Here is a 69,349-nt window from a genome sequence, read left to right as displayed (position 1 = left end):
ATGATATTAAGCTTGGACAAGCTAGAAACAGCATAAGGACATTGAACCAGAGTATGTAAAATGGATTGAGGAGCATTATTACAAGTAGGACAGAGAACATTCACCTGAACTCGTTTTATTTTTTTGGAGATGAAATTTCCATTAAGCCAGCAAACTTTCAGATAAGATTGTCTCCAACATATAATCTTGAGAAGACCGAAATACAATAAAGCTATTGAACTCACAAGGTGTTACCCTGCTTTTTAACAAACCTAAATGACACCCTGCTATTTTTTCTCAAGAGAGTCTGACACTGAGACAGGAGATCTCCCAGCTCCAACAGATTCTTTTGCCCCTGTTTTATTTCTTAAACACTCATCATCAGGTCACTTTCAATTACTACATCTCCGGCTGTTACCAACTCTTGAGTCCGGATCAAAGCTTCCAGGAATACCCGTCATCTCCGCTTCCATCACTGAGATTGAGCCTGCAAATTTCAGAGTTTTTGTTAGCTAGAAATTGACCATTTGCAAATGAATTCTCCCCTCAACCATTGCCGCATCTACATTGATTTTCAGACAATTAACGTCTGGAGGTTGCCACTCCATTATCTGTCGTGCATCACCTCCACTGGGATCATTAACTATCTCCACGCTAAACCCCGGCTGCATTCCAACTCCAACTGTATTTTCACACCCCTACCTTCTTTCGCCATATTCGTGCATGTGCTTGCTACCACCAACCGAGACTCGACCACTACGCTGCAATCAATTCCCCCTCAACCTCCTTCCTTCAACCTCCGACAGCATTCATCTCCTACAGTCACCATACACACAACAGCCTTGTCATACTCCTCTAACAACTCTGTATATTATACACACACCTCTCGATTCACACCCGTGCTGTTAATCTATTCATTCTGCCACCGTCACAAAACCAATCAAAACCCCCCAATAAAACACACACAAGCAAGTAAAATAGCAATTTTCACCAATTTCTAGAGGTTTTCACTAATTTCTGCAAAACAAATCACTGTTTTTTAAAGTGAATATCACTAAATTGTACGGGTTTTTAATTTGTATCAAGAGTTGGTTTGTATTTGATCACTAGCCTATATATATACATATGTGTGTGTTATACACTTGTTTTTTAGGTCGGACTTATAACAGCTCTAAGGTCTAAGATTAACTCGGTTCCACTTAGAACTTGACCCTATATGTATATATGAATTTACTCTAAATAAATTTTTCTCAATCAAGTTAGAATATATTATATATGAAATTCAAATTGATCGTTGGGAGAAAAAGAAAAATATAATGAAATAAAATTTTAAAAACATCAAAATGACGATAAATAAGAAACGGAGGATATCACACGAGAATATGTGCAAGGGAGTGTGTTTAATTGTGTGTGTGGTGCATCTATACTATACTATTAAAGCGGAAACATTAAAAGTTTGGTCAGTCGGTACCTGGGCCAAAATACGGGTCTATCGATATAACCAATTATTTTTTCTATTAAAACCGAAACATTAAAAGTTTGGTCGTCGATACTTGGGCCAAAGTACGGGTCTACCAATATAACCAATTTTTTTATACTATATTATTAAAGCTGAAACATTAAAATTTTGATCGTTCGGTACTTGGGCCAAAGTACGGGCCTATTGATATAACCAATTATTTTTTTAATTGAAATATATTACTTTTTTTATATTTTTAACTAAAAAACTCAATCTCTTAAAATAATTAACATTGAAAAACATGATAATTACCTTTTTAATTAAATATATTATCTTTTTATAAATTTTCTAACTAAAAATTTGATCTTTTACAATTAATACGGACACGGGCGACATATTTATATAAAAAAAAATATTATTATATTGGTCGGGCGGTTTATACTTGGGCCGAAGTACGGGCCTTATTTGTATAACCAATTATTATTTTAACTAAAATATATTATCTTTTATATATTTTGAGCTACAAAACTCAATCTTTTAAAATAACATCGAGTAACTTACCTTTTTAATCAAAACGTATTATCTTTTTTGGATTTTCTAACTAAAAAAACTGAGATTTTACAATTAACAAGGGCGGCATATATATAAAAATATAATAATAATATATATAATTATTTATAAATAACATGTGATTTATTTAACAAAAATACATTAATAATATTATTTTTTAAATACTCTAATGATCTCGCATTAAAAGAAATATTACAGATCTATAACATATTATATATTATCACAAGTCGAAATATAAAAAGTTCATTTGGTGAACTGGTTGGTATTCGACCCATGGATGTCTTGAATTTATAACATGTTATAGTGTATCTTTTTATTATGTATTAAACTAAAACATTAAATTTAGGTTGTATGATGAGTCGTTATTTCGTTTCATGCGTCTCTTTAACTTATAATATATTTTATACTATATTAATTATTAATAACGAAATATTAAAAAGTTAATTGGTTAGTTTATATCTGAGTTTATGGGTCTTCTTAAATTATAACATGTAAAAAACTATATTTTAACATTATCATAAAATATATATGTTCGACCTAATTTCTAATTAACTATTTGACAGACTTAACTATGAAGAATTTATCTAACCGTAAAAGAAAACATTTATTTAAACACATTATCCTATCACAATTTCATTTTGACAATAAAATTAATTAAATTTAGAATATATAAGATAAAATAACAAATATGTTAACCGCCCGTGCATTACACGAGTTATAAGCTAGTATAAATATATACAAGGGAGTGTGTTTAATTATATTTTATATAATTTACTATTCAAATAAATATACATTATGTAATATAGTTTGCATATAAATATTATTTAATACAAGTAAAATATGTCGCAGACATTTGGATTTCTGTTAATACTCTTTAAACGGCACTAGAATACCACTCATGGATTACAATATTTTAATATTCTTATTCTTTTTTTTTTTTTTGAATAAAAGCAGATTGCATTACTCAGAAATATCAGCCAAAAGAGCCTCCAACAACAGACCTGAAGGAGACGTAAGAAAGTTTTGGCAATTCAGAGAACAGGGTAATTTGGCTACTAAATGAGCAACCCTATTCGCTTGCCTTTTAACAAAAGAGATTGAATAGCCTGGTCTAGAAGCAAAAATAGTACGGCAGGCATCCAAGATAAAACCCACTTCTAAAAAATTGTCTGAGGAAGAATTTATAGCTTGCACCGTGATGAGAGAATCTGATTCAATTACCACCTTATCATAGTTCATAGAGTTAAGCCATTGCAGACCTTCCAGAATTGCAAGAGATTCAGCTTCGACGACTGTGTTAACCATACTTCTGGCTAGAGTGATACCTTGTATAAGCGTCCCTGTATAGTCCCTAAGCACCAAACCAATAGAGAAAGCTTGAGTACCTAACTTTACAGCTGCATCAACATTAAGCTTTAAGACTCCCAACTCCGGTTTCGACCACTTTGCTGAATTCTGGGATATACTGTGAGACCGAGTAACCCCATGCATTGCACTCTTGTCTCTGGCTTCCTTCCACTCCGTAATACCTTTGGTGCTCCATGCAATAGCTACTTCCGCTGGCGCGACCTTGTTTTCCCATACCCGCTTGTTACGAAAAAACCAGATGCCCCAGAGGACTTTGGCAATTTTCAAAAACTCCTCGCCGGGACCTGTGCTTAGTTTGTTAATTAGCCAAGCAGGGACAGATACCTCCAGAGGGATAATGTAAACTGCATCAACCTCCTGCCAGCAAGCCATAGCGAAAGGACACTGAAAGAAGAGATGACGGAGATCTTCCACCCCAGAGTTACAGAACGGACAGCTAACAGGAAGATTTACTCCCTTAGAACTCAACCTGCTTCTCACCGGAATGTTATTCCTGCAGCAACGCCACAAAAACAATTTAATTTTATGTGGAAGCTCTAGTTTCCAAAGCTTGCTCCAGCCTTCAGATTGCGGGACAGAACCACTCCAATATTGCGCCCATGCCAAAACTGATAACCTGTCTTAACTGAATAAACACCATTTTTCGTCCTTGACCAAGCTAAACGATCAGTACCATGAACACCAGGGATACGGGTTGACAGAATCAAAGCAGCATCAGTAGCAGAAAACGTGGACACCACTTTACTAACATCCCAATCATTTGATCCGGGCAAAAATAAATCCGCCACTCTAATGTTTCTATCAACATAACTGTGAGTTTGATCGACTCGAAAGTCCGCTTTTGCAGTCAACCAAGGGTCCTGACAGCACTTTATTGTTTCCCCATCTCCCAGCACCCATCTGTAACCCTGCATAATCTCATTCCTAGCTGTAACAATTCCTTGCCAGATAAAACTAGAACCAGCACCCAATTTAGCCTGTAAGATATGCAAGTTCGGGAAATATTTAGCTTTAAAGAGACGTGATACGAGAGCCTGAGGCTTGTTGATGAACGTCCAAACATGTTTGGCTACAAGGGCAATATTATACCCATAGAGGCTGCGAAACGCTAAACCACCTTGACATTTGGACATGGATAGACCATTCCACGCTACCCAATTGATGCCTCTCCTATCAGAAGTACCTGACTGCCACCAATAATTATTCAACATAACCTCCATTTCATTACACATAGATCTGGGGATTAAAAATGAGGACATACAATAGGAGGGAACCGCAGTAGCAACGGTTTTAATGAGAACTGTTTTTCCTGCACGAGACATTTTCTTGGCTCTCCACCCTTGTAAACGTTTCCACAGTCTATCTTTGATAAAACCAAACACCCGCTTCTTCGATCTTCCCACTAACGAAGGTAAGCCCAGGTACATACTGTGCTGCAGATCATTAGAGACACCTAAGATATGTGAAATTTCACTCTGTTTGTCCTGCTTAACATTCGAACTAAAAAATATTCCAGACTTCTGATAGTTGATAGACTGTCCCGATTGACTAGCATACTCATCCAGTAAGGCCTTAACCACTACTGCTTCATGATTAGACGCTCGGAAGAAGAGGAAAGAGTCATCGGCAAACAAGAGATGTGAAATCACCGGTGCAGAATTACTGACCTTAACTCCATGGATAGAATTCGCTGAAGCTGCTCTAGAAAGACTTAGAGATAGCCCTTCAACACAGAAGAGAAATAGATACGGAGACAACGGGTCTCCTTGTCTGATCCCTCTCGTTGGAACGATCGGACCAACTTTGACGCCATTAAAACAGAACTCGTAGGATACTGTTTGTATACAGAGCATCATCCAGTTGACCCATTGAGCACAAAAACCCATAGCTTGCATCCTTCTCTTTAGATATAACCAATTCACTCTATCATACGCCTTTGATATGTCAAGTTTGAGCGCCACATCACCATCACTACCTCGAACTGACTTCTTCATGTGGTGGATTATTTCAAAAGCAATCATAACGTTGTCATTAATGCTTCTTCCCGGCACAAATGCAGCCTGGTTCTCAGTAATAATATGGGGAAGAATACGTTTTAGTCTGTTTGCCAAAACCTTAGACAAAATCTTATAAAGGACGTTGCAGAGTGCTATAGGGCGGAGATCTCTCATGCGACAAGCATTGTTTTTCTTAGGTATGAGGACGACATTAGTATCATTCAAGTTGGCAGGAAATGAAGAATTCCGAAGCCAATCTCTACATCCCATGAAGACTTCCTTTCCCAGGACAGGCCAGAACTGCTGAAAGAAGGCGGGATTAAGACCATCCGGACCACTGGACTTATCTGGATGCATCTGTTTAACAGCCGTAGTAAACTCTTGAAAGGTTAACTCAGCTACCAACATTTGATTATGAGCATCTGTTATACATCTGTCCTCTTCCGTGCCATAATAACTTGAGTTGTTTTGCCCATCTCTGAATACGTCGAGAAAATAGTCTCTTACAATCCTGCACATTCCATCAATATCATTTATCTGAATCCCACTGTCGTTTTCCAGAAAAGGAATATGGTTAGTTTTCTTCCGAGTAGACGCTGAAGCATGAAAAAATTTTGTATTAGCATCCCCTTCAGATAACCAAAAGGTCTTAGATCTTTGCTTCCAATAGACCTCTTCATGGAGGAGTAATTCATTCAACCTCTCCCGCTCTTCAAAGTACAGTGTCACACCTTCATTATCAATTCGGTTCACAAGTGTGGCAAGTAGAGCCTTCTGCTTCTTCACTTTGTCTCGGAATTTATGGAAGAAATTCCTCCCCCAACGAGCCATAAAGCTTGACACAGAAATCAGCTTAGGAATGATATGAGAAGGATCAAGAGACAGCCAATACTCAGTCGTTTCCTTGTGGAAGTTCTCCTCCTGCAACCAGGTATTTTCAAAGCGAAAGCGAAACTCTTTTCTAGTGAAAGCCACACTATAGAGGTCCAACATAATAGAATCATGGTCAGAAACTGGAGTTCGAATTACTGAAAGTTTAGACAAAGGGAACGAGTGTAACCAAGAACGAGTAGCAAAAGCCCTATCCAGACGCTCTTTAACCCATCCATTAGAGCCCCGAGACTTTTCCCAGGTGAATTTACCTCCTTGCAGATCAATCTCAATTAACAAAGAGTCATCAATAGCAGCTCGAAAACCATTCATGAGGGATTGGGGTCTTGGCGAACCCCCCCACTTATCAGCTGGACAAAGTAAATCATTAAAATCACCAATAATAGCCCAAGGAAGTTGAGACAGACCAGCCAATCTACGAAGAAGATCCCAGGATGCTTGCCTACGATCATTTTCAGGGAAACCATAAAAACACGAAAGCGACCACACAGCAACTCCATTAGTTAAGAAATTAACATTAATGTGGTTGCGAGAGTAGCTAGTAATTTCACAATTCACATTATTCCTCCAAAAAACTGCTAACCCTCCACTACGACCTACCCTATCTACAGAAAAACATTGAGAGAAACCAAATTTAACACGCAACTCTTCGATTTTATTAGCATAAGAAATAGTCTCAGAGAGAAAAAGAAATTCCGGGTTATGGGACTTAATAAGATCGCCCAATGCTCGAACTGCCCGAGGGGAACCCAACCCCTGACAGTTCCAACTGAGAGCATTCATTGTTCACGGCTAGCTTGCTTTGCAAGCTTAGCCAATTCAGAGTTATGAGAAACTAGACAATCAGATGAAGAAAGACTAGCCTCAGTATGAAGGTCTCTGTTTCTTATAACTCAGAAGTAGTGTTTAATAGATTCATTTCTTTAAACAAAAACACCAATATAAACTTTTGATTAATATAATATATAAAAAGCTATTTTAAAGTGAAGCAACCTTTCAATTAGGTCAGTCAACAGACCCATCATTTTTTATTATTGAAATTTAATAGCATTATAATATTTTATGGATTTTTTATTTAAAAGAAAAACATATAAATGATGTTTAAATTTTAGATAATTTAATTATAAGAAATTCAGAAAACATGAAAGTTATAGAAATGCTGGATTATAATTTTTTTTTATAAATTAGTATTGCCCGTTGACTAGCCAAACAAAACCGGATGATATGAAAAGTGGAGACCAGAAGCGGTATTAGACTGGAGTATTACGCAATTACCTAATCTACAACCTCCGTTTAGCGTGTAATAGTACGGTATACCGACAAATGGTTTGTGGATAATGATATCAATTGAAATGACAGTGAGAAATAGAGACCCACAGAAAACGTTGTCCGAGCAAACCCAAAGTACTTATCCGGACTCTTAGCTTTGATTTTAAAATATTATTCCAATAATATAAATATAAATCCATCTTCCGTTTCTTTCTCCTAAAAAAATCTCTTTTCCATATTTTCTAAAATTTTGAATTAATATTTTATTATAAAATATTACAAATACTCTCTTTCTATATTTTACTTTAATTTTTAATAATTATTAAGAATAAAATATGAAACAAGTATAAGAAAGTGATACATCCTTTTGTGTCTATTAGAATGAATTTTTTTTCATGTTATAACTATAACTAATTATATATTCCTCCCATAACGGATTACATGTCATTTTCGATTTTTAAGAAGTCAAATTGATCAATCTTAACTAGATATTAGAAAATATTTAATTATTATTTTAGAAAATAAAAAATCATAAATAATGTATATATTTTTAAGGATATAATTTTTTTCAATTATTTAATATATATAAATTTAAACAAGAATATAGTATATTCGACTTACCGAGAATAAAATTAAAAATTAAAAAAGTATGTATTTCAGCACAAGGGGAAGTATATAAAAACTGTGGATAACAGCAAAAGCGGTTTCTAACGGCTGTATTCCCCTGTTACAGCCGGTCTCAGTTTTAAATTCCACAGTTTTAACATCTCGATTTCCCTAAACATGATCTTAATTTAATCCCACTCAACGTAGAGTAATTAACTAATCGGTCTTTGTAATGTGTGCACAAAGGCACACAATAAACACTAAATTCTATAAAAATGACTTTTTTGATTGATCAAGTTGACGTGAATGTAGGGGGACCATTAGCATTTATTATTCATCCACCAATCAGATTGAGCTATTTTTATTGGAGGCATGGACTATTGTGTGCCCTTAGGCACACTATAGAAAATCCCTTAACTAATATCATGATTAAACTTAAACAACAATACTTATGATGCAGAGAGAGATACAAAATCGTATGATGCATGCATTCTAGTGCTACACTTTTTTGTGTATAAAAGGTGGGCATGCCTCTGCTCTTTTCATCACAAACCTTCTCATTTCATCAGCTTCTCTCTGCCTTGCATTTTCTATTTTTCTTGATTTATTATTCGAATATCAAAGGTACTGTCAGTTTTGGTTTCTTAATCAATGTAATTTTGGGTCATTTGTTTCTCTTTATATCAATCTTTACAGCAAGAAAAGGTTCAAGTTACCTTTATCTGTTATTCTTAGAAAGTAGATAATCTTTTTTATTTATTTATCATGATTTTTATTTGTTAATTTTATGTAATCTCTTTATGAAAAGCTGAAAACTTGAAAATCCGGGTCATAACGAAATTATCACAAGAATGGAGTAGCTTAATGGTGAATTAGCACAATGCTTAACAAATATAGACACATGTGACATGTGTATGTATAGTCTCTTCTGAGTTCTGACCTTCCATTGATTGATGTATGGAATTTCTATTTTACTTGCAGGGGTTTCAAGGTATAAGATTTTGACCAAAAGACAAGGGGTCAAACATATTTCTTGACAAATCTGTTACTACAATCTAGAATTTTATCTGTCTTATAGATTGCTTAGAGAACGTTGCGTGTAAGTTCTCTTAGTGGTCCACGTTTCCTTGGTATAAATCGGGAATCAAAATTAATAGTTTGGTCTACCAATTTAGGATTTATAGGCGTTTTATCGGAGATTTTTTGTATAAATTAGGATTTTTAGTCAAATTAGAGTATCGTCGATAAATCTGTGAAATTTTTTGTAAGGATAAATCGGGGATTTTTAGAAAACACAGGCACTTTGGTATTTTATATATCACAGTATTATTATTGTTGTGTTTTCTTTGTTTTTGAATATATATGTATCATCTAAGGTAAGGTGTTTGATGTTGAAATTTAATGGATTCTGGAAGAAATCAAATCAAATTTAGGTGAAAATGTTGACTTTGTGTTTCTTCAAAATTTGTTGGGAAAACCTAACAAGTTGTTCTAGTTGGTGGTGGTACTATATAATGATGTGTCTCATGTATCTTAGCTCTCATATGTTCTAATATTTGTTTGTTTGTTTGTTTTTATAGTTGAAATTTGTTGGAGAGTTTTGTACCAGTAGTGTTCGGAAAGTTTTGATCGTTATGGCCGAACCTGTTCTCACCAGAGTTCACAGCCTCCGGGAGCGTCTGGATTCTACTTTGGCAAATCATCGGAGCGAAATCTTGAAGTTTCTTTCAAGGTATTAATCCCTCTTAAATCACTATATATTTGTGTATGCTGCAGTTTGTGGGAAACAATGCACAAATTGCCACAATTTCCATCCTAGGAGCCATACATTTTCAACATGTATATGTGATGTTATTTATGAACGTCTATGAAATGCTTATATGAAATATGCACATCCCTCAAATGAGTAAAATTAAAAAAGTTTTCGAAAGATATCATCTTATCAATTAGATTTGATGCTGCACATCACCTAAAGAAGATGATATGAATGCCCGATAAACAGGGTAAAATTCAGAAGTTGGGTTTAAAATTTGTTCATCTGGACAACTATTTCTGAGACTCTGGTAAAAAGAGCCAAACATGTTATCGACATGTATTTATTTGTGAATACTTGATTTATGGCACTTCATTGAATTATAGAATTGAAAGTCATGGAAAAGGAATCTTGAAACCTCACCAGCTTCTAGCTGAATTCGAAGCATTCAGCAAAGAAGAAAAGTTTAAACTGGAGGATGGTGCTGGTGCCTTTGCAGAAATTCTTAAGTCTACACAGGTTGGTGTATAATAACTTAGATCTTGTAAAATATGGGTTATTAAATATTGAAACACACACAAAGAAAGAGCGCCGCATGAGTATATGTATGCATCTTAATCAATATTGCTCTGTGTCTATAGGAAGCCATAGTCTCTTCTCCTTGGGTAGCACTTGCTATCCGGCTAAGGCCTGGTGTGTGGGAATACGTGAGAGTCAATGTGCACCACCTTGTTGTCGAGGAACTGAGTGTGCCCGAATATCTTCAATTCAAAGAGGAGCTTGTCAATGGATCGTACGTACAATTCCTTACTCACTGTTTTCTCTATATTGTTTTCTAATTTGTATTGGCTCAAAGTTGTGATGTATTTAATACTTCAATACATTTCAGAAGCAACGAGAACTTTGTCCTTGAACTGGATTTTGAACCATTCACAGCTTCTTTCCCTCGCCCAACATTAACCAAGTCCATTGGGAATGGGGTTGAGTTCCTCAATAGGCATCTCTCTGCAAAAATGTTTCATGATAAGGACAGCATGCACCCACTTTTTGATTTCCTTCGGCTCCACCACTATAACGGAAAGGTATTCAGAACTTATTAGCATTAACTGATACTCAGGACCAACATATGTTATCTTCTCAATGAAATGAGCATCTAAAACTATGCATATATTCTCCGGAAACAGTGTAATGGGAATTAAACTAAAATGTTAATAAAGCTTTTGGGATTTAAAAAATGCCGTTTGATGATATGTTCTTTTTTTCATTGCCCAGACACTAATGCTGAATAACAGAGTTCAAAATGTGAATGGTCTTCAATCTATGCTGAGAAAAGCAGGGGAATATCTCTCCACACTCCCACAGGAGACGCCATACTCTGAATTTGAGCACAAGTTTCAAGAGATTGGTTTTGAAAGGGGGTGGGGTGATACTGCTGGGCGTGTTTCCGAAATGTTTCATATGCTTTTAGACCTCCTTGAGGCCCCTGATGCATGCACTCTTGAGACATTTTTAGGGAAGATCCCAATGGTATTCAATGTAGTTATTCTCTCACCTCATGGTTACTTCGCTCAGGAAAATGTTTTGGGGTATCCTGACACTGGCGGCCAGGTATGTCGTTACAAAATGAACGGATACTAAGTATATCTCGTTTACTATATGCTCATTGTCCTGATTTGGTATTCTTTCCTCTCTTTTTTTTTTTTTGTCTAAACACTTGCTATCCTTTCCTTGTATTAGGTTGTCTACATTTTGGATCAAGTTCCCGCACTAGAGCGTGAGATGATTAAGCGTATAAAAGAGCAAGGACTGGATATCGTACCTCGCATTTTAATTGTTAGTTACATGAATTGTTGTCCTCTTTAGCTTCCCAAAAAATACCTCCCTTAAGTGTCTGGGGTACATTTATTAATTCAAAGCATTGCTCCTATTCTCAGGTGACACGCCTTCTTCCAGATGCAGTAGGCACCACTTGCAATCAGCGCCTTGAGAAAGTTTATGGAGCCGAGCATTCACATATTCTTCGAGTCCCTTTCAGAACTGAAAAGGGAATTTTGCGCAAATGGATCTCCCGCTTTGAAGTTTGGCCCTACATTGAGACTTTCACAGAGGTTGCATTCACAAATATTTCATATGCTCGTCTTTTAGTCAGTCTGCATTGAAAATTCAGTAACCTAATCATTTTGATTTGAACACCTTTCAGGATGTTGCAAAAGAAATTGCATTAGAATTGCAGGCCAAGCCAGATCTGGTTATTGGCAACTATAGTGAGGGTAATCTTGTTGCATCTTTGCTAGCACACAAATTAGGGGTTACCCAGGTAAGAGCCTAGATTCCTATATCAGATATCGGAGACTTGTTTGCTTGAATCTGGTTTAATATCAGTGTCATTTCTGCAGTGTACCATTGCTCATGCTTTAGAGAAAACAAAATATCCAGATTCAGACATCTATTGGGAAAAATTCGATAAGAAGTATCACTTCTCCAGTCAGTTTACAGCTGATCTGATTGCAATGAATCATACTGATTTCATCATCACCAGTACATTCCAGGAGATAGCTGGAAGGTAGTACATAAATCTTTATATTCACTGTAACTAATACATATATTTACAGGATACATCCTCAACTATGAGTTCTGTTTTTTGTTTTAAATCAATGTAGCAAGGATACCGTTGGACAGTATGAAAGTCATACTGCCTTCACGATGCCAGGATTGTACCGCGTTGTTCACGGGATAGATGTATTCGACCCAAAATTTAACATTGTCTCGCCAGGCGCAGACACTTCTGTCTATTTCTCTTACACGGAAAAGGAAAAGAGGCTGACAGCACTCCACCCAGAGATAGAGGACCTTCTTTATAGTTCGGTTGAGAATGAGGAACACCTGTAAGTTCTCTCTCTGTCTCTCTCTCTCTCTCTCACACACACACACACGCGCGCGCGCGCACACACACTAGCGCATAACTTTTGGCCTGACTTGGATAGTTTCCAACTGAAAATACATTTTTTTTATCAATGCAGGTGTGTAATCAAGGACAGGAATAAGCCTATACTGTTCACCATGGCAAGGCTGGACAATGTGAAGAACTTAACAGGATTTGTTGAGTGGTATGCTAAGAATCCCAAGCTACGTGAGTTGGTCAACCTTGTAGTTGTTGGAGGAGACCGAAGGAAGGAATCAAAGGATTTGGAAGAACAAGCACAGATGAAGAAAATGTATGAGCTTATTGACACCTACAAGTTGAATGGTCAATTCAGATGGATCTCTTCTCAGATGAACCGCGTAAGGAATGGTGAACTTTATCGTTATATAGCCGACACGAGGGGTGCTTTTGTGCAACCTGCATTTTATGAGGCCTTCGGTTTGACTGTTGTTGAGGCCATGACTTGCGGTTTGCCAACATTTGCAACTCTTCATGGCGGTCCAGCTGAGATCATTGTTCATGGAAAGTCTGGTTTCCATATCGACCCTTATCATGGTGACCAAGTGGCTGAGCTCCTTGTTAATTTCTTCGAGAAGTGCAAGACTGAACCTTCTCACTGGGAGACTATTTCAGCTGGTGGCCTGAAACGTATCCAGGAGAAGTAAGCCCAACATCATTCATATGTGTTAATCACAAGATAATTACATTATATCACTAACAAGTAACAACCCTATTTGTTCTTATAGATACACTTGGCAAATCTATTCTGAAAGGCTGTTGACATTGGCTGGGGTATACGGATTCTGGAAACATGTCTCCAAGCTTGATCGCCTTGAGATCCGTCGTTATCTTGAAATGTTCTATGCTCTCAAGTATCGCCAGTTGGTTAGTTTTTTTCTTATCCAAAATCCTTTAACACCTCATTTGTTCTCAAGTAACTTAAAATGTACTATGCTCTTAAGAGTTGGAATGTTATATTGGCCCCGAGCTTTGATAGTTTACACATATTGCTGGAAACATTGTACTGATGAAGCATTTTTAATCTTTGGTTGCTTGGCTTTTCAGGCTGAATCAGTTCCACTTGCTGTTGATGAGTAAAAGAGAACAAGAATCTGCTATTCAAGCAAAGTTTCTGATGTTTTCGCAAACAAAGAAAAGAAGTTATATTCTGATGATGAACATTCTGTTTTTTTCTAGTGTCTAAGTGACTTGTGTTCTGATTGAGATTTTGACCAACCCCTGTTAGTTATGTTAAATTCTTTGTTGCATTTTTTTTCTTGTTGGTGTTTTTAAAACGGGGGTTCTGCTTTCTTTATCATTTGCCGCTACAATATTGTTGCTCAAATTTCTGAAATTTCAGAATAAAATTTTCAGTAGTTGCTGTTTACTACTGTACATCATAGTGTTCGCTTTTGATTCTTCTGTTATGAAATTATTTCACATCTAATTTTATCAGTTACGACCAAGGAAATAAATTACTTGCAATACTCTGAAGTCTAGAGGAATAATATTGTATTAAATCTGATCTGACATTTAGCTGAAAATAATTCCTTTTCCAATTCATCTGATTTTCATCAAATTTGATCCAAACACTACAACCCGATTGAGGTCCGGTTATGGGTCATTTTCAGAAATTTATTTAATCTAAAATTCACCGATTATTTTCCGTTAATCGAATTTTTATATTTAATCAATGTCCCAAATATCTATGATTTATTAAAAAATTCTGAATTATTTTTAAAATTTCTTCACCAATTTATCAATCACATTTCAATTTGACTATCTCCACTTTAAAAATCTCTATCAATTTTTTGATAAATATCTAATTAATAAATAAATCAACTAATTCCGATTCCTATGCACTCATGCATTTAAGTAACGGTTTCCTGATGTGTGCCCAAGACACACAATCAGGGCTAAGGTTTTTGGATAAGGTGACTAAGATGAATGCCTGGGACATTACTATTTTAGGGGCATTAAAAAAATATGTGCATATACAGTATAATGATAAATCTATGTTTGCATGTTTGAATTGATTGTGTTGATATTAAAATAAGATTTTTATTATGTCATTGTATATTGATTTAAATATATGTAAATTTTTTCCTCACAATCTTGAGCAATAGAGGCATTATTTTCAAAATTCGTCTGGGCACCCAAATTTCTAAGGCCAGCCCTGCACACAATAAATACCAAATCTCGTAAAAATGATTTGGAATTGATGTGAATGCATAGCCGTAGGACCACTTACATTTATTATTCATCCACCAATAAAAAGTTACTCCCTCCGTCCCCTTGAATAATATACATACAAAATGGGCACGGAGACTAAGAAAAGTGTATAAAGTAGTATGAAATAATGGGAAAGAGAAAAAAAAGTGGGTATAGTAGTGGGAACCATTAATTTTTAATATATAAAAGAGAGATAGTGGAATATATATAAATATATATAATATGCCCAGTGGTGGGTTTATCCTCTGTTGATCCGGGGCACCCGGGTTCGACTCTGGCTCGCCCCGAGAATTATTAGAACAGATACTAAGTTGTAAGGCATATAAGCCTGCATTGTCAAAAAAAAAGTATGACATCCCAAAAAGGAAAGTGTATAGAATTAAATGGGACTGAGGAGTAGTATTTTCTTTTTGAACAAATCATAAAAAATTCGTTTAAATAATACAAAAAGGTTTTCTTTACATTGTAGTCGAGACCTGCACATAGAATCTATCTTAGATATTAAAAATGTAAGGAATAATATGATCATCTTGCATTCGTAGATGGACACCCTCACAAGTAGTGCTGTAATCCGATCCGGGCAGCTCGCGAGTGGCCCGGCTCGAACTCGTTTTGATGGGCTCGGCTCGGCTCGTTTAGTTAATCGAGCTCGAGTTCGGGCAGAGATTTTGGCTCGTTTTGTTAAACGAGCTGGCTCGGCTCGACTCGTGAAAATTAACGAGTCGGATTCGGGTAGCATTTTAGACTCGATTTAGTGTTAAATTAAACGAGCCGGCTCGCCCGACTCGTTAAACTCGGCTCGTTTAGCTAAACGAGCCAGCTCGACTCGACTCGTGAAAATAAACGAGTCAAGTTCGGGCAAAGATTTAGGCTCGTTTTCTTAAACGAGCCGGCTCGGCTCGACTAAATAAAACTCTGCTCGAATTATGCCCGACTCGAAACTTGGCTCGCCCGGACCGAATAACAGCCCAACTCACAAGTCACAAGTCACAGGCGGACATGCATGATGCATCTTTTTACCAGTCTTGCGATCTTTTATGGATTCCTAGATCATATGCTACATAGATGGTACATATCATATTATTAAAAAAATATTAACAATGAAAAATATATTATAACATTAAAATTTTGTTTAGTCCGGGGATCCAATACAGTGGGGGCTTTCTCAATTTATAAATTATTTTTAACGATCTTACTTTAATTTACTTTGATTAACAGTTTTAAATATTATAATTTAAAAACTGCACTCATGCTTATTGTCGACATTTGAACGTATTTTTTCCTTCTAAATAATATTTAAAAAATAATTATATATAATTATAATTATTATAAATATATATAAATATATATATACATATAATTATAATTATTATAAATAATGTTAAATTAATTTCGATTAGATAGAACTAATCATTCTGACTAATCTTTAATTTTCCGACTAATGACTAACTCATATGTTCGCGTATTAGTTCCGATTATTTATAAATGGGACAATTTTAGCAAAACAAAAAGGAAAAGGGTGAACAAAAATCGTGATTCTAAACTAAAATAATACTTCCTATTTTTTACGTGTCTGAAAATTGGCGGGGGAATGTGATTCTTAGAATGCAGGTAGTAAAGTTGGACACTTGGATTGTTAGTTCTTGTATTGTTTAAAGTAGATCAACAAAATATATACTCCCTCCGTCCCCCTCAATTGTTTACATTGAGAGACGGGGGTTCGGCACACATTTTAATACTCTCAGAAAACATAGTTTTATAAATTATTCAGAATATTTTTTTCTTCTGAATAAAAGTTTGATGTTTAAATTTTTATACAGAAAAAGAAAATTTCAAAAATAAATTACAAAACTATGTTTTATATACTCCTTAAAATGCGTGTCAAGCATTGGAAAAAAACCGTAAAGAAATGAGAGGGACAGAGGGAGTATTAAACTAAAGCGGCATGTAAAAGACTAAATTATTATTCTGTATGATTAACTAGTTGAGAAGCCGCGCGTTGCGGCGGCCTATAAAAATTATATTAACGATCTAATATTAATATTTGTAGAATGCAACAATTTTGTGGCTGTATATAAAAAATATATTAATGATTAAAAATTAATATTTGTAGGATAAATTAAATTTTATATTATAAAAATCTTGATGTAATGCCAATACTAATATATAAAATTGCAAAATTAGACTATAATTCATGTTGAAAATATGAAAATAAATTTCTACACGTAATTAACAATTTAAAGCACGATAAATCTTAATTTTATTTGTGTTTTTATTTTTTGAAAAGTAATCTTGTTCTTACATTGTCACCTTCTGCCAATTTTTTTGGATTGATTGTGCACAAAAACATCTAACTTAAATCCGTGCGATAGCGGTCTATAACTACCCTTACTTGCAACAACCTTTATTTTTTAATACTGTATGAACGGTCTTCACTTAAAAGTTGTTTGAACGGAGCAAACAGATAATGCATGAATAATATTTTCTTGTGTGCAAAGTAAATCATATAAAAATTAACAACAACAAACATGTCCGATGAACAAAACAAATTTTATAAAAGAATAACCAACAAACATACATCACCAATAGTTAATTTATTGATATCATCCATCAATATGATGTCAAGACTATATTCTTCTCCCGTATTTGGATTTGTCGACTCCCACATAGCCGTCTATAACTACCTTTGCTTACAACAACCTTTATTTTTTTTAATACTGTATAAACAGCCTTCCCCAGAAGAACGGCAACACCGAGTTAGAAATCGAGCAATAGAACTATCACCAGAGAGAGCTAGGGTTGTGATACTGAGAGAGAAGGTTGTGTTAAGATGATCCAAAACACTACAACCTATAGGGGTATTTATAGGTGCAGAAAGACTTGTGTGCTACTCTTTCTCATAATTAAATAATCTGAAACAAAATCAGATTAAAACTTTCAAGCTGCTATATTTCATATATAATCTGAAACAAAATCAGATTCTGAAACTTGTTTCTAATATATCCGAAACTAAAAAAGGCAGTTCTAATTTTTGATATTTTTCATCTGAAAATTTCAGAAAATTAGAAAATTAGAAAAATAAAACGGAGCGATGTGAGAGGCGCCACCTACACACCCTTCACTCCTCCTTTATATAGAAACAAAATCAAATTAAAACTTTCAGGCTACTATATTCCATAAATAATCTGAAACAAAATCAAATTATATAGAAACAAAATCAAATTAAAACTTTCAAGCTACTATATTTCATAAATAATCTGAAACAAAATCAGATTCTGAAACTTACTTCTAATATATCCGAAACTAAAAAAAGTAGTTCTAATTTTTGGTATTTTTCATCCAAAAATTCCAGAAAATTAGAAAAATAGAATAGAGCGATGTGAGAGGCGCCACCTACACGCCTTTCGCTTTTCCTTTATATAATATATCCGAAACTAAAAAAAGCAGTTCTAATTTATGATATTTTTCATCTGAAAATTTCAGAAAATTAGAAAATTAGAAAAATAAAACGGAGCGATGTGAGAGGCGCCACCTACACGCCCCTCGCTCCTCCTTTATATGGAAACAAAATCAAATTAAAACTTTCAGGCTACTATATTCCATAAATAATCTGAAACAAAATCAAATTATATAGAAACAAAATCAAATTAAAACTTTCAAGCTACTATATTCCATAAATAATCTGAAACTTACTTCTAATATATCCGAAACTAAAAAAAGTAGTTCTAATTTTTGGTATTTTTCATCCAAAAATTTCAGGAAATTTAGAAAAATAGAATGGAGCGATGTGAGAGGCGCCACCTACACGCCCTTCGCTTTTCCTTTATATAAGTATACTAGTTGAGAAACCGCGCGTTGTGGCGGCCTATAAAAATTATATTAATGATTCAATATTAATATTTTTAGAATAAAATAATTTTGTGGTTGTTTATAAAAAGTATATTAATGTTTCAAAATTAATATTTGTAGGATAAAATAAATTTATATTATAAAAATCTTGAGGTAATAGCAATACTAATATATAAAATTGCAAAATTAGATTATAATTCATGGTGAAAAATGAAAATAAATTTATACATGTAATTAACAATTTAATCTTAATTTTATTTATTATTATTTTTTTGAAAAGTAATCATGTTCTTACATTGTCACTTTCCTCCAATTTTTTTGGATTGATTGTGCACAAAAACATCTAACTTAAATGTGTGAGATAGCGGTCTATAACTACCATTGTTTGTAACAACCTTTATTTTTTAATACTGTATTGTTACAATACGTCGAAAACATTGCAAATCTTCCATTATCAAACACTAATCAACCATTACAGACTGTATGAACTGTTTGTATACACTGGATAGGATGAAAGAAGTAATGAAGAACTGCATTACAAAGCTACATCTATGAAACTGATTCTCTCTATTCTTTCTGACTAACTATTAAGACTACAGCATGGCTGTTATATATGCAGTAATCAGTTAGGCAAGAGGTGGTGAATTGCCAACTGTCAAGTAACAGCTTTGTAACCAACTTGGCTGATGTGGCAGTGCTAGCTGTCATTCTTCACTCAGCTGATACTCTTGCTGATCACACATCTTAACATCCCCCCTCAAACTGGAATGACATTCTGACATTCCTAGTTTGGTTAGGAGTTCCTGAAACTGTGCTGATGGTAGAATTTTGGTAAAAATATCAGCAATTTGAGAGTTAGTAGGCAAATACGCAAGTTGTATTAGTCCTTCCAGTACTTTATCCCTTGTGAAATGCACATCAATCTCTATGTGTTTTGTTCGTTCATGTTGCACAGGATTCTTAGCAATATGTATAGAACTCTGATTATCACAGTGGAGTGTGACTGGATCATGCATGTCTAAGCCAAGCTCACTAAGCAGCCGAACTAACCATGTAATCTCAGATGATGCTACAGACATAGCTCGATATTCTGCTTCTGCAGAACTCTTGGATACAATTCCTTGCTTCTTAGATTTCCAACTGATTGGAGATTTCCCAAGTAACATAATGTAGCCTGATATTGATCTTCTTGTATCTTGACATGCTCCCCAATCTGAATCAGTAAAAGCTTGTAGAATCAATTTATTGCTTGCATTAAGAATAATGCCTTGTCCAGCTGTAGAGGCCACATAATTGAGAGTGTGTAAGAGGGCTTGGTAGTGTGGAACTCTTGGACACTGTAGAAACTGACTAAGATGTTGAACAGTAAATGACAAATCAGGTCTTGTGTGAGTTAGGAAATTTAGTTTTCCTACCAGAGATCTGTATATTGAGGGATCAGAATACTCATCACCACCTTCTGCAGTAAGTTTCAAGTTGATGGGAAGTGGTGTGACTACTGATTTGTGAGAACCAATCTCTATCCTTGCTTCCTTTAACAGTTCTTTTGTAAACTTCCTTTGTGACATAGAAATACCAGTTTCTAAGTAACCAATTTCTATTCCCAGAAAGAAGCTCAGCTGGCCTAGATCCTTGATACTGAAAGTGTCATGAAGATGCATTTTGAGATTCTGAATTTCTTCCTTATCATCTCTAGTTAGTATGATATCATCAACATAAACTGCAATTATAGTTGTAAGCAGATTATTCTTCTTGATGAAGAGTGAATAATCATTTTTGGACTGTATATACCCCCTTAATTGCAGTTCACCTTGTAATTTTGCATTCCACTGTCTTGAGGCTTGTTTGAGACCATAAATTGACTTTACAAGTCTACAAACAAGATTATGAGGATTATCATAACCTTCAGGAACCATCATGTAAACTTCTTCCACTAAATCCCTATGTAAAAATGCATTATTGATGTCTAACTGATGTAAAAACCAGTGCTTGTGTGCAGCTAAAGCCAATAAGCATCTTACAGTGGTCATTTTTATGACTGGTGAAAAAGTTTCTTGATAGTCAATTCCCCATTGCTGATTGTAGCCCTTTGCTACCAATCTAGCTTTGAATCTTTCCACAGAGCCATCTGCCTTTAATTTGATCTTAAAAACCCACTTACATCCTATTGCCTTCTTGCCTTTAGGTAATGGAACTAAGTCCCAAGTATGGTTATCTTGTAGAGCTTGTAATTCTTTCTGCATTGCTGTAATCCATCTAGAATCTTTACAAGCTTCTGCATATGTCTTAGGCTCAACCAATGAATCAGTCTGTGCTAAAAAAGAATGATGAGCAAGAGGCAGATAATGAGAAGAAATGAGATTACACCAATGTTCTCTCTCCTTAAAATTGAGCTGACTGGTATTGCAAATATAATCCTGCAGGAATATAGGCTGCTTGGATACTCTGGTACTTCTTCTTGTATCTATTAAAGAATTAGAAGAGCTAGAAGAACTAGAAGAAGAACCATGAGTTTCATGACTGGAATTAACATGATTAAAATAATCATCTGCAGAATTGTCATCTGAAATATTTTGAGTAAAAATCTCAGGAATATCAGAGAAGTCAAAGTCAGTCTGACTAGTTGTGATAGGAAGGAAAAACTTAAACTGGTTTTCATGAGTAACAGACTGTAAGTGGAAAGGAAAATGCTGTTCATGGAACTTAACATCCCTTGACACAGATACTTGCATAGTTTGAGTGTTCAGTACCTTATAGCCCTTCTGACCAGGAGGGTAACCAATGAAGACATGTGGAACAGCTCTGACATCAAACTTTTTCTTGTGAGGATCAAGATTAGAGACAAAGCATAAACAGCCAAATACCCTCATAGAAGATAAGTCAGGAGGATCATGAAAAAATTTCTCATAAGGACTAACATTATTAAGAACAGTGAGAGGCAATCTGTTAATAATGTGTGTAGCAGCTAAGACACATTCTCCCCAGAATTCAATTGGAACTTTTGATTGAAAAAATAAAGCTCTAGCTGTGTCTAGTAAATGTCTGTGCTTCCTTTCAACCACCCCATTCTGCTGTGGAGTATAAACACAAGTCTTTTGATGTTCAAATCCTTTGAGAAGTAAATATTCTTGCATTGCTCCTCCACAAAACTCTGTACCATTATCAGTTCTTACCACTTGAATGTGTGCAGTATGCCTATTCTCAGCATGTTGAACAAAATCTTTGAAGGTTTGAACTACATCAGATTTGTGTTGCAATAGAAAAACCCAAGTCATTCTAGTGAAGTCATCCACTATAGTAAGAAAAAATCTGCATTTATTATATGTAGACTCCTTATATGGTCCCCATACATCCATGTGTAGCAATGAAAAAATTGAAGAAGTCTTAACAGAACTAGTATAGAAAGGATTTCTAGCTTGCTTAGCAACTGGACAAACTTGACAAATATTATGTAGAGTACAAGGTTCTTGAAAAATTGTTTTGACATGATGAAGCATAGAAACAGGAATGTGCCCCAATCTTAGATGCCACAACTTGATCTTGTTTTGTGATTCCTCTGTCATTGACTTTGCCACCATACAGTCTGGTGAATGCTCAGGTTCAGCCAAATAGTACAGACCCTCTTTCAGTTCACCAAGAAGCTGTTGATTCATTGAATTGTTCTGAAGAAAGCATTGGTTATCAGTAAAAGAAACTGTACAGTGCATATCCTGACACAGTTTTGGTATAGAAACCAGATTGAACTTGAAATCTGGAACATACAAAACATCTCTCAAAATCAAGTTACCACAAATATGAATATCCCCCATCTGTGTGACTAATACCTGTTTCCCATTTGGAATAGTAATGTAATTTGCAGATCCAGTTACAGCTTTGCATTTAGTAAATAGGGAAAAATCAGAGCACATGTGATCTGTGGCTCCACTATCCACTATCCAAGAATGCTTAAAAGAAACAAGACAAATTTTACCTGCAACATTTGCAGCCTTTGCAATAGTACCATCCAAATTGATGTTTTCTTTTCCTAATAGCTTCAGCAGTTGAGAGTATTGAGTAGCAGTGAACCCTTCATCTTTCTGTCCTGCAATTTCACTAGTGTTGTCATCATTATCCAAATGCACATTAGCAGCAACCCTTTTGTCTCTGTCTGTCTTGAAATTAGCAGGATATCCATGCAATTTATAACATCTCTGAACAGTGTGCCCTGGTGTCTTACAGTGATCACAAAAATATTGATTGTATTTGGACTTTTGATCTGTATTACCAGATTGCCTAAAAAACTTCCTATTAGCAGCAAATGCCATAACCTCATCATTAGACTGTGTAGGAGGTTGATAGAGTTTCTTGTGACTTTCTTCCTGCAACAAAAGTCTATACACATGAGAAATTGATGGAAGGGGAGACATAACCAGAATATTACCCCTCATTATCTCAAATCCATCATTTAGCTTCATAAGAAAATCCACAAGTCTTCTGTCTTCTTGAGATTTAATCAACTTCTGAATTAGAATGCCTGTACAATGTGTACAATCAGAAACAGGTAATGGATCTATAGCATCCAATTCATCCCAAATCATCTTTATCTTTGTGTAATAGCTAGAAACAGAATCTTGACCTTGCTTTAACTTGTACAAATCTTGCTGAACAGCATACAAGACTGTCCCTGAAGCTTGTCCATACCTTTCTTCCAAATTCAACCAAATTTCTCTTGCTGTCTTAAAGTACAGAACACTTCTTGCAATTGTTTGGTCCAGCACTCCCAAAATCCAAGAAATCATCATACTATTACATCTTTCCCAAGCTTTATTTGTAACATCAAGAACATCTGGTTTCTCAATGGAACCATCAACAAAACCAATCTTATTCTTAGCTGACAAACTTATCAATAGAGAACGTTTCCAATCACTGTATCCAGTGCCATCAAATTGAATAGAAACCAGCTTCATGCCAGGATTATCAGAAGGATGAATGTAATATGGAGAAATAGGATTCTGAGAAGGATCAATGGCAGCCATAACAACAAATGCACAGATAATCGAAGAAATGAACAGAATACTTCTCAAATCACAAATGTCGCAAATCTCTTAAGCACAGAGATCGATTCAATATCACAAACTCACAGAAATCAACAGCAGAATCAAGAAATCACAATATCGTGAAAAGAAAAAAAACAGTACTCTCAGGAGACACAAATCGAGAAATTCAACAAAATACTGGTGAAAACGAAGTTGATACCTTGAAATCAAGAACTAAAACAATGGAAGATCAGATCGAAACATCCATACGCTCTGATACCATGTTACAATACGTCGAAAACATTGCAAATCTTCCATTATCAAACACTAATCAACCATTACAGACTGTATGAACTGTTTGTATACACTGGATAGGATGAAAGAAGTAATGAAGAACTGCATTACAAAGCTACATCTATGAAACTGATTCTCTCTATTCTTTCTGACTAACTATTAAGACTACAGCATGGCTGTTATATATGCAGTAATCAGTTAGGCAAGAGGTGGTGAATTGCCAACTGTCAAGTAACAGCTTTGTAACCAACTTGGCTGATGCGGCAGTGCTAGCTGTCATTCTTCACTCAGCTGATACTCTTGCTGATCACACATCTTAAACAACTTTTACTTATAAGTTGCTTGAACGGAGCAAACAGTTAATGCATGAATAATTTTTTCGTGTATACAAAATTAATCATATAAAAATTAACAACAAACATGTCCGATGAACAAAACAAATATTATAAAAAAATAACCAACAAACATACATCACTAATAGTTAATTTATTGATATTAACCATCAATCTCATGTCACGACTATATTCTTTCCCCGCGTTTGGATTTGTCGACTCCAATATAGTGGTCTATAACTACCTTTGCTTGCAATAATCTTTATTTTTTTAATACTGTATAAACAACCTTCACTTATCGTTGCATAACAACGGCACCTCCGAGTTAGAAATCGATCAAGAGAACTATCACCGGAGAGAGGTAGGGTTGTGGTACTAAGAGAGAGGAGGTTGTGTTTAGATGATCCAAAACCCTACAATCTATAGGGGTATTTATAGGTGCAGAGAGACTTGTATGCTACTTTTTCCCATAATTAAATAATCTGAAACAAAATCAGATTAAAACTTTCAAGCTACCATATCCTATAAATAATTTGAAACAAAATCAGATTCTGAAACTTGCTTCTAATATACCCGAAACTAAAAAAGATGGTTCTAATTTTTGATATTTTTCATCCAAGAATTCCAAAAAATTGAAAAAATAGAACGGAGCGATGTGAGAGACGCCACCTACACGCCCCTAGCTTCTCCTTTAAAAATCGAGCAAGAGAACTATAAGCAGAGAGAGGTAGGTTTGTGGTATTGAGAGAGAGGAGATTGTGTTTAGATGATACAAAATCTTACAATCTATAGGGGTATTTATAGGTGCAGAGAGACTTGTGTGCTACTCTTTCCCATAATTAAATAATCAAAAACAAAATTAGATTAAAACTTTAAAACTACTATATTCTATAAATAATTTGTTTTTCCCATAATTAAATAATCTGAAACAAAATCAAATTAAAACTTTCAAACTACTATATTCCATAAATAATCTGAAACAAAATCAGATTCTGAAACTTGCTTCTAATATATCCGAAACTAAAAAAGGTAGTTCTAATTTTTGATATTTTTCATCCAAAAATTCCAGAAAATTAGAAAAATAGAACGGAGCGATGTGAGAGGCGCCACCTACACGCCCCCGCTTCTCCTTTATATAAGTATATGATTAATGATTGATTGATTTCAGAAGTAATTTATTTAAAAAAATTAGAAATGTATTCAAACAAAGTGGAGGATCATATATCAAGAAAGCGGTAAGCAATATTACATGCCATCCAATTAAAAAATTGTCAAGGTGTGCATATATTGTAAATTAGTTAACAGTAAGGGTCATGATCAAGAAAATCGATTTCTGCGTCAATTTATTCACGACTAAAAATTATTTTAAGATTTCTATATTTTCGCTAATGAAATATTTATCGTCAACAAATGGACGGGCATTGTTAAATTGCTTGTCAGAAGACAAATATTCACAGATGAAAAGTGAAAATGGACAATACAAAAATGGTTAAAAGGGCGTCCAATACAATCCATCCAGCCAAACTAGCATCCAATACTAGCCAGCTGCTATATGAATAAATAAAGCCTTGCTACTACTCTCCTCTTAGTCATCACAAACCTCATTTCATCAACCACAAAACAAAGGTAAACATGCATACCACTCTTTTTCATTTTACTCACTTTCCATGCAATTCCTTCCTTGCTACTTTCTTTGCTGTCTAACTTGTACTCATGTTTTTTAAGGTACATCTGCATGCATTCTCTTGTCTGGTTTTCTCAGTTGGTTTAATACTTTTACTGTCAAAACTACCTTCTACAGCTTAAATACTCCTCATGGCTCAACCTCTTCTCAGCATCCGTCACCGTTTCGAATCAACTTTCTCCAATCACCGCCAGGAGATCTTTCTGTTTCTCTCAAGGTGTGGCTACTATTCAACATACTCCCTCCAGTCCCAAATCGTTTGTCTTATTTGAATTTTTTGTGGTTAAATTGACCGAAATGTGACTGCCATTTACTTTTTATTCTTTTAGTAGTATAAATTTTATTACATGTGTAATATTTGGTCAATTAGACCATAAAAAAGTCAAGATTTTGGATGGAGCCACTATTACACTGCTATTCTTCTTTTCTGCAGTTTCAGTAATATTTATTAATTGTGTTTTTACATATTGTGGATTATAGAATCCAAAGTCATGGAAATGGGATCTTGAAGCCTCACCAGCTTTTGTCTGAGTTTCAAGCAATTAGCAAAATTGACAGGCTCAAACTAGAAGATTCTGCCTTTGTTCAACTGCTCAACTCTACACAGGTGTGGATTACTTGATCTTTTGGTTGTTTTACAAGAATCTTACGAACGTATTAGTTGATGAAATCGATTTGTGTCTATAAATAGGAAGCCATAGTTTGTTCTCCTTGGGTAGCACTTGCTATCCGGCTCAGGCCTGGTGTGTGGGAATATGTAAGACTTGATGTCCACCAGCTTGTTGTTGAGGAACTGACTGTGCCTGATTATCTTTACCTTAAAGAGGAACTCGTCAATGCATCGTATGTTTGATTCTTTGGTATCGTTATGTTTTTTTTCTAGATTATGTTTCAAGTGAGCATAAAAATGATATTTAGTGATGATACTTTTGATATGTTAAGAAGCAATGGCAACTTTGTCCTTGAACTAGACTTTGCCCCCTTCACTGCTTCTATTCCTCGCCCAACGCTTACCAAGTCAATTGGAAATGGAGTTGAGTTCCTCAACAGGCATCTCTCTGCGAAGATGTTCCAGGACAAGGACAGCATGCATCCACTTCTTGATTTTCTCAGACTCCACCACCACAATGGCAGGGTACTAAGACTACAACACAATACAAATTTTGTGACTGAAAACATAGTGTACTGAATATATAAAGATAACAGTACTTTTATGATTTCTTGCAGACATTGATGCTAAACAACAGAGTTCAAACAGTAAATGGTCTTCAAGATATCTTGAGGATAGCAGGGGAATATCTTTCTAAACTCCCATCAGACACACCATACTCTGAATTTGAGCACAAGTTCCAAGAGATTGGTTTTGAGAGGGGGTGGGGTGATACCGCTGAGCATGTTTCTGAAATGTTTCATATGCTTCTGGATCTTCTGGAGGCCCCTGATGCATGCACCCTTGAGACATTTTTAGGGAAGATCCCGATGATCTTTAATGTTGTTATACTGTCCCCTCATGGTTACTTTGCTCAAGAGAATGTTTTGGGATACCCGGACACTGGTGGCCAGGTGAGAAATGAGAAAGAGATGAAAAAAATATTTCTATTGCTGTGCATTTTCATTTTCTAATTTGAAATACTTCTCTAGGTTGTCTACATTTTGGATCAAGTTCCAGCAATGGAACGTGAGATGACTAAGCGTATAAAGGAGCAAGGACTTGATATCATACCTCGCATATTAATTGTTAGTGTGCATGATTTTGCTAATTCTTTACTTTTATCCAGATACATCCTTTATGGTTATACTGCATATTGCTTTATGCTCAGGTGACACGCCTTCTGCCAGATGCAGTAGGTACTACTTGCAATTTGCGCCTTGAGAAAGTGTTTGGAGCTGAACACTCACATATACTTCGGGTGCCCTTTAGAACCGAGAGGGGAATCTTGAGAAAATGGATATCACGCTTTGAAGTTTGGCCCTACATGGAGACTTTCACAGAGGTGAGACAATAGTCTTTCGTTTCCTATAATACACCAAGTTCTGCATAATATCTAGTTACTCAGATAGTCAGACATTAAACGCGTACGATTTCCAGGATGTTGCAAAAGAAATTGCAGTAGAGTTAAAGGCCAAGCCAGATTTGATCATTGGCAACTATAGTGAGGGGAATCTTGTTGCATCATTGCTAGCAAATAAATTGGGTGTAACCCAGGTATGAGCCCAGATTATGTGTGTGGAATGAAATCACATGTTTGCTCGAACCTTGTCTCATGTTAGTTTTACTTGTCACAGTGTACTATTGCGCATGCTTTAGAGAAAACAAAATACCCTGATTCTGACATTCATTGGGAAAAATTCGATAAGAAGTATCACTTCTCTAGTCAGTTTACAGCTGATCTTATCGCAATGAATCATACTGATTTCATCATCACCAGTACATTCCAGGAAATAGCTGGAAGGTAATAAACGAGTCCTTACTTATGATATATTAAATTCATCTGTAAATGCACCTTTAACCATATGTGTTTTGCTAAATTTTGTGGATTGTTTTTTATCTTTGTAGCAAGGATACTGTTGGACAGTATGAGAGTCATACTGCCTTTACCATGCCTGGATTGTACCGAGTTGTCCATGGGATAGATGTATTTGATCCAAAATTCAATATTGTGTCACCAGGTGCAGACACATCTGTCTACTACCCCTACACGGAAAAGAAAAGGAGGCTGACAGCACTTCACCCTGAAATCGAAGACCTCCTTTTCAGTTCAGTTGAAAATAAAGAGCATATGTAATTCTCTTTTTACTCATCAATAAATAATTCCCCTACATTGGATAGAATCTGATGTCAACACTCTTTTTGTCGAATGCAGTTGTGTCTTAAAAGACAGGTATAAACCTATACTGTTCACTATGGCAAGGTTGGATAATGTGAAAAACTTGACAGGACTTGTTGAGTGGTATGCTAAAAACCCCAAGCTACGTGCATTGGTCAACCTAGTAGTTGTTGGTGGAGACCGAAGGAAGGAATCAAAGGATTTGGAGGAACAAGCCCAGATGAAGAAAATGTATGGACTAATTGACACCTACAAGCTGAATGGTCAATTTAGATGGATATCTGCTCAGAAGAACCGTGTGAGGAATGGTGAACTTTATCGTTGCATAGCTGATACCAAGGGTGCTTTTGTGCAACCTGCATTCTATGAGGCTTTTGGTTTGACTGTTATTGAAGCAATGACCTGCGGTTTGCCAACATTTGCAACAATCCACGGTGGTCCAGCTGAGATCATTGTTCATGGGACCTCAGGTTTCCATATTGATCCTTATCATGGTGAGGAAGCGGCTGAGCTCCTTGTTAATTTCTTTGAGAGGTGCAAGACTGAACCTTCTCACTGGGAGACTATTTCAGCTGGAGGCCTGAAACGCATCCAGGAGAAGTAAGCACACAAGTCTTTCAATATTAAATTGTGTTACTTCTGAAATCTATTTAGCGTCGTGATGTTAGATGAAAAAATTCGTGTTTTTTCTCTAGATACACTTGGCAAATCTACTCTGAGAGGCTGTTGACCTTGGGCGGGGTTTATGGATTTTGGAAGCATGTCTCCAAGCTTGACCGCATTGAGATCCGTCGTTATCTTGAAATGTTTTGTGCTCTCAAGTACCGCAACCTGGTGAGTTTCCTTGTCCTATTTCCTTCAAGTTCACACGCGTAATTTGCACAGATATTTGATATGGCTACTTAGTTACAGTAGCATTTTATTACAGAAACACTTTCCATATTTGCTTACTTTGTCTCAGGCTGAATCTGTTCCACTTGCTGTTGATTAATTCGGGACAAGAACAAGCATTGTTGCAGTCAAACAGAGTTTCTAAAGGTTTATTATGCTTATCAAAACGATTAATAAAAAGAAATAAAGTTCCGACGACAGAAGTATTCTGGGATTTCCTTATCCCCCGTATTTTTTCTTCCCTGCTGTGTTTTTTCCCTTTTTTTTAGTGTCAAACTGGTTGTGTCTTTGAGCTAACACTGTTAGCAATGTCAAAGATGTAATTCAGGGTCGTTTAACCTGTATTGCTTTCAGTTCCTAAATGTTCATTCGAAAATAAAGATCAGTCTTTGTTGCAAATTGTATTTTATTTTCCCTTCTTGCAAAGAAATGTATGTACGGTCTGATAACAGATCACAAATAACAGAGATAATTTTTATTTAGCAATTTCTTTTTGCAAAAGTTGTATTGTACCTTCTCCTTTTATCTAGTGAACCCAAGATGCTATTCTATTTTGTCAATTATTAATATACATGGAACCAATTTAGGGGATGCTGTTAGAATAAACGGGAGTAAACTAATTTTTTCATTACCTAAATATTTTAGGTAATCATTGTTTCAAAAATAGGGATCACTCAAGCACGGTTGGATAGCTTAGTGCTTAAGATTTTATCTTCTGTTGTTCCAGGTTCGACGGCTCACCCGAAATTTCTTCTCATATACTCGGTTATAAGTCATATTTGTAAAAAAAAGAAAAAGATCACCCGGAAATGCTGTCAGAGGAGTATTCTGTTGTTTTGTTCATCTCGCTGACGCGTACTTCTCTCCTCATTTCTCTCTCTACATGGAGCACAAACACACGAGTTGACAGAAACAAGCCATGGAGCCGAAACTGAGAAATCTGACAACAAGAGGCCTTGAACAAAGAAACACTCTCCTCATCTTCATCTTCCTCACTCTCATCACAACTCTCCTCGCTTCATTCCTTCCCCTCAACTCATCAAACTCTTCTTCTTCACCACTTGATCATCCATTACAAACTCACCCAACAATCAACAACGCTTGTACCAACACTCTCTACCCTTCACTCTGTTTCACTTCACTCTCCTCTGTTTCCAACCCAAATATCACTCTGCACCACATTCTTGAAATCACTGTGAACCAAACTCTGAGGCAAGTCAAGAATGCACGGCTTGTGTTCTTGATTAGGTTTGTGAGAAACCAAGATTTGAGTTTGCGAGAACAGAATGGCGTGCATGATTGTTTGGAGATGTTGGATCAGACTCTCTATGAACTTAGACAAGCCACTGATGATTTGTATTCAGTTCCTCGTTCTCAGGCCAGGTCTTATGGGAATCTCAAGACTCTTCTGAGTGCTGCAATGACTAATGGGAATACTTGTCTTGATGGGTTTTTTGATTTGGGGCTCGATTCGGATTATGAGGGGGGAATCAGAGAGGATTTTAAGGAACAGCTTCAGGTTCTGTTGAGTCCTATTTTGAAGATGATAAGTAATTCTTTGGCCCTGATCAAGAATTTGGAAAATCAGGAAAGCGGAGGAAATGTTACGAATAGTTCGGATATGTGGAGTAAGGAAAAGAAGGTTCTGGGTGGGATGACAGAAGCAGAGCTGATTGAAGTAGCAGCATCAAGATTGAGTAGTCCAAATGTTACAGTTGCAAAAGATGGTACTGGGAATTTTACGACGATCATGGAGGCGGTTCATATGGCACCAAACAAGAGTTCGGATCCTTATGTGATGAAGATTAAAGCTGGGGTATACTCGGAGAATGTGGTGATTCCAAGGGGGAAACATAATGTTATAATGGTTGGAGATGGTGTCAACTTGACAGTGATCATGGGGTCAAGAAACTTAGTGGATGGATTCTCTACTTTCAAGACTGCAACCTTGAGTATGCTTAATTGTCTTTTTGTTACTTCAATTAGTGCATTTCGATATCTAGCATACTGCAGTATAGTCAAATTTTGGGGAGCTGAGGTCTATATTTTTTATGTATCCAATTCTGTGCCGTTTGTGTTCATTTTACTACTTTTAGCAAGTAGAGTAGCAAAATAAGCAGAGTCAGTCAGACTACAAAAATTTAGGAATGTCATAAAAAAGCTTTAAACCTATGGAGAACTGCTGAGGAAATTGAAAGAGGTTGTTTGGGGGGAAATGTAGATCCTTAGTTTTAGTTCAATCATAATTTTAAGGGCACTTGTCTGTATCAATCCAGAGACCAAATTCCACTCAATAAGTAGTACAACATCTCTATTAGTGTTACAGATACTTTAGAAGAAAATAGCTTTATATAAAGTATAAATACGAAACGTAGCTAAAGATAAGAAAGCGAGAAATTTGTGTAAATCAATCTTAGTGAACAAAGAAACATAGTGCTGAAATAAAAATTGAATCCAGCACACACATAACTTGAGTAAGAAAAGTGCACCCCTTTGCTAATCTGATGAGCAGTGTCAGGAATTTCAATAAAACAATGCTTTCCAGTCGCCAGTGTGTATAACTTTGATTGCGGCATCTTTAGAGTCTCCCATTGCACACAAGTGACTGCAGATGCAGAGGACATACTTGTATATGCTTATATATCTAGCATACTGCAGTATAGTCAGATTTTTAGGGAGCTGACGTCTATATGTTTTATGTATTCAGTTCTCTGCTGTTTGTGTTCATCTTACCATTTTTCCCCCCTAAATAAGTTAATTGATATAAAGATTGAAGGAATGTAATTTTAGTCAAAGAGTCCTTTCATGGTCATATTTGGGTTAATCCGGTTGTTTTCTTGTCATTTTAGTTTTGATTTCGGTGTATCGTGTTGAATTTTGTTCCATGGATATGAATATGCACATTCATATGCAGGTGTGATTGGAAATAGATTTTTGGCAAGGGATCTCACCATTATAAATACATCAGGCCCAGAGAAGCATCAGGCAGTTGCACTAAGAGTGACATCGAATGCTGCTTTTTATCATTGTGAAATCATCTCTCACCAGGACACCCTTTATGCACATTCTCTGAGACAGTTCTACCTTGAGTGCACAATCCAAGGAACAATTGATTTCATCTTTGGAAACGCAGCAGCTATATTTCAGAGCTGTCAGATACTAATCAGAAAACCGAATCCTGGTCAGGCGAATATGGTCACAGCCCAAGGCAGACAGGATCCAAATCAGAACACTGGCATATCTTTGCAGAACTGCACCATTATAGCTGCACGCAATTTTTCCATGGCTGAGAGGCAAAACTTCTCGACGTTTTTAGGTAGGCCATGGCGGAACTACTCCAGGACTGTAATTATGAAGAGTTACATCGGAACTCTTGTACATAGGGAAGGATGGTGCAAGTGGAACAGTTACAGTACTCTAGATACTGTGGACTACATCGAATACAAGAATTTCGGGCCAGGATCAAATACAACACAGAGGGTCAATTGGCCAGGGTACAAAAATAATTGCAGTGATGATATTGCTAGACAGTTTTCAGTGGAGGAGTTTCTACGGGAAGATGATGACTGGTTAGAGTCCACAGCTTTTCCTTTTTTCAATGCATATACACAGAATAGAAGTGTAGAACTGGACATGTAATTTTGATTTGTTCATATATAACATCCCAGTGATTTCTTAGTTATCTTTCAATCAGATGAAATGAAGCTCAACTCCAGTTCAAGTGAATGGTAGGTATGTACACAAACATAAATGAAGCTTAGCCAGCTGAAATAAATAGAATCCAAAAGAAAACATAAATGTGGGAAAATTTATGTTTCGGTATTGATATAATTTTCAAAGGGATCCGTAATCTTTGGAAATACGTTGTGATAAAAAGTTAGATAAATTAAACAATCTCAATCGAATACCCTCAGATTTCATGAATGAAAAAAATACTTTAAAATACCAATCCAATACACTCCTAAGTTTTTAAGAAGTGAAAAGCTACACTATAATTATTGGACATCCCATATACATTAGATTTTTGAAACTATGGTTCTACAGAACTTTAATATATTCCTCACATTTTTAAAAGGGGAAGAGCCACACGCCCTAGGTGGATAGATAGAAAGCTTGGTATTGCCTAATAAATCAAATGAAATGCATATTTAGAATTGTTTTCCGACAAGTACTCAGAAGACTTATTAGTTTAGTTACGGCCTTCTAGAAACAGAGGGCGAAAAGCTATGCGACCAAGTGCCATTACATTAAGAAAAAAAACAATTTGGAATAATATTGAAAGCTAAATTCACAATATCTTGTAGTATATTTAACCAATCTTTTGTTACTTTGATTCTGTTTGGTAGAGTTTCACAGTCCAGAGAATTCTTGATCGGTCACATATAAAATTAAGATTTAAGGCTTGTTTGGAGATTACCGGTTAGCTGTTAACGGATTAAATCAGATGTTTTGATTAGCCGATTGAAATAGATCTTTTGACTAGCGGATTGAATTAGCTGTTTCTCGTAAAACTGCTTGCTAAATAGCTGATTGATTAGTTTTTTCTGACACAAACCAAAACCTCTAACCCAAAAAACTCTTCAAGGTAGCTTTTTCAAAATTAGCCTTTTGGATCAAAACCTCTATTTCAATTCGCTAACTACCATACCAAACACTCACTTTAGCGGAATCTAGTGGTCAAATCTCTAAAACACGTCAAACTTCTAATTTTACTCCAAACCTCTGACTTTCAAACTGAGCCTTAGTATTAAATTGCTTCATTCTCCAGCAAATTGTCCTCATGATCTGATACCAACTAATGTTTTCTTAGTTTACTTTGTTTCCTCGTAATATAATTATCAAAACCGCACATATATCTTATATCAAATAGATGGAACTTTTTTTTTAACGGTTTTTATTTGAACTTTTGAAAGTTGTATGAGGCGAAAAGCCTATACTAGTTTATATAGAATATGTTAAGCCGTTAAGAAGACGTTTCGATCATGAGAATAAAAATCGGAAATGAAAATATAGGTATGAGAATGAGGAAAATGAAATCTCAAACTTATACCTTAAACCTCCAAAATCTGTATGAGTTTTTGATATTCAAGTGGGGACCGGAAGGTCCTCCAAAACCCGCATATGAGTTTTTGATATCCAAATGGGGAGGTGAGTATAGGATGTATTCATTTTTTTTTTTCTCTACTTAAGTAATTGAATATTAATATAAATTAATAATTGATTTTTTACAAAAATTGTATATATTGATTCTGACACTTCACCAAACACATTATATATCTGATATGATACCTCATAATCACACCCGCTTAACCCGATTCCTCCTTCTAACCTCATACCACTCCTCAAACCAAACGACACCTAAGTGGGGTTAGAGTTACCGTTCTATTTAACAAAATTGCTAATTCAAATACAAACAAGTGATTTTGAAATTACGATTTTTGTTAACCGGACTCATTAACCATGAATTAGACGCTCCTAAAACTGTTGCAAGTAATAATAGTCGGTAGAAGATGCAGGTTGTCATTGTGCAGCTGTCGAGACGAATTTGGTTGAACAGAAACATCCTTCATCTTACCAAAGTTTAATGGAAGCCCTCTTACTACTCACTATTACACACTACAACTCGAGTCCCGGTGGCTTAGAGTTTTACCACAAACCAATTGAATTAAACATCAAGTTGAGCCCAAGAATATGTGTGTTGCCAAGGAGTGGAAGACACGAACTGTTACAAATGTGTTGTGTTGATGGCTAGCTGGACATCAACTAATAATAGCAAGCTCTAAATAGTAAGCTCTAACGTAAGTTGACACAATCATACTTGCTTATATATATTCAATTTCATTCCCGTCACGACCGTCATATTAAATTTCATGGATATTACATGCCTATATAAATATCCTCTCCTTCTCATGCATTAGCAGCAGACTTGACTTTCATAACACAATGACGAATTCATTTATGATATCGTTGTTGGTGAAATGCTTTCACTATAAATTAATATACGATATCGTTAGCAGAGGCTTTTGTTTCGATATATATAATATGGACTAAGTTCTACGGAGTACACAAAAATATTAAAACAGATAAATTTTCGAGGTTTGAAACAGATGAGTGGCTGCCGAGTTGTTTATTAGTAATGGAGAAGAGAAGCAACACAAAAGGCATTGCTTTGAATTGGTTGAGTGGCATTTATTTTCATTCTTTGCTCTCTCTCGCTTTGCATGATTTACTTTCCCCAATTTTGTGCTATTACTGCTGTTTCGAACCTACTGCGCGCTCATTCATAGTTATACTATATATTTGCTTGTGTTAATTTATTCGAGATCATGAAAACCAGTCGCTCCTCGTCGAGATCTTCAAATTATAGCCGCGCTTTTGATCTTCCTCAGGATCATATTCGTTGTGATGATCATGGTTTTGAGTACAATGGTGGAGGAGGAGCAATGCTGCCGGTTTTTCTTAATGACCTCGGACGAAACGCTGCTGATCAACGACGTGGTGGTGATTATGATGATGATGATGATTTAGTACAGGTGACGTTAGAGCTTGAGCAACGGAACGACTCTGTTGTGCTCTGTAGTATTGCTCCTCATCCGGCTAATATTATCTGTGATACTAATTGCTCTTTAGCTTCGACTTCTTCTGTTGTGGCCACTGGACGCAGCAGCCTTTCTGCGAGTGCTAGAATTGGGCGCAAATTTCAGTGGCTGAGAACGCTGTCGTTTTCATCCACGGAGGTTAATCATCTGGATTTAAGCACGCGAGATGCCATGAAATTGAAGGCTAAGCTTGTTAGGATGAAATCCAGTGCTCAACGAGCACTTGGAGGACTACGGTTTATTAGTAAGACTACAGGTGATTCATCGGAGCCTAATGAGCTGTGGAAAGAAGTGGAGTCCCGATTTGATTCTCTTGCCAAGGATGGACTTGTTTCTAGACATGACTTTGCTGAGTGCATTGGTATTTCTAGTCACACCGGCCCTCGTGCATCTTGAGGCACTAATTTTCACAGATTTTTTTTCTTTTGATATATCAAGTGATTAATCACCGGTGTTTGATTACATGACAGGGATGGCCGACTCAAAGGAATTTGCGCTCGGTGTGTTTGATGTACTGGAAAGACGACGTCGCCATCAGAATCAGAAGATAGGACATATCACTAAAGATGAGCTTCATGACTTCTGGTTGCAGATTACAGACCAGAGTTTTGACGCTCGTCTTCAGATTTTCTTTGACATGTATGAAATTTACTGTCCGCGTCTAATAATTCAAAACCATTAGATTTAAGATATGCATCTTCAGCTAAAAGAGAAGATTCAAGCCATTGATATGATTAATAATTTTGGAATAACATGGATATTATAACTCTGGAGACCAAAATAATTATAATCACAATCACAGGCACATATATTCCTTATTATGTCACGATAATTGATTATTGAGATTTGTTAATTTCTTCTCAGGGCGGACAGCAACGAAGATGGAAGAGTCACAAGAACTGAAGTGCAGGAGGTAAGAATTTTCTCGAGTACCTAGTGTTTATTTCTTTGTTCTTATTGTAAAATTAGTCGAATAATGTATATTCTTACCTAACCTGCTACTGTATTACTCAAAATCAATTCATTAGTTCAACTTCTTTATTCATAGAGAAGATATATTGTTACTCTAAAGATGACTACTGCCAGGCATAAGTACTGCACACTTAATTTTTTTTTTTTTTTTTTTGTGTGGAGTTAAAAAAATGACTCTCATTACTGTAACAAATTCAATCTGGTGACAAGCTAACAGATTGTTGTTGGAAGTTTGTCATTCTGGGAGTCAATATTATGTAACGTAATGGCTGACTGGCTGTGAATCTCTGCAACCAACTAAAGATATATATGATCCAAACATGTATTCATTGACTTACACAAGTATAAGGCATCACATAGAGATAAGTTACTTAAAGCAACAGCATTAATTAGAATGTACCATGATGTTTGTTTTCTTCGTTACAGCTAATTATGCTTAGTGCATCAGCAAACAAGTTATCCAAACTAAAAGAGCAGGCAGAGGAATATGCTGCGCTGATCATGGAAGAATTAGACCCTGAGAATCTTGGGTACATCGAGGTAACCTGTATACTGAGCAGAAAACATTCTCATTTCATCGTTAGATTCGTTACATAACCCTTCTTTTCATAGGAATGTCTTAATTGTATACGGATATTGAACATCAGATTCCTGAGGATTTTAGACATTTTACATATTCTAAGCAACTGTTAATGAGGGTAAAGAGCGACTTTTACTGTTTATTCATTTTCCTGCTCTAGATTTCGGCTTCTATGATGTCAGACACTCCTACCATCTCCAAACCAGATTTTGAGAAGAAATAATTATATGTCTGTATCTTATTCTTATCTATACATGTATCATATCCATTCCAATATCTATACCGCTTAACGTATAGCTACTAACCAACATGTACATCTACATTTATTTTTTAGCTATGACATCTTCTCATATGTGATAGTTTGAACACTTGTTATGGTAGCATCCCTTATATCATCTTTTGCTGTTTAATATTGTGATACCAACTAAAATGCTAGAGTCAACGTTGATGAATATGACAAGTAATCAACATGTTGGCCTTTGCCTTTTGGTTGGCAAACAGATAGCTGCATCTATGAACTGTTTGTTATCGTTTGACCTTATAATTAAGAAATATTCTGATCTCAGAATGACAGATGTTTCTCGAATACCCTAATGTAGTAGGTATGAATAATTAATAATGAGGAGGAGATGCCTGATACCTTTCGAAGAATGATAAATATTTTATTTGTGGAGATGAAATGTGCCTGACATGCAGTTTATTCAGTTATGGCAGTTGGAAGCACTGCTACTTCAAAGGGAAAACTACATGAACTATAGCAGACCTCTGAGTACAGCTAGTGTAGGCTGGAGCCAAAACTTAAATGCTTACAGGGCCGGTGTGGTGTGTAGACTGCGTTTTAAACTCAAATGCCTGGTATTAGAGAACTGGCAGAGGAGTTGGATCTTGTTGCTATGGCTGTCAGCCATGGCTGGACTCTTTGTTTGGAAATTTATACAGTACAAGGAAAAGGCAGCATTTCAAGTTATGGGCTATTGCTTGACAACGGCCAAAGGGGCAGCTGAAACTCTGAAGCTTAACATGGCACTCATTCTTTTACCTATTTGTAGAAATATACTGACATTTCTCCGGTCTACAAGGGCTAGGCTTTTCATCCCTTTCAATGACAATATTAATTTTCACAAGGTGAGAGAATGATCAGTGTTACTACTGTTTCGACCAAGTATAGTTATTCAGATTCCTCCACTGTCTGGAACATATAAAAAGCCAAATCAAATTTATTATACATGCCATGAAGAACAGAAGAAGCATGGTTTGCTATCACAAATGCAGAATAAGTAATTTGATATAACCAGGGACAATCTATTACAATTAGTCTTGTGTAGAATCAGAAGTTGTAAAGAAACTACAGAGGCCAGCTTTTATAATAAACAGTGAGTCATATTTCATAGATACATATCTGATACTTGTAAAATGCCAAATTTTCAGATAATTGCTTATGCTATAGGGATTGGAGTACTGATCCATGCAGGCAACCACATGGCTTGTGATTTTCCTCGTCTCATCAAATCATCGCCTGATAAATTTGCCGTCATAGCCTCAAACTTCGACAACAAAAAGCCCAGCTACAAATACCTTCTGACCGGGGTTGAAGCAATTACTGGGATTTCCATGGTTGTGTTATTGATTGTTGCATTTACCCTAGCAACCCCACACTTTCGGAAAAATGTTTTGAAGCTGCCAGTGCCTTTGAATCGATTAACTGGATTTAATGCATTCTGGTTCTCCCATCACCTTACTGCTCTAGTCTACGTACTGCTACTAGTCCATGGAAACTTCTTGTTCTTGGTCGACAAATGGTACCAGAAAACAGTAAGAACCTATATACCACTCTATTACTTTTTAATTCTAATCTTTTGATAATAAAAAAAGATTAGTCTTTATAAACTGCTGAAGCATTATGTTGGATTCTCAGACATGGATGTATATTTCTATTCCCTTGTTGCTTTACGTGGCTGAGCGATGCCTGAGAACATTTCGATCAGAATATCATTCTGTTAAGCTATTGAAGGTAATGCATTTAGTGTTTGTCTTTCCTTTAAAATAGTTAAAATTACGGAGTCTTGTTCATGATATCATAAATTTTTACAGGTTTCAATTCTACCAGGAGATGTCTTCAACATAATCATGTCAAAACCAAGCGGATTTAAGTATAAGAGTGGGCAGTACATATTTCTTCAATGCCCATCAATATCTCCTTTTGAATGGTAATTTTTCTTTTCCCAGCTGATAAGCAATTTCCATTTTGTGACTAGCACTTCTTTTGAAAAGTAAAATATCTTTCTAAACAACCATTCAGGCATCCATTTTCTATTACTTCAGCACCAGGAGATGACTACCTCAGTATTCACATTCGGACAGTAGGAGATTGGACGCAAGAGCTAAAACGGGTATTTACAGAAGACAACTGCTCGCCATGTATCATTGGCCGAGCAAAGTTTGGACAACATCATGTAGATCAAACAGGGTGAGTGCATTATCTTTATTAAGGTGTTGTAATGTTAAAATTAATTGATTACCCTGTAGAATTACGATGTTCACAATCTCATCAAACATATACCTTATGCAGTTTGCCCAGATTGTTCGTGGATGGACCTTATGGTGCTCCAGCTCAAGATTACCAAAACTATGACATCTTACTTCTTGTTGGACTTGGAATTGGAGCAACTCCTTTTATAAGTATTCTCCGAGATCTAGTTAACAATACAAGAACATTTGAAGATCAAACGGTGAGTAGGATCAATTTAGCAGTGACATTGCTTTCCTAGTAGGTAGTAGTGTTTGCTCATGATTCTCATCCATATTATGGTACTTGTTGCACTGTTGCTGTCTTAGGATTCAAATACTGATAATAGCAAGTCAGAAGATAGCGTAACTAGCTTTGCCTCTTCAAGTATGACACCAAATGAAAAAAAGAAATCACAGAGGACTAGAAGTGCACATTTCTATTGGGTTACCCGAGAACCTGGCTCCTTGGAGTGGTTCGAAGGAGTAATGAATGAAGTAGCAGAGATGGACCATAAGGTAAGAGACTCGGGACTGGAAGAATATTTAGTTTGATTACACTCATGTGCTAAACACCAGATAGCTCATCTCAATAATTTTCATAATTAGACCTTGATTTAGTTGTGGCTAATAATTTCTTTTAACAGGGCCATATAGAGATGCACAACTATCTTACTAGTGTTTATGAAGAGGGCGATGCAAGATCGACCCTAATAACAATGGTTCAAGCTCTCAACCATGCCAAACATGGTATTGATATCCTCTCTGGAACCAGGGTAAGTTACTAATATTACACTTATTGTTATCTTATCCATTTAATAAGTCTTACTAGACAATTCAAAGGTAATGTTTTTATGCAATGTGGCGATAAACACAAGCACTTCATTTTCAGGTGAGGACACATTTTGCAAGGCCAAATTGGAAAGAAGAGTTGACAAAAATAGCTCTGAAGCATCCTTTTGCCACAGTAGGTAAGATTTCATGTAACCTTAACTAGACTTGATCACCTCGAATCGAGTTGAGAACTGCAAAAGAAGAAGCAAACACCTGCAATTTGTTGTGATGATTTAGAGATGCTGATTAAAAAGGCATTGTGCTTTGCAGGTGTGTTTTACTGCGGAATGCCCATGCTTGCTAAAGAACTGAAGGAGCTGTCACATGAGTTAAGTCACAAGACATCGACGCGATTTGAGTTTCACAAAGAATACTTCTAAAGAGGATGCTCAAGAGATGATATATGCAAATGAATCAGAAGAACACAAAGAATGCATATGCTACACACTACATGTACTGAGGCAATTATTAGATTAGGAAATTTAATGAAGATTCAGGAAGATATTATGTATTCTTTGACAATTGACACTACTAGAAAAATGAATAAGCATGGAGCCTCTGATTTGTATGACAATGTCCATTTAATGTGAATATGTGATTGTTAAGTGTTTACGCAGGAATTATGATGTTGTATGGAAACTGCAGCACTACTAAAAAACTGTTAATTATCACTCTCTCCCAGATTAATGAAATGAGACTTGCACACTGTCTAATTTAATAATTTGTCTTTTTAACTATAAGTTAGTAAAAAAAAAATTCATATAACCTTTAAAAAAATTAGTATGTAGCTATACACTGTCAATGAGTTGGCGTTTGAATTATATACTAAATTTTGGGGGCTTTATAATTATATACAGCGTTCTAAAAAATAAAATAAGACTTAATCGGTGAAAACATGAAATAAGAAATCAGATTGAGTGGATATTAATCAGATGAATAATTAAATAATCAGATATTTAATCAGTTTGTTGAATTGCAAAACATGGATTAATCGGTAAAACAGAGCTTGTACGTAAAAATATCAGTTGAAGTTATTAAAAAGAAAAACAAAAAGATATATGGAGGTGGGAGAGTAAGGTGTCTGGGGTGGGAATAAAGCCACAACTTTTCTTATCTCAACTCCAACCATTTCATAGTGAAAATCACAGAAAGTTTTGTTTACATCTTCTGAAAGCTTCTAACATCTACAATGGCTTCCCCTTGTGCTACTGCATCTGCATCCATATCCAAACACACTCTTCTTGCTTCTTCACTCTCCACTCACTCCCCCACACAACATTCTCCTCACTTTCTTACCAAATCATCTTCGCATTCTCAAATTTATGGTCTCAAGATCACACATTCCTCTTCTCTCTCCACCCCTTGTTTTTCCACCAAGATTTGCACCATTTCTGCCAAGGTACTTTTTTTTTTTTTTTAAATTTAAAATTTCAAATTTTCTCAGTATGTAATATCTATTGGTTGAATTTGTGCTGTCAAGGTGAATAAAGGGTCAGCGCCTCCAGCATTCACATTGAAAGATCAAGATGGCAGGAATGTTAGTCTTTCGAAATTTAAGGGCAAGCCTGTTGTTGTTTATTTCTACCCTGCTGATGAAACCCCTGGCTGCACCAAACAGGTCTCTTTTTCTGATCCTTTTTTTTTTTTTTTTATGAATTTAATCTTATTTCAATTGTTTATGTCATCTTTTGTTAGTTTACATTTGGTCTTGTTGGGAGGGGGAGTGAGAATGGCATGTTATAATCTTGTGTGAATAAGGGGACTCTTGTAAATGTTGTTGGTTTCCCCTAACAAGTTTTTTGCAGGCATGTGCTTTCAGAGATTCTTATGAGAAATTTAAGAAAGCGGGCGCTGAGGTTGTCGGGATCAGTGGTGATGATGCGTCTTCACATAAGGTAATGCAAGCTTTGAGTTTGCTACTTCGTTTCTCACCTTAGACTGTTTCACTAGCAACATTTTCAAGTAATTTATAGTTACTCTGAAATGCTCTATTCTAGCGTGCCTAGAATTTGTTGTTAAGTTTGCTTAAATGTCTGTCTAAACATTATCATTCAAGCAACTGTGTTGTCCCTTTTGAAATGTGTGACATTTATATGTGCCTATGTATTGTGTTAGAGCATCTCATAGTAATAAAAGCTATAGGTCTGTTAAATCGGACAAGCTTTGAAAAATTATGTAGGAATTGTTTTTTTGATATTATTGGAATTGAATGGTTATTTTAACACATATACAAGCTGATTGCTATATCAATCTGATACTTAGGTACTGAAATCTTTTTATTAGTCTCCTAGTTCATCAGATTCAGGAATATTCAGCACCTTTATATCTGTAATTTGATCTTTCATCAATTGTGGCAGCACATCAGTTCTTTTGAAAAGTGCGTTGTTTTGATGTGCCCTGTGAAGATACAGAGCACAGGAATGTATCAGTTCTCGCCTTTTTTGAAACTATTTTCTTTTCTTTCACAGAGAATTGGAAGTCCGACTCTGATGTCAACTAAACCAGAATATTTTCTTTGCTTAGGGCTTTCACTTAATAACCTGATATAAAATTATGGGGCCTTTGTTTTGGTTTAGAGGGGTTTTGTGCGGCCATTGCCCTTCCCTCGGTTTATGCATTTTCCTTTGTAGTCATTATGGGGATAATTTTTACACTTAACACAATATTTCAAATTGGTGTAGGCATTTGCAAAGAAGTACAAACTTCCATTTACATTGCTGAGTGATGAGGGTAACAAGGTCAGAAAAGATTGGGGTGTGCCATCTGATCTTTTTGGTACTTTGCCTGGACGACAGACATATGTCCTCGACAAAAATGGGAAGGTTCAGCTCATCTACAATAACCAGTTTCAACCTGAAAAGCATATTGATGAGACATTGAAGCTGCTTCAAAGCCTTTGAGCGTTTCTTATCAACAAACTCATGGTATCTGGTTCTTCCTCTGCTGTTTCTTTAATTTGATTTTGTAATCTTAGGATATTTCTTACACTTGTACAATCTGTATCTCATGAAGAGTGGTACTATAAATAATATCTGATATTCGAAATTCAGTAACAGATATGATGTAATGCTCGTACATGGGTATAATTTTCTTCTATATTGTTCCTGGACTTAGCCATGAACTGACATTACAATTTTTAGTGGAGCCAAAATTATCTAGGTGAGACTGATTCCAAAGTTTGAGAACTCGGAAACTTATTCAGTAAGTACTTGGACATATTTAAATACAAAAACAAATGAATGATAATGGTTACAAATTGAATAGATCTATAGCACATCCAGTTAACGATTTCATGCTTTGTCTTCCTTGTGCTGTTCATAATCGCGACTGTTATATGCGCTAAATGCTTCAGAAAACCAGTTCTTCTTCCTCCATGAGCTCCATCCCATCTCTTCACAGATTTCATCACTGTGGTTGATACTGAATGTAGAAATGCAGTTCCTCTTGTAAAATCGTGTTGTGTTCCGCATAATTTCCATCTCTGTAGTCGTTTGTTCAAGCATCTTCTCAATGCTTGGAAGCTTGAATTGACCACCAAGAAGTCTAGCCAGCCATATACACCTGATCTCTGCAGTATGCAGGTTCGAAACACTTTCCACGTAACCCACAAATGCCATGTTTGGAATGAAAGGATGGATCGTACCCCTGTTTTGTAAAAGCAACACATTTCAGAGTAGATCAGGCATGAAACTCAATGTGATAAAAAACAATGTTTGACCTTCATGTGGATATAGTTTTCATACCTGTACAATGGCATGGCACCAGAAGGAGATTCCAATAAACTACGGAAGGGATCTGGCAATATGGATCTGACTTTTTTCTTGCCATCGAAACCAGTGGAAAGGAGCACTACATCAGCTTCTAACCTGGTATTATCTTCAAATTCAATTCCTCCTTCCCAAAACCACCATCTGGAAGCTCTTTTGAACATGATCTTTCCCTTATCAGCCTCAGAGAAGAAGCTCTCCGGCAAGATGGCCATCTGACAAGATGCATAATCTTCCTCAAACGGATGATCTGGTTTCAAGCCATACTTGCGCAGTGGGAGCTTCCACGCCAAGTAGGACTCGATGAACTTTGAAATTCCCTGCCTCTGTATGATTTGAAAATTATAATCATGTTCTTCATAATAATGAACTAGCTTATAGTTAAATAACGATAAGAATGTATATGAAAAATTTACCATAGGAGATGCAAAATGGCAAAGGATGGTCCTGAGGAGGCCTTGATTAGGCCTTTGATGGAGGAACTGAGAAAATCTAGTTGAATAGAACCAGTAAAATGGTAAACCCCAGATGGAGTAATGTGGAACTGTCCAATGCAATGTCCTTATTATCATTGTGCAAGCTTGACCTTCTGGACCTTTTTTCATAAAATGTTGCAGACAGGTCAGTATACATATATTAAAATTTAAGCTATGCATTTTAATAAGCATCAGTGAACTTAATTTAATAAATGGAGGAGGTTAGTAGAGTTTGTAGATTAAACTATACTCCATAGGCAATTATAAAATCAAGTCAAGTCAAGAACTGAATCAAACAATTCAATTTTGTAATAGTGATGTAGTCTTAACCCCCAGACATTTGACCTTTTAGATCTGTTTTTGTCTTTCTCACACATCCTTCTTCTTCTCTGACACTAAATCTTTCCAAATTATTATTTCTCACAAACAAATCATACAATCATCACTACACAGATAGCTAGTTACTAATTAATTAACTAAACATATGTACCTTGATTGGCTTCAGCACATTCAACAGCCATGTCAATGGCAGATTTCTTGTACCCAACCACAGCAACCTTTTTGTCTTTGACAAGTTCAACACTGCCTTCTTCATCCAGTTTGCTGTATTCCATGGAATGCATCACCTTCCCTCTGAATACCTCAGGCCCTTTGTTCTGAGGAAAGAGTGGCACTTTCGGTTCATCGCCATATTTTCCAGTGCACACCACCAGAAACTCAAAGGAATACCACTGCTCACAAAATTGTAACAAATTAACAATCTTAGCTTAAATGCACATAACATCACAACTATAATCAGTTGTTATAAATGTTAGTTCTATTGACAGATTTATTTTTTTTTGTCCCATTTTCTAAAATTTAATTTTACCAGTAAGCACATACGTATATAAATACCTCAACAATCTCTGATTGATTAGTCTGGACAGCAACCTCCCATACAGGTTTACCTGTACCAATGAAACTTCCCACTTCCGCGGTGGTCTCACGATCACCAACAAACCTGATCTCCACCACCTTTGAGTTGAATTTCACAAATTTAAGCAAATCAAAGCTGGTAGCATAGGAATACAGATAATCCAACACTTCCTGGTAGGATGGAAAGCTGGAATTATCCCTTTTAGTCCAAGGAAAATCCGAGAACTCGTAATCACAACGTGGAGTTTGGAGTTTGGTAGTGCGAAATGAGCAATGTTTCCACACTCCTCCAAGGGAGTCCGAGGACTCGAAAACCATGGGATGGAATTGGGAGAGCTGTTTAGCAGCAGCTATGCCACTAATACCAGCTCCAATGATACCAATTTTGGAGAAAATAGGCATAATGGGAGTGTGTTGATTTTTCTAGAGCTGAGAATTTGAGCAAAAGAAGAGAAAGTAGTTAGATATGGAAATGGTTGTTTTGATATGGAAAGGGAAGAGCTCTCTATTTATAGGGTTTTGCATGGAGAATAGCGGGTCATGGTCATGTACGAGCACGTGATATAGCTTCAACTTAAAAGTGAAAACCGTTTATATTACGGACAATGAACCTACTAACATGTCGAGTGGAGAAGCTTTATTATTACCTTAACTAACGGAGAGATAACTGGAAAGAAATATAGTTAACTGTTAATTTAGGGTAAATGTCTATTATATATTTCTCAATTACGGGAACAATGTCCAAAATAATGAAATATATGCATTTTATAGCATGCCTAGTCTTGACACACATATTTATATAGCATAACATGTATTTCTTAATACAAATATTTTCCAGTTACGTAGTTCAAGTTGAATTGATATGCTTTTTAATATCTTTCGGCTCAATACACATCACTACTAAAAGTGGCTATTTTTCGATTGTCACAATCTGATCGAAAAAGATTATTTTGACCAATTACAATCGAAAATAACTATTTTTGACCGCTTCACAATTGGTCAAAGTCAGACGACAAACGTATTGTATCGATACGAATCCCAACAAACGCATAGTTAACATGCGTATTCTCATCTCATTTATCAAAAATGTGTCATATCTTTCAAGTTAACTGGTGTGTTTACTATTATTTTCATCTAACACTTTTAGTTATTCTGGGCACGTTTAATGACAAGTGATATTTTGGACACTTGCGCATTAAAATAATGATAAAATAGTCATTTCTCGCTAATTTAATATATTTTTCTACACAATACGAAAGTGTTGTAAAAGTAAGAAATAAATATTTTGCACAAGTATTTTCTAATAGTTTTAAATCTACAAAACAATATTTATATCTTCAACTTCTTATTGAATCCACCGAAAAATAATTTAACAATGGAAGAAATTATTTGAATAAAAAATTAACAAATATTACTTCATAATACTACATTATTTACATAACGATATATATTCTAAGATAAAATAAATTAAAACACAACTAAACTTATATACTAAATATAAAACAACATGATCATGCATCATATTACAACCTTAAATGTAATATTTAGATGATTTTTAGTTTTGTCATGTTCATATGGTTGTTCTCAGCATTATCATATATGTCATCTTATACTCTCCCGCGTTTTGTTATGGTAATTAAAGGGACTCCCTTAATCAATCACACCCACTTCCAAAAACACGATCCGAAATTTTTATCAATTATTGCTTATTTGAGTTATTTCTCTACGATGGTACTTGTATAAGTAAAATTTTTATTGAACTTTATACTTTAGTTCTTAGTAAATTGTCTCTGTAATGACAACTATTGAATTAGTTCAATACAAGTTTAACCGGCGATTTGGCGATTGTTAGAACAAATTACAAAGTCACATAACAAACTTCACATATTATATAAAAGGACACTTCAAATTAAAATGATGTTTTAAAACACTCTAATCTTTCATTGGATACACATCATACTTCATCACATTATTTATGAAGTAACTTGTGTTCTCCAAGTTTTTTGATAGAAATTCAAATTGACTTGACTTGATTTATACAACACTAATTTGCATTAATACATATCATCAATCTCATCAAAAATTAAGCAACAATTCTGAAATTTTGATAACTCGCTTCAATATTTATATTCTTATTTTTAGTTGTAAATTATCCATTGATATATAAGTATCAATGAATTATTTCTGCACACATATAACATGATGTTTCATATTTCTCTCTTTTTCATCTTTATGAATTTTCTCAAGACTTTTATTATGTTGTTCATTTGCATCGAATTTATCTTATTCTTTGTTAAATCATTTTTCTAGAGTCCGTAGTCATATAATTTTTGCTACCATCTATTTCACTTCTTTGATAATTATTTTTACGATTTAAAAAATTTTCAGATTCTCTTGTATTAGGTGAAAATAGTCATCATACATATTGGTGACATGAACATTTTCATATTTTTAACAATAACACACTCTTGATTATGCTTAACTTTATATATGGTTCATAACCCTCAAGCAAGAACTTCTTTATTATCAAATGGTCTCATCGTCATCAAGTTTTGACTGAATTTTTTTTGCTGAAATTGCTTTTCATAAAATAAATTTATCCTAACATATGGAAGCGATGCTCTTTAGTCGAACAACCACCATCTTGACCTGCTTATTTTTAAGAACGTCACGACATCAAAAAATCTACCGAAAAATCTCTATATTTTAATAACGTTATTAGTTTATCAAATAATGAATACTCTATTATTTATCTATAAATTATAATTTTATTAATTTACATAATATTTTATACTGAATATATAATTATTTGTTCATAATTCAACATGCATACGATCCTAGTTAATGAATATACATATATATGATATCAAAATTATTAATCATATGTATAAACATATATAATATTAAATTTGTTAGACCATGCACAATAAACCAAGTTAATGATTATAAATTCTAACACGCATATATTTGTTACATGTATGTGTGTTAGCATTCATATATTTATTAAAAATGAATGTGCATTTGCTTCTTATGAAACTAGGAATCTCAATATTTTAGAATTATTCTAGCAAAGCTATCCATAAAATATTTTGATATTATATGTAATATATATATCTGTGTGTGTGTGTGTATAATATAAAATTTTACAAATATAAGAAATATTATCTAAATAATCTAAATACTTACTTTGACTCGGAATCTAATAATTACTTAAATTATATATAGACCAAAACAAATGTGTGGATATATATATATATATATATATATATATATATATATATATATATATATATATATATATATAGTCAAGTTCTATGGAGTACAAAAAATATTGGAGTATTGGAGTACAAGATTAATACAATATAATTTAGTCATTTAAATCTTAATTTTTTTTGTTTTATAATATTTGTAAACATCCGAAAACCTGCGGATTATGTTCTACAACATAAACATTGTAATCAAAAGATAGAACAATTACTTTTATAAATCGTAGAACATTATGTTCTGCATCAATATAACTTATAAGCAGAACAACAATCTTAATGCTTGTTAAAAGTTGAAAGATATTAATGATTAATTTATAATTATGTTTAATACTACTTATAAATGATAAATTATATATAAATTTGGATAATCAGAGATATTATTTATGATTAAACTAATAAATTATGATTTGTACTCCAATACTCCAATGTTTTTATGTACTCCATAGAACTTAACAATATATATATATATATATATATATATATATATATATATATATATATATATATAGGCAAGTGATCAAATAGAAACTAATGTTATTCTAGAAACTAGAAACCACTCCCACGATCACTGTTTATAACCACAAATATCACTCGTTTATACGCTATTTATCACTATTTTATGCAGTTAAATTAGCAATTTTTATTATTGATAAGTGAGAAAATTTACTTACGTTTGCTATTGGTTATCGATTATTGATGATCAATTATAGTTGTAGGAGGTCTATGATGGTAAAAAATGATGAGATGTGGTGTGTGGTGGTGGTAAATAATCACTAGTAATGACAAGTTATGGTGACAAACGGTGATAGGTCAATCGTGGGTATGGGTGACCGCATTAGCGATGCAATGGGTTGATAATGATGCCTGGAGTTTCGTCAATGTGGTATGAGTGAAGCTGATGATGATATATGTTGTATATATGTATATTTATAAATCTATATTTCTGAAATTTCTTGTATATGAAATAGTGATTTGTGATGTACAAACGAGTGATATTTACAGTTAAAATAAGTGATAAAAAATTGGTCAGATACTAGTTTCTAGTTTCTAGGCTATTTGAGTTTCTAGTGGAGTAAGCCCCTATATATATATATATATATATATATATATATATATATCTCGGGTGAAGTATTAAGTGTCACTAAAAAAAATAATCCTACTACTTTCTAAGAAGTTGAACACACACAATCCTACTACTTTTTAAGAAATTGAACACACACACACACACACACACACACACACACACACACACACAGATATATATATATATATATATATATATATATATATATATATATATATATATATATATAGTCGCTGTTTGTTTACTAGAAACTTCTAGACCCGTTTGTGTCCGTTTGTATAAATAAATATAAGTACTTTTAAGAAGTTGAGAATGATAATTGCTCTATCAGCTTCCACTCTTTTCCAAACACTTTTAATCAACTTCTCTATTTTTAGTAAGAAACCACTTTTTTAAATTTGTCCAAACGATCTCATAATATATAGTTTAATTTAAAAGGGTTTGGCTAGTGTGTGCCCATGAGCACATGCTAAGCACTAACATTAATAAAATTGGAGGGTTTTGATTGGTGTGGTTGTTGTAACTGCAGGGGGTCCACCATTATTAAAGAAGGTAAGCCAATAGATACCTTTCAATTTCATAAATTTTGGTGCTTAGTGTGTGCCCATGGGCACACCATAGAAAAACCGAATTTAAAAAATACCAATATACTCCTTTTATTACTCCCTCCGTCCCATTTTATGTGACCCTTATTCCTTTTTGGGACGTCCCAAAAAGAATGAACCTACAATACTTACTATTTTTGAACACTACTTTTCACTATTACACCCACTACTTTCTTCCACTATCTCTTTTCTATAATAATATAAACACTATTACACCCACTATCTCCCTCCACAATCTATTACTAAATATTGGTATCTCTTTTCTATAATAATATAAACACTATTACACCCGCTATCTCCCTCCACAATCTATTACTAAATATTGGTAGGTCCCACCACTTTACCCACTTTTCAACTAAATTTACTACATTTTTCTTAATCTCCGTGAAAGTCAAACCAGCTCACTCTTTTTGGGACGGAGGGAGTAACAGTTTGAGGTCAACTCGTTGGCAGAAACAAGAATCGTTGGAACTTATACATAACTTTCTGAGGAAGGGGGAGTCTGGAGTTTCTAGTCGCGGTGTCCGTGAATATATATTTATATAATATATTTTTTTATTATAAACAGAAGAGATATACTAGGATATAAGTTATATTAAAAACGCCAAACGTTGAAGAATAATGCTGAATAAATATATAATATTTAATTCAAACATCACATCATTCAATTCATAATTCAAGCATCTAATAACACATCTTTTGTTGTCTAAGAAATTAAGAAAATTTCTAAGTCAATTTGAACCTTCGCACCATAAATTTTCATACTTCAAATAAGATCGCAAGTTTTTGAATTTTCTTCGAATACAATGCAAAAATAGGTTTTTGTATGTACGAATTTAGTGAGCTACTCCTTCCGTCCCTTTTTACATGTCCATTATGCATTTCGAGGAGTCAAATTGACCAATTTTTGACTAAATATTACAAATTATCTACTCATTATTTTTAAAATCTGAAAGTTGCGTATTAAAATACACTAAATGTACTTTCTATTGATATAATTTTTATTATTTTTCTCAATTATCTGATACATGTAAAGTTCAGTCAAAATAAAGTCAATTTGACTGGTCAAAAGTCAAAGTGGACATGTAAAAAGGGACGGAGGGAGTATATCTCAAACAAAGAAGTTGGTTGAATGAACATTAATATAATAAAACGCCGCGGTTTCATTTACCAGTTGACAAAAGTTCGTTAGAAGAATTTCAATGCATCTTCAAGTCATCTTCTTCCTAACAATCTAATTCCATCGATCCGAGTTGATGATACATATTTTATTCCCTCATGCAGCTACTGAACAGTGAACACGGCTGCTTGTAGTTAGCTACTAAATGGTTGCAATTATTGAATCTTAATAATTAAACAAGGAATTAATATGTTTCAATAAACTATGAATTACATGAGAAAGCTATTTCGATCATAAATTTCAAATTGTTAGTTCATCGAAAATATTTAATATATATGCATTTTACGATTTTAAATTCTAAGACATCTAAAGAATATTTTCAGTTATATATTGAACATTTAATTTACAAGGGAAGAGGACCTCATAAATATATTTTATACGACAAATATTTAACTGATATACATGGCAAGAATTTTCGACCTGTGTTTTGTTAAATTTATATATATTTAAATGTTTGACAAGTTTTTTTTAGATTCCAAAAAACATTTCTTAATAAATTTAACATTGAATAAAACCAAATTATAACTAAATGGAAAATATATCTAATACTTTCAGAGTAAAGACAAAATAAACACTTTGAAAGAAGGGATAAATGAATATTAAAAAATTGGATTTTGTTGGAAATGTTTTTAATGAAAATGAAAGAAAACAAAAATAAGCTTTTCATTCCAAAAAACTGGTCAAAACCCCTCAAGAATTAAAATAAAAAATGAGATGCGGCTCTTCAAACTCTAGTTTTTACTTATGTTCTATCTTCTTAAAACGGAGTTTTTGAGTCTCGCCAAACACACCTGCAATATACTTTTTGGGATTCGTTTAGGTGAAATTATAACCAAACTCATATCTCGTGTTTGGTTCCATTTTTTTAATTCTCATATCTGTACCTTAGGGCTTAGACACCATATGAGAGGTAAATATCATTGTTAATATTATTTTTATTATTTTTTTAAAAATTATTAATAATAACAAAAAATGCTTATACAAATTAATGTTACAATAAATAATAAAAATATTTATTAATAAATAAATATTGAAAATTGTTAAGAAAATTAGATAAGATGATGTAAATGATTAATTTTATTAATAAATTAGAAAAATATGGATGAAATAGTGAATAATGAATTTATATAGTAAATTTGTAAAAAAATTAATTTAGAAAATAAAATCTAAAGAATCTATATAATATAAGTTGGATGAATACTGATTATCTAATGATGAAGTGAGACTCTTGGTTTATTGCATTCAAATATATATAGTACAATTATAATGACTTGTTGAGTGTCATCGACTATTATTTATATTATCATTTACTTGTAAAAAGTGTCACGCATTCACATTGCAATTTACAGAGTTAACAAATACGAGTTCAGGTCAACTGTGCAGGAAGCATGCATATGCATGCTTCGGACTTGACTAGTTGAAGTCAATCATATTTAATTCTTGACCCTTCTTCTTTTACTAGTAATATACTCCAGTTATTCAAGTATTTGACTGCCTGTTGAAGTTTGAAATTCAACAGTGGCACGTGCCCATTGTTTTGCCAAATTTAGAAAGTTTTGTATTCTTAATCTTTTCCTGCGATACTAGTGCATTTACAAGTAAAATCCTTACCAAAATTTTAACTTCAACAGAAATTTTATAAATTTGAATTATAAATAATATATAAAAAATATCGTTAACTTTATAATCCGACTTTGTTATTGATTAAAATTTAGTCAAATTATATTTAACCAATTTTTGAAGACATGTCGTAAGATTTAGTGATTTACACATCCTTATCAACTACTGTATCATATTCAAATAATATTTTTTCTTTTACCAAAAATTTATAAAAATATTTATTATTTTAAAATATAATCAACTAAAACCAATATAACACACGTCCATCAAATTCTACACATCTATTCAATTTATAACACTTTAAAATAATTAACAATATTTTTCTTATCAACAGTTTTCAATAAGTTAGAAATTAAACAGGCATTTTTAACTTTTAATATTCAAAGATTCCATACAGAACCCGCTTGTGCTAATTGGTGTTACAAATTGCTGTGTCAGAAAAAATGCTGGTAAAAAGGGTGCAGTTGTATAAATCAGATAACTGTTTGGTAATTTTTTTTATATGTGCTTATTTTGAGTTATAAAATAAAAAAATTAATGTTTTTGTTGAAATTTGATATTGAAATCTGTAACAACTTCCTGCAAAAGCTGAAAAGCAGCTTTTTAAGCATGGGAGGACCTGCTTTCTCTAAAAGCAGCTTTTCAGCCAAAAGCTGCTGTTCAGAAAAGTTTCTTTTAGATTTACCAAACAGTTTTTCACCTGCTTTTAAGCAAAAAGCTGTTGTTGCTGTCTGCAACAGCAACGCCAAACAGTACCTTATACTCGTTTTTCCGGACCCAGATTTATTTAGTCACAATTTTATTTCCGGAGGGCTGATTTTATTTGGAGTCACATGGCTAGGGTTTCCAGTCGAATTTTCTCAACACTGCGCTGTCTATATTTATGATCATGCATATATATGAGATGTAAAATTTCAAGGATAGTTCGATGTATCTTTGAAAATTAGAATGATGAAAATTGCGTTCCCATTAACAAAGGATAAAAAAACTGTCAAGTTCCATATTAATATTGTTTGACCCCTTATTAATTAAACAGCATGCAATTATTTTCAATAGAGGATCGGTCCAATAATTCTAGTACGTGGTGTGTGGAAGCATAATACATGTGCATGGATCAACATACACGTATCACAGTGAGCGGGAAAGTTATTATATTTGGCCAGGTTAAATCAAATCCATTCAAAACTCGATCAGGAAAAAGGAGAACAATTAATTCAAAGCCTTAGGCCAAGAAAAGCCACTCTAATCAAGTCTCGAATAACTAATTAAGACCTGGATAATTAAGTTGAAACATTGTTCCTGCAAGTTCACAAAAGCGACCTTGATTAAAACTGCTTCTAGTGATACAAAAGTAATGTTGAATTTGCCTAACCCGGATGACTCCGTGACATTTATTGTAACATCCAACATCAATTAAATAAAGAATTAAATAAAAGATATGTGGTGATTTTGTAAACACAAACTAACATTGATTTGTGGTGAATTTTTGGATTCGAAATACTCCTTCCATCCCAAATTAGATGAGTAAGTTGACTTTAGCCACGTAACTTAAGGTGCATTGACCGTATAGCTCTGAAATTTATTTTTTTAATTTTTCTTTTGTAAATAAAATTTCAAAAATAAATAATGTAGCTATGCGGTCAATGAACTTTAAAGTACGTGCCCGAAGTCAACTAGCTGATCTAATTTGGGATGGAGGGAGTATATGATAGTTACTACTATGAATTTGAAATATAATAAATGATTTCAGAATTTTAAACGGCAGAAAATGCGGAGACACAGTACGAATTTCATAAATTTTGTTGTGAATTTGACGAGAATGTAAAATCTATAAGACCATGTGTATATAACATCCTAAATTAAATAAAAAAATTTGAAACCTTGACAAAATCAACCTGTTGAATGATATGAATATAAGTTGTTGGCCTGAAATGTCAGAGGTACCAACAAGAACATATACGGTACTTTGTCATCCTCTGTAAATGTTACATCCAACACAAAGGGTGTTTTATTTTATTAAATTGACTAAACTTTTGAGTTTCCAGCAAGATCAGAGTCAGATTTCTACTTACTGACTTATAATTAAAATATAACGTACTTATGACTGAATCAACACATGCCTTTTTATTTATGGGGGGAAATTAAATGTACACGATTGTACAGTGGACATTTACAGCCAACAAATCGTGAGCGTTGGTTGGGTAATATCTACGGTGCTGATGTACGCTCCATAATCTTTTTTCCTACTATACCCTTATTAATAATATCAATGATATAAAGTTACTGATGGTGCACAATTTAATAGTGCACACTTTAATAATGCCAATGAGTTAAAATCTCTGATGGTGTACACATAAATAGCATCATTGAATTAAAATCTCTGAAGTTATTTACATATTTTAAAATCATTTCTCAATGATCCAACCTAATGGATGTTAAGGTCTATATGTATCAGTATATTACTTGTACAGTTTCTAGATAATCCAACCATGCGGATGTGAAGTTTTATATATTTTGAAGATATAAAAAAAGTTTTAGTAAAAAATAATTTCATTTGTATGGAGAGTTTAGCAGTCAACTAGTGATTTGACTCGTACTGGTATCTGGTGTTTTATCATGTGTTACTGCTTATATTTTTAAAAAAATATTTTTGGATGATCCAACCGTACGGATGTGGAGATTTATATATTTTGATGATATTAAAAAGGTTTCTTAAAAAAATAATTTTATTTGGATGGAGAGTTTAGCAGTGAACTAGTGGTTTGACTTGTACTAGTATATAGTGTTTTTTCATGTATTGCTGCTTACATTTGAAAAAAATATTTCTGGATGATCCAACCGTACGGATATGAAGATTTATATATTTTGAAGATGTTAAAGAAGTTTCAGAAAAAAATAATTTCATTTGGATTGAGATTTTAACAGTCAACTAGTAGTTTAACTTATAATAGTATTCAGCGTTCTTTCATGTATTGTTGTTTCTAATTTTTTGAAAATATTTCTCGATGATCCAACCGTACGGATGTGATGATTTATACATTTTGATGATATTAAAAAAGTTTCTTTAAAAAATAATTTGATTTGGATGGAGAGTTTAGCAGTCAACTAGTGGTTTGACTTGTACTGGTATCTAGTGTTTTATCATGTATTGCTGCTTACATTTTTTTTAAAAAAATCTTATGGATGATCCAACCGTACGGATGTCAAAATTTATATATTTTGATGATATTAAAAAAGTTTCATAAAAAAATAATTTTATTTGGATGGAGAGTTTAGCAGTCAACTAGTTGTTTGATTGTACAAGTATCGAGTGTTTTATCACGTATTGATGTTTACATTTTCTAAAATTATTTATAGATGATCGAACCATACAGATGTGAAGATTTATATATTTTGATTGTATTAAAAAAGATTCAGAAAAAAATAATTTTATTTGGATGGAGAGTTTAGCAGTCAACTAGTGATTTGACTTGTACTAGTATCTAGTGTTTTATCATGTATTGCTGCTTACATTTTTTTTTTAAAAGAGTTGTGGATGATCCAACCGTACAGACGTGAAAGTTTATATATTTTGATAATATTAAAAAATTTTCATAAAAAAATTATTTTATTTGGATGGAGAGTTTAGCGGTCAACTAGTGGTTTGACCTGTACGAGTATCTAGTGTTCTATCATGTATTGATGTTTCCATTTTTTCTTAAATTATTTCTCGATGATCCAACCGTACGGATGTGAAATTTTATGTTTTTTGATGATATTAAAAAAGTGTTAGAAAAAAAAGATTTTATTTGGATTGAGATTTTAACAGTTAACTAGTAGTTTAACTTATAATAGTATTCAGTGTTCTTTCGTGTATTGTTGTTTCTAATTTTTTGAAAATATTTCTTGATGATCCAACCGTACGGATGTGAAGATTTATGTATTTTGAAGATATTTAAAAAGTTTCTTAAAAAAATAATTTGATTTGGATGGAGAGTTTAGCAGTCAACTAGTGGTTTGACTTGTAATAGTATCTAGTGTTTTATCATGTATTGTTAGGCCGAATAAACTCACTATATAGATTAATATAGTGAACACAACAATAACAAAATACGTCAATATAAGAGATTAAACAAAGTAAACTCTTATTCACAATACTCAGTAGGTTACAAAAACTCTCTTAGTGATTTATATCTTATCACTAAGAGCTGCTGGGTTACAAGAACAATATTCTCGATGTTCTAACTCTTATAGAGTAAACCCTAATCTGTGTTTATATACAAAGTTACATGATATCTACTGATTGATTTATAATTATCTGCTTCCTAAAATAATCTAATCAGTAGTTATCCTTTTCTTGTTCTGATTTGCATAATCTCCTTGATATTTGCCTTCCTTGTTTATCCAGATCTTTTCCTAGAAATCAGCCGCCTGCAAACTCTGATCATCGATAAAATCTGATCCAGCTGTCAGTCGTTAAACTCTGATTTCAGCTAAACTCTGATATTTGCTTCTGCACACTAAACAAGTTAGATACCTGTGACATCATCAAATATATAACAATCTCCCCCAACTTGTGCATTGGACAGAATGAACAAGTTATATATATATGTACTGATGATGTCAAAAACTATCAAGGACAAATGCATAAAATAATTAATTTATAAAATTAATTACAACTTACAGAACCAGCAGAACTATCTATCAAATCAACCTATATCCATAGCTTTCTCTGACAAACTGGTTGATCAGATTTTCTTCTTTCAGCTTTAAGGTCTGGATCATCTGGGCTTTGACATTTCTGAGTTCCTCAGTTTCATCCCCAGTCTGATAGATAGCTGCTCTCAAGGCATTTACCTTGCTTCTCTGCATTGCTTCCCCAAGCTGAATCACCCTTGGTCTGTCTGCAACATTGTTGTAACCCAAGATTCTGGTATTGGCAATAGTCTCCATTACAGAGCTATTCTTTTCCATATAAATCTCAGAACCATCATCTTGAGCTATCTTTGGAATGTATTCCTCATCAGAATTTACTCCATAGAATCTTCACTTTTCATTTATTGTCCTCTTCATCAGATCAGACCATCTCTGAGTAGCTTCATTCTTGATCTCCAGCATATAGTGAAAATGTTCCAGCTCTCTCAGAGATTTCAGCAACAAATCAGCTTTTGAGATTCTGTAGACTCTGCCAGATTCCAGAAATAGAGCAATCTTCTCTTTATCTCCTATGCCATCATGAGTATCCATAAGGATCTGCACTGACTCAACTTTATCTAGGTCCTTCTGAGTAACAGCATCTCCCACTTTCTCAGTCAGAGGATAAGGATCTCTGAAAATGGTTGCTGAATCTGTTTGAATTTTCTCCTTCCTGTGACCTAAACCAGTTGTGTCATAAGCTTCCTTTCCTCTGGTTCCATGAGTCCTGATTCTGGTGAGCATTGGACTTTCCTTGTACAGACTTGTACCAAGGCTTCCAAAGAGACTCTTTTTCTTCTGATCTTCAGTCTTTTCAGAGTTTATCTTCAGCCAGGAGGCTTTAGCATTTTCAATCTTATCTTCTGTTACTGAAGCTTTAACTTGAGCATTGTCAGAGGTTAAAGTCATGTCAGAGATTGATCTGTCATCACCCTTTCTTCTTCTGGTTAAACCAGCTTCCTTTTCTCCTACTTGATCAGATACATCAGCAATTATGTTTACATTCTTGCTTAGCTCGATCATCCTCTGAGAAGGATTTTCTGATGCTATCTTGATCACTGATTTCTTTACCACAGGAGGAACTGAAGGAACTCCATCAACAGGTTCCTTCCCTTTGTCTATTGCATTAGACTCAGATTGAGTTTGAGACCTGGTTCTTGGTCTGTTGATGTCAGTGTAGTTCATCTCACTGATTACTATTCCCTTTTGCTTTGGAATCTTCTGTTTTTGTGAGGGATCAGTAATCTGTTTTTGCTCATCAGACTTTGTCTTGCTGATCTTCTTCTTCTCAGCAGCCAGTCTTTCTTCCTCAAGTCTGATGGCTTCTATATCTACTCCTGGATTTTCCTTTTCAAATATTTTCCTTGCCATTGCTTCATCAATTGCTTGCAAGGAAGGAGATTTGTAGAAAAGAGTGGTTTCTCTGCCTCTGAACTTCAGAGTTTGGCAAAATTCTTGAGACTCTGGGTCTCCAGCTTCAATCAACTTATCAGCTCCAGGAATCAGATCCTCTTTCTTCTTTTCAACCTCAGAGTTCGCAAGAGCTATTTCTTTAGATATGACCTTTGAATCTCTGACTGCTTTACTTATGCTTTGAGCTTGAGACATAACAGTCAGTTCCATAGACTTGTGTTTTTGAGACTCTCTGGGTCTATCAGAGTTTGCTGCTTCCTTATTACTCCTTTCTTTTTCTTTGATTTGCAGCAGCTTTGGCTGTTTGTCAGCCACCTCCCCTTTTCCTTCTTCATCACCATCTGGCCTTTTCTTTTTCATTTGCTGATCAGGTTTGCATTTGTCTTTGGATATTTTCTCCCCCTTTTTGACATCAGCAGAGGTGAGAACTTGAACCAGCTGAGCCACAGAAGTGCTCAAATCAGCCAGAGTATGCTGCATTGAAGTTTGAGTGGCCTCAATGGAAGTAAGTCTGTCTTCAATAGAAGGAGGTGTAGCTCTGCACATCCTTTGACAATAAGTTAAGTTGCAGATTCTTCTTCTGGCAGGCTCAGAGGATGGAAGTGGAGGACTTGGAACTGTAGGAGTTATTATAGGAGAGGATTCTCTGACTTGTGTAGAATCTCTGACTTGATCAGAGATAAACAGGTGAAGATCAGAAGTCTGTACAGGAAAAGATGTAACTTCAGTTGCATCATCATCTTCATTTTCATCAGCAAAAATACTCAGAGTATGTGATGCCAGAGCTTCAGTAGCTGCATCAGAATTTGCAGCTGTAGTAATCTCCTGAGCAGGAGCTGCATCAATATCTTCAGGTTGAAGCAGAGAGTCTTGAATCATCTGCAAGACCATTTCTATCTGTGCGGTTTCTGATTGACTTGGAACATCAGAAGCTTTTTCTGACACTGTAGTATCAGCTCCAATTATATTTTCATGTTGAATCGGAGATTCCTGATTCAACTTCAACCCTTCATCAGATTTTGTCACTGTTGGTTGATCATTGTGCTCAGAGAATGATTCTGACATTTGTGTGTCAGCTGCTACTGTTTCAAGTGGAATTGCAGAGATAGGTGCAATCAGGACAGGCTCTGCACCAGAGGGTTGATCAGAGAATGGGATCAAGGCCTGTGTTGGATCCTCTGACTGAGGTGGCTCAACAGTCAGATCAGTGATTGTGGTTGGCTTGATTTTCTTTCTCTGTTTCGTTGCTGGTGGAGGAGGTGGAGGTGCTTCATCAGAGTCATAGTCTGATATTTTCTGCAGAAATCTTCTTTTTCTGGGAGGAGGGGAGGGCTTGGTTGGAGATTTAGTGGACCTGAGAATCCTCTTGGGTGAAGATGTTTCAACTGGCCCTTGTTGGGAAGAACCAGAGGGTAGTGTTTGAGTAGATTTTACAACTGGCCCCTTTTGAGAAGGACCAGAGGTTGGGACTGGTTCTGGGTCAACAGTAGAAGGGGGGGGCTGTGGTATATTCTCATCAGAGAATAATGCTGCATACTTGTCAGGCAGAGCTACCCTTAACTTATCTTGTACAGTCACAGGAATAGCAAACACATGCACATTTGGTTTCTTACTATCCTTCTTAATAAGATCAGTAAAGGCACGTTTGGTGATCTTAAAGGGCAATTCATTACCAGTGTCAGGGATGGGTACATCAGGAAAACAGTAAGAGAATATAAGCTGACAAAATCTAGCATAATATACAATATTCATATTCTCCTGTCTTCTATCTCCAATAAAACGCAGTATGGATGTAGCAAGATCAAGTTTAAGGTTATGAATTAGAGAGTACCCGATTTGTTGGCTGAATATAGGAATAGCATCGAAGTTACTGCACTTGTTTCCAAATGCTCTTGTGATGCAGTCATAGAAAAAGCTCCATTCCTTGCAGAGGTTTGGACGCTTGAGCTCACCCATCTTGTCAGTACTTGCTGTATACCCAAGGAAGATCATCATGTCCCTCAGAGTTTGAGTAGGGACGACAGAATCAAACTTCTTCTGTTCAGGAAGATGAAGAGCCTTCCTGTTAGTCGCTGGTGAAACAACGTACTCCTGACCCTCGTAATCACAGGTCAGAGATGGAGAACCATGGCCACCTCCATCATCGTAATTTGCTGTCCTCCAGAAGGTGAGAACCTGAGTAGGAGAGATGGACTCCGGCTGAGTCAGAGCATACATTAGCTCACTGTGAGCCAAGAAGTCCTGAATAAGATGAAACTCTTTGGGGGCTTCATCGTTATCTAGTATGGCAGCGTAGTTGTTGGTTACAAACTTCGCTCCATTGAACTCAAAAGCTGTTGTCGACATGATTTCTGAAAGAAAATGAGAGTTTAAGATAGTGCAGATAAGTTGTTTGATGAAATGCTGGTGAGAAAATGAGAAGAGAGTTTGAGAGAGAGAGAGACAGTAAAATATCGTGTGTAAAAAGTGAAAAGAAATTTTCAAAAACGATATATATGTGTGTATACACGATGTACTGACTCTCGGTGCTAGTGGGACACGTGGCAGTTGTTAAACGGTAAAAAAAATGTAGTGGAGAGATAATGATGACAGGCGTGTGAATCTGAATTACTGTGCAACAATTGCCGAGAAAACACAATTATTCACCGTGTTTTTCTCCACTCAGGAATTCAAATGGATTTTGTACCGTTTGACAATTAAATCTAATATTCTCGTGACCAAAAATCATTTATTTTAAACTCCGAATTGAATCAGATGTTTGACCATTGACCAGAGTTTAAATAAATGGCAGATTATGAGACAAAACAGAGATTGTTCATAAAATTTTGTACTGATGAGACATAAACAGTGAAAGTCTGAATAACAATTTTTCCTCAGAGTTTGTAAACGATTATTTGAATTTAATCAGAAATCACTCAATGTCGTAAAATTTGTTAATCACAGATGCGGAGTGAAAGGTGTGTGTTGACATGATTCCTCTAATTGTAACAGAGATTGACAAATTTCTTAAATAATATTAGAAAGAATCAGATGTACAGAAGATGTTTTTACCATCTCATAAGCCGAGTTTCTCACAATATGGATCAGAGTTTAAGTTTTCTTCTCATTTCTATATCATTCATCTTTAGAAAGGAAACTTCTCATGGTAAGTGAGTCATAACCTTCATCAGATTTTTATTTTCTCAGTGTATTGCTCCAGTAATCAGAGATTGCGAAAGGTCTCCAAGAAAAATACGATTTTTCTGATGCCTCTGCTTAATACCAGCAGTGCACTTGGATCTTTCCTCTCACAAAATTTCTAAGATCTCAAAGGAGTACCTGAGATGATAATATTTTATTTTATTTTATTTTATTTTTTCTTTTCGAGAAGAAACAAATTTGTGATCCATATCTGAGAACTAATCACTCTTAGCTCATAAGGGGAGTAAAGCAAGTTCTTCACTGAGTACTTATCTAATATTTAAGAAGTAAGGCAGTCTAAGTAACAAATTTAAATCATGTTTTGTGTAACATAGATTTCCACATATGTAATGTCTCAAAAATCAGACTCCAGAGTTTTTCATGATCTAATTCAAGTATTTGCAACACATTCTTCACAGGAAAGTCTTTTATCAGTAAAAATTTCATGTCATCAGAGTTTGTCGGGTCAGAGTATAAATATCAGAGTTTGTCATATCAGGGCATAATCATCAAAGTATAGAGCAGAGAATAACAGATGCAGTTGTAGATCAAGTTAATAAAAGAGATTAATAACAGATATCTTATGAAGGAATGTAACAGAGTTTAGAGAGGACCAGAGATCATCCCTAATTCGTTTACAAGTCTGGTGAATGTTGCTTCAACCAAAGGTTTGGTGAAGATATCTGCTAACTGCTGATCTGTTGGAACAAAGTGAAGTTCTACTGTTCCTTCCATCACATGTTCTCTGATGAAATAATATCTTATGCTGATATGCTTGGTCATGGAATGCTGTACTGGATTTCCTGTCATGGCAATAGCACTTTGGTTATCACAGTAAATAGGGATTTGAGTAAGAGATAAACCATAGTCCAACAATTGATTTTTCATCCATAAAATCTGAGCACAGCAGCTTCCTGCAGCAATATACTCTGCCTCTGCAGTAGATGTGGAAATTGATTTTTGTTTCTTGCTGAACCAAGACACAAGTCTTCCTCCAAGAAATTGACAACTCCCACTTGTGCTCTTTCTGTCTATTTTGCATCCTGCAAAATCTGCATCAGAGTAACCAATCAGTGTAAAGTCTGATTCTCTGGGATACCAGAGTCCCATCTCAACTGTACCCTTGAGATATTTGAAAATCCTTTTGACTGCTATCAGATGTGGTTCTCTTGGATCTGCTTGAAATCTTGCACAGAGACAGGTAGCAAACATGATATCAGGTCTACTAGCAGTGAGATATATGAGTGAGCCTATCATACCTCTGTAGTTAGTAATTTCTACTGGTGATCCAGTATATTTATCTAACTTGGTGGCTGTGGCCATGGGAGTAGTGGCAGCTGAGCTATCCTGCATACCAAATTTTGTTAGCAGATTTCTGGTGTATTTAGACTGATTAATGAAGATTCCCTCATCAGTCTGTTTAACTTGCAGTCCCAGAAAATAGCTCATCTCTCCCATCATGCTCATCTGATATCTAGACTGCATAAGCTTTGAGAATCTCTCACAGAGTTTAGGATTAGTAGATCCAAAAATGATATCATCTACATAAACTTGAACTAAAAGCAGGTCATTACCATGGTTGAGATAAAACAGAGTTTTGTCTATTGTACCTCTGTTGAAGCCACTGTCCAAGAGGAATTGAGCCAGAGTTTCATACCATGCTCTTGGTGCTTGCTTTAGTCCATACAGTGCCTTATCCAGTCTGTAGACATGATCTGAAAATTTTGAGTCTACAAAACCTGGAGGTTGTTCAACATATACTTCTTCCTCCAGCTCTCCATTTAGAAAGGCACTTTTCACATCCATTTGAAAAACCTTGAATTTCTTGTGTGCTGCATAGGCCAAGAAAATTCTGATTGCTTCTAATCTGGCAACTGGGGCAAAGGTCTCATCATAGTCAATTCCTTCTTGTTGAGAATATCCCTTGGCTACCAGTCTGGCTTTATTTCTGGTGATTATTCCATCACTGTCTGTCTTGTTTCTCAACACCCATTTGGTACCAACTATTGATCTGTTCTTTGGTCTTGGTACTAGTGTCCAGACTTTATTTCTCTCAAATTCATTTAACTCCTCTTGCATTGCTGTTACCCAATCAGCATCCTTAAGAGCCTCTTCCACTTTCTTTGGTTCTGTCTGAGATAAGAATGAGTGAAATAAGCATTCATTTGCTGTTGCAGTTCTGGTTTGTACTCCAGCATCCGGATCTCCAATAATCAGATCTGGTGTGTGAGACTTTGTCCATTTCCTTTCATGTGGCAGTTGACTTCTGGAACTAGATCCTCCCCCATAATCCATGCTGTTTCCAGTGTCATTCTGATTTTGATTCTGAGTTCCTGATGCCTCTCCCCCATTATTCATGCTATCTCCATGAGTGTTCTGAGTTTCTGATGCTCCCCCTGAAGATGTGTTCTCATGATTCTCTGCTGTAGAATGATCAGAGTTTGAGGAGTCAGTATCAGAGTTTGTGTTTTCTGCTGAGTCTTCAACATTTTCATCCATATCTTCATTGTGATTGTGCTCCCCCTCAACATGTGCTTGAGGTTGGTAAGTTGGAGTGACATACTCTGATATGATCTCAGAGTCAGAGTTTATGGAGTCAGAGAATGCATCTTCATCTTCAAATCTCAGTTGCTCATGGTCAGCAAAATCTTCCATTCCAGTTATTTTCTTATCATCAAAGGATACATGAATGGATTCCATGATTACCCTTGTTCTCAGATTGTAAACTCTGAAGGCTTTTGTGGACAGAGGATAGCCAACAAAGATTCCTTCATCAGCTTTTAAATCAAACTTGGTCAACTGTTCAGGATGATTTTTCAGAACAAAGCATTTACACCCAAATATGTGAAAGTACTTAAGATTTGGTTTTCTGCCTTTGACCATCTCAAATGGTGTTTTCCCATGTTTGTTTATCAGAGTTGCATTTTGTGTGAAACAGGCAGTTTGTACAGCTTCAGCCCAGAAGTAAGTTGGTAACTTTGCTTCCTCTAACATGGTTCTAGCAGCTTCAATCAGAGTTCTGTTCTTTCGTTCTACAACACCATTTTGCTGAGGTGTTCCAGGTGCTGAAAATTCTTGCTTAATGCCATTTGCTTTACAGAACTCTTCCATTTTAGAATTCTTGAACTCAGTGCCATTATCACTTCTGATGATCTTGACTGCATCTTTGGAAATTTTATCCAGTTGTCTGACATGCTCAATTAAGAGAGATGATGTCTCATCCTTGCTGTGTAGAAAATAGACCCAAGTATATCTGGTAAATTCATCAACAATGACCAGAGTATGTCTTTTCTTTGCAATGGACATTATATTTACTGGTCCAAAGAGATCAACATGGAGCAGATGATATGGCTCAAGAATTGAGGACTCAGTTTTACTTTTGAATGAGGATTTCCTCTGTTTTGCCTTCTGACAGGAGTCACAGAGTCCATCTGGAGTAAAAACTGATTTGGGAAGTCCTCTCACAAGATCTTTCTTCACTAACTCATTTATATTGTTGAAGTTCAGGTGAGATAGTTTCTTGTGCTAGTTCCAGCTTTCTTCATTACTAGCTCTGCCAAGTAGACAGATTGTAGAGCTTTCAGAGTTTAAAGAGAGCTTGGCTTTATAGATGTTCCCATGTCTATATCTTTTCAGAACAACTTTCCCAGTGCTTTTGTTAACCACTTCACAGTGTTCTTCAAAGAAATCAACATGATACCCTCTGTCACAGATTTGACTTATGCTGAGCAGATTGTGCTTAAGTCCTGAGACCAGAGCTACAGTTTGAATGATGACATTTCCAAGATTGATATTGCCATATCCCAGAGTTTTCCCTATGTTGCCATCTCCATAAGAAACATTTGGGCCAGCCTTCTCCACAAAGTCTGATAGCAGGGCTTTATTTCCTATCATATGTCCTAAGCATCCACTGTCCAGAACTAGGATATTTTTCCTGTTGCCCTGCAATCACATACACAACTAATGATTAGTTTTAAGGACCCAGACTTGCTTGGATCCTTTGTTCTTGTTAAGTTTGTTAACACTAGCAGCGGAAGATTTATCAGAGTTTAAATCAGAGTTTGTGCTAACAGATTTTTTAACAGAGTTTAAACCAGGAGAATCAATCTTTTTCTTCAAAGAAGGTTTTAATTCATAATAATCATAGTATAAACTATGGTATTCCTTACAGGTGTAAATGGAATGCCATAAACTACCACAATGAAAACAAGGATTTTCTGGTCTAAATCTAGTATTCCTAGTCTTAACTTCTGATTTGGAAGACATAGCATTTATGTCCTTATTCTTCCTGCAAAAAGAAGCAAGATGATTAGGATTACCACAATTATGACAAGTTTTCCTAGGAGCATTTGGAATAGGCATATAATTGTTGCTTTTGTTAATTCCTACCTTCCCATTTCTATTTTTCCTAGGTTCCTTAATCCTATTTTCTTTCTTAACCTCTTTGAGCTTATGCTTAAGCTGAATCTGAGTCATTAAGCCAATATTGACCTGTTTAGGTTTATCAGTCTTTGATTTGTCCTGAGCCTTTGATTCTGCAACAAATCTTACTGGAACTACTTTAGGTCTGTCAATTTTAATGGTGTCTTGTTTATGTGACTCAGCTTCATTTTTATCAGAGTATCCTAAACCCTTCTTCCAGTTTCCACTTTCTAAGATATTCTGAGTGGTCTTTCCTGAGTTAGTTCAAGTTCTGATTATCTCTCTTTCCTTTACAAGTTCTGATTCAAGAGAAGCATTTTTCTTTAAGAGTTCATTTTTAACAAAAACAGAGTCATCTCTTTCCTTCTGAACTTCTAGCATCTGAACTAGTTCTTTCTTAAGATAATCATTCCTTTTCTTAACTTCTAGGATTTCAGATTTTAGTCTCTCATTTTCTAAAGTCTGATCTCTATAACTAACATGCATATTTTTGAGAAACAATCTTAACTCAGTTATATCTTCAGTGTCAAAAGCAAGAGTGGAGTGGGGTACCTTAGTTTCAACAGCCTCAGTGCTGTTGTCCATATTTGCCATCAAGGCATAGTTGACTTCTTCCTCTGATTCTGATGAGTCTGCCCAGCTTCCCTTCTTTGTGATAAAGGCTTGTTCCTTTTCTTTCTTGACTTTCTTACACTCAGTTGCAAAATGACCTTTCTCACCACAATTGAAGCAGGTGTATTTAGACTTATCAGCTTTTTCAGATTTTTCTTCTCTGTCTTCATTTCTTTTGAAGACCTTCTTATCAGAGTTTCTGTCCTTTCTTGAGAACTTCTTCCCTTTGTTGAAGTTCTTGTAAGCCATCTTCTTGAAGCTTTTCACCATCAGTGCTGCCAGCTGCATCATCTCAGTATCACTGTCATCAGAGTCTGAAGGTATATCTGTGTCTGAGTCATCATCAGAGTTTGATGACTCAGTATCAGACTTTTTGACATGTGCTTTTCCCTTACTTTTCACAGCTGTTTCTCCTTGAACTTTTAGAGCAACTGGTTTGGGTTTCCCACCATGTCGTTTACTCCTTTGCTCCATCTCAAGTTCATAAGTTTTTAATCTCCCAAAGATATCATCCAGAGACATCTCTTCAAGATCATGATTATCTCTTATAGTGGTTACTTTCAAATCCCACTTTTCAGGAAGAGCAAGTAGAAATTTGAGATTTGAGTCTTCCAGATCATATTCTTTATCCACTAGAGATAAGTCATTCAGCAGCTTGACAAACCTGTCATAAAGATCAGTCAATGATTCACCAGTTTTTGAATC

At 35.0% G+C, this 69,349-nt stretch overlaps 6 protein-coding genes across 9 annotated transcripts; 5 read left to right on the top strand and 1 right to left on the bottom strand.

Moving 5' to 3' along the window:
* Nucleotides 1-8,621: 8,621 nt before the first annotated feature.
* LOC108196428 (sucrose synthase) lies at nt 8,622-14,215 on the top strand. Of its 3 annotated transcripts, none has more exons than XM_017363708.2 (14): nt 8,622-8,763; nt 9,720-9,871; nt 10,279-10,411; nt 10,534-10,685; nt 10,782-10,974; nt 11,165-11,500; nt 11,630-11,725; nt 11,827-12,000; nt 12,093-12,209; nt 12,289-12,455; nt 12,553-12,777; nt 12,913-13,476; nt 13,562-13,700; nt 13,881-14,215. In XM_017363708.2, the coding sequence occupies exons 2-14, from the start codon at nt 9,774-9,776 to the stop codon at nt 13,911-13,913; spliced, it is 2,427 nt and encodes an 808-aa protein (XP_017219197.1). In that variant the 5' UTR covers nt 8,622-8,763; nt 9,720-9,773; the 3' UTR covers nt 13,914-14,215. The 3 variants fall into 3 exon arrangements, with proteins under 3 accessions (XP_017219197.1, XP_063937506.1, XP_017219198.1); XM_064081436.1 differs by lacking the exon at nt 8,622-8,763 and adding an exon at nt 9,219-9,238; XM_017363709.2 differs by lacking the exon at nt 8,622-8,763 and adding an exon at nt 9,533-9,572.
* Nucleotides 14,216-26,048: 11,833 nt separating this feature from the next.
* Nucleotides 26,049-30,426, top strand: LOC108196194 (sucrose synthase). Of its 2 annotated transcripts, none has more exons than XM_017363362.2 (14): nt 26,049-26,163; nt 26,339-26,438; nt 26,702-26,828; nt 26,913-27,064; nt 27,164-27,356; nt 27,449-27,784; nt 27,863-27,958; nt 28,042-28,215; nt 28,311-28,427; nt 28,508-28,674; nt 28,779-29,003; nt 29,086-29,649; nt 29,745-29,883; nt 30,011-30,426. In XM_017363362.2, the coding sequence occupies exons 2-14, from the start codon at nt 26,353-26,355 to the stop codon at nt 30,038-30,040; spliced, it is 2,406 nt and encodes an 801-aa protein (XP_017218851.1). In that variant the 5' UTR covers nt 26,049-26,163; nt 26,339-26,352; the 3' UTR covers nt 30,041-30,426. The 2 variants fall into 2 exon arrangements, with proteins under 2 accessions (XP_017218851.1, XP_017218852.1); XM_017363363.2 differs by having other exon boundaries at nt 26,263-26,438.
* Nucleotides 30,427-30,721: 295 nt separating this feature from the next.
* LOC108196195 (pectinesterase) lies at nt 30,722-33,650 on the top strand. The gene is made up of 2 exons (XM_017363367.2): nt 30,722-31,892; nt 32,855-33,650. Exons 1-2 carry the CDS (start codon nt 30,860-30,862, stop codon nt 33,577-33,579), a joined length of 1,758 nt encoding a protein of 585 aa, XP_017218856.1. The 5' UTR covers nt 30,722-30,859; the 3' UTR covers nt 33,580-33,650.
* Nucleotides 33,651-36,129: 2,479 nt separating this feature from the next.
* Nucleotides 36,130-42,004, top strand: LOC108196193 (respiratory burst oxidase homolog protein E). The gene is made up of 14 exons (XM_017363360.2): nt 36,130-36,900; nt 37,010-37,178; nt 37,404-37,452; nt 37,938-38,051; nt 38,797-39,216; nt 39,520-39,903; nt 40,007-40,102; nt 40,183-40,298; nt 40,391-40,558; nt 40,661-40,820; nt 40,927-41,115; nt 41,244-41,372; nt 41,489-41,567; nt 41,701-42,004. Exons 1-14 carry the CDS (start codon nt 36,267-36,269, stop codon nt 41,808-41,810), a joined length of 2,817 nt encoding a protein of 938 aa, XP_017218849.1. The 5' UTR covers nt 36,130-36,266; the 3' UTR covers nt 41,811-42,004.
* A 488-nt stretch (nt 42,005-42,492) lies between these two features.
* LOC108193796 (peroxiredoxin Q, chloroplastic) lies at nt 42,493-44,526 on the top strand. The gene is made up of 4 exons (XM_017360615.2): nt 42,493-42,829; nt 42,911-43,048; nt 43,236-43,325; nt 44,112-44,526. Exons 1-4 carry the CDS (start codon nt 42,620-42,622, stop codon nt 44,328-44,330), a joined length of 657 nt encoding a protein of 218 aa, XP_017216104.1. The 5' UTR covers nt 42,493-42,619; the 3' UTR covers nt 44,331-44,526.
* Nucleotides 44,527-44,672: 146 nt separating this feature from the next.
* On the bottom strand, nt 44,673-47,052 carry LOC108193795 (probable flavin-containing monooxygenase 1). Its single transcript, XM_017360613.2, has 5 exons — nt 46,568-47,052; nt 46,164-46,404; nt 45,614-45,792; nt 45,174-45,523; nt 44,673-45,075 (listed from the first exon to the last, which is right to left on the bottom strand). Exons 1-5 carry the CDS (start codon nt 46,988-46,990, stop codon nt 44,721-44,723), a joined length of 1,548 nt encoding a protein of 515 aa, XP_017216102.1. The 5' UTR covers nt 46,991-47,052; the 3' UTR covers nt 44,673-44,720.
* Nucleotides 47,053-69,349: the final 22,297 nt, after the last annotated feature.

This window comes from Daucus carota, chromosome 7 (genome assembly GCF_001625215.2).
Source record: "Daucus carota subsp. sativus chromosome 7, DH1 v3.0, whole genome shotgun sequence".
Classification (NCBI taxonomy): Eukaryota; Viridiplantae; Streptophyta; class Magnoliopsida; order Apiales; family Apiaceae; genus Daucus; species Daucus carota.
This window is presented reverse-complemented; position numbering and strand designations above follow the sequence as displayed.

Coding starts and splice junctions, on each gene's coding strand:
- LOC108196428 (XM_017363708.2), top strand. CDS start 9,774: ATGGCCGAACCTGTTCTCACCAGAGTTCACAGCCTCCGGGAGCGTCTG. Junction 12,210..12,288: donor ACAAATTAGGGGTTACCCAG/GTAAGAGCCTAG, acceptor TCATTTCTGCAG/TGTACCATTGCTCATGCTTT. Junction 13,477..13,561: donor CTGAAACGTATCCAGGAGAA/GTAAGCCCAACA, acceptor TTGTTCTTATAG/ATACACTTGGCAAATCTATT.
- LOC108196194 (XM_017363362.2), top strand. CDS start 26,353: ATGGCTCAACCTCTTCTCAGCATCCGTCACCGTTTCGAATCAACTTTC. Junction 29,004..29,085: donor GTTGAAAATAAAGAGCATAT/GTAATTCTCTTT, acceptor TGTCGAATGCAG/TTGTGTCTTAAAAGACAGGT. Junction 29,884..30,010: donor CTCTCAAGTACCGCAACCTG/GTGAGTTTCCTT, acceptor ACTTTGTCTCAG/GCTGAATCTGTTCCACTTGC.
- LOC108196195 (XM_017363367.2), top strand. CDS start 30,860: ATGGAGCCGAAACTGAGAAATCTGACAACAAGAGGCCTTGAACAAAGA. Junction 31,893..32,854: donor TTTCAAGACTGCAACCTTGA/GTATGCTTAATT, acceptor ATTCATATGCAG/GTGTGATTGGAAATAGATTT.
- LOC108196193 (XM_017363360.2), top strand. CDS start 36,267: ATGAAAACCAGTCGCTCCTCGTCGAGATCTTCAAATTATAGCCGCGCT. Junction 37,179..37,403: donor CTTCAGATTTTCTTTGACAT/GTATGAAATTTA, acceptor ATTTCTTCTCAG/GGCGGACAGCAACGAAGATG. Junction 41,116..41,243: donor TAGCAGAGATGGACCATAAG/GTAAGAGACTCG, acceptor TTCTTTTAACAG/GGCCATATAGAGATGCACAA.
- LOC108193796 (XM_017360615.2), top strand. CDS start 42,620: ATGGCTTCCCCTTGTGCTACTGCATCTGCATCCATATCCAAACACACT. Junction 42,830..42,910: donor TTTGCACCATTTCTGCCAAG/GTACTTTTTTTT, acceptor TGTGCTGTCAAG/GTGAATAAAGGGTCAGCGCC. Junction 43,326..44,111: donor ATGATGCGTCTTCACATAAG/GTAATGCAAGCT, acceptor AAATTGGTGTAG/GCATTTGCAAAGAAGTACAA.
- LOC108193795 (XM_017360613.2), bottom strand. CDS start 46,990: ATGCCTATTTTCTCCAAAATTGGTATCATTGGAGCTGGTATTAGTGGC. Junction 46,405..46,567: donor ATCAATCAGAGATTGTTGAG/GTATTTATATAC, acceptor TTTTGTGAGCAG/TGGTATTCCTTTGAGTTTCT. Junction 45,076..45,173: donor GGTGCCATGCCATTGTACAG/GTATGAAAACTA, acceptor TTTACAAAACAG/GGGTACGATCCATCCTTTCA.